The 72,089-nt window shown below is 41.8% G+C and overlaps 1 pseudogene; it reads right to left on the bottom strand.

The window, feature by feature from the left end:
• Positions 1 to 44,123: 44,123 nt before the first annotated feature.
• LOC117094879 lies at positions 44,124 to 44,909 on the bottom strand (annotated as a pseudogene).
• Positions 44,910 to 72,089: the final 27,180 nt, after the last annotated feature.

The raw sequence follows: 72,089 nt of genomic DNA, 5'->3' as shown, positions 1-72,089 counted from the left end.
TGGTTTCAAAGAACATCTTTATTTCTGCCTTCATTTCGTTATGTACCCAGTAGTCATTCAGGAGCAGGTTGTTCAGTTTCCATGTAGTTGAGCGGTTTGGATTGAGTTTCTTAGTCCTGAGTTCTAGTTTGATTGCACTGTGGTCTGAGAGACAGTTTGTTATAATTTCTGTTCTTTTACATTTGCTAAGGAGTGCTTTACTTCCAATTATGTGGTCAATTTTGGAATAAGTGCGATGTGGTGCTGAGAAGAATGTATATTCTGTTGATTTGGGGTGGAGAGTTCTATAGATGTCTATTAGGTCCACTTGGTGCAGAGATGAGTTCAATTCCTGGATATCCTTGTTAACTTTCTGTCTTGTTGATCTGTCTAATGTTGACAGTGGAGTGTTGAAGTCTCCCATTATTATTGTATGGGAGTCTAAGTCTCTTTGTAAGTCTCTAAGGACTTGCTTTATGAGTTTGGGTGCTCCTGTATTGGGTGCATATATATTTAGGATAGTTAGCTCTTCCTGTTGAATTGATCCCTTTACCATTATGTAACGGCCTTCTTTGTCTCTTTTGATCTTTGATGGTTTAAAGTCTATTTTATCAGAGACTAGGATTGCAACCCCTGCTCTTTTTTGTTCTCCATTTGCTTGGTAGATCTTCCTCCATCCCTTTATTTTGAGCCTATGTATGTCCCTACATGTGAGATGGGTCTCCTGAATACAGCAGACTGATGGGTCTTGACTCTTTATCCAGTTTGCCAGTCTGTGTCTTTTAATTGGAGCATTTAGTCCATTAACATTTAAGGTTAATATTGTTATGTGTGAACTTGATCCTGCCATTATGATATTAACTGGTTATTTTGCTCGTTAGTTGATGCAGTTTCTTCCTAGACTGGATGGTCTTTACATTTTGGCATGTTTTTGCAATGGCTGGTACTGGTTGTTCCTTTCCATGTTTAGGGCTTCCTTCAGGGTCTCTTGTAAGGCAGGCCTGGTGGTGACAAAATCTCTCAGCATTTGCTTATCTGTAAAGGATTTTATTTCTCCTTCACTGATGAAACTTAGTTTGGCTGGATATGAAATTCTGGGTTTAAAATTCTTTTCTTTAAGAACGTTGAATATTGGCCCCCACTCTCTTCTGGCTTGTAGAGTTTCTGCCGAGAGGTCTGCTGTTAGTCTGATGGGCTTCCCTTTGTGGGTAACCCGGCCTTTCTCTCTGGCTGCCCTTAAGATTTTTTCCTTCATTTCAACTTTGGTGAATCTGGCAATTATGTGTCTTGGAGTTGCTCTTCTCGAGGAGTATCTTTGTGGTGTTCTCTGTATTTCCTGAATTTGAATGTTGGCCTGCCCTAGTAGGTTGGGGAAGTTCTCCTGGATGATATCCTGAAGAGTGTTTTCCAACTTGGTTCCATTTTCCCCCTCACTTTCAGGCACCCCAATCAGATGTAGATTTGGTCTTTTTACATAATCCCATACTTCTTGCAGGCTTTGTTCATTTCTTTTTCTTCTTTTTTCTTGTGGTTTCTCTTCTTGCTTCATTTCATTCATTTGATCCTCAATCGCTGATACTCTTTCTTCCAGTTGATCGAGTCGGTTACTGAAGCTTGTGGATTTGTCACGTATTTCTCGTGTCATGGTTTTCATCTCTGTCATTTCATTTATGACCTTCTCTGCATTAATTATTCTAGCTATCAATTCTTCCACTCTTTTTTCAAGATTTTTAGTTTCTTTGCACTGGGTACGTAATTCCTCCTTTAGCTCTGAGAAGTTTGATGGACTGAAGCCTTCTTCTCTCATTTCGTCAAAGTCATTCTCTGACCAGCTTTGATCTGTTGCTGGCGATGAGCTGCGCTCCTTTGCAGGGGGAGATGCGCTCTTATTTCTTGAATTTTCAGCTTTTCTGCCCTGCTTCTTCCCCATCTTCGTGGTTTTATCTGCCTCTGGTCTTTGATGATGGTGACGTACTGATGGGGTTTTGGTATACGTGTTCTTCCTGTTTGATAGTTTTCCTTCTAATAGTCAGGACCCTCAGCTGTAGGTCTGTTGGAGATTGCTTGAGGTCCACTCCAGACCCTGTTTGCCTGGGTATCAGCAGCAGAGGTTGCAGAAGATAGAATATTGCTGAACAGTGAGTGTACCTGTCTGATTCTTACTTTGGAAGCTTCCTCTCGGGGGTGTACTCCACCCTGTGAGGTGTGGGGTGTCAGACTGCCCCTAGTGGGGGATGTCTCCCAGTTAGGCTACTCAGGGGTCAGGAACCCACTTGAGCAGGCAATCTGTCCGTTCTCAGATCTCAACCTCCATGTTGGGAGATCTACTGCTCTCTTCAAAGCTGTCAGACAGAGTCATTCGGGTCTGCACAGGCCTCTGCTGCTTCCCCTGTTGTTTTTTAGCTGTGCCCTGTCCCCAGAGGTGGAGTCTACAGAGACAGGCAGGTTTCCTTGAGCTGCTGTGAGCTCCACCCAGTTCGAGCTTCCCAGCGGCTTTGTTTACCTACTTAAGCCTCAGCAATGGCGGGCGCCCCTCCCCCAGCCTCGCTGCTGCCTTGGGTTAGATTGCAGACTGCTGTGCTAGCAATGAGGGAGGCTACGTGGCCATGGGACCCTCCTGGCCAGATGTGGGTATAATCTCCTGGTGTGCCTGTTTGCTTAAAGCGCAGTATTGGGGTGGGAATTACCTGATTTTCCAGGTGTTGTGTGTCTCAGTTCCCCTGGCTAGGAAAAGGGATTCCCTTCCCCCTTGCGCTTCCCAGGTGAGGCAATGCCTCGCCCTGCTTCAGCTCTCGCTGGTCGGGTTGCAGCAGCTGACCAGCACCAATTGTCCGGCACTCCCCAGTGAGATGACCCCAGTACCTCAGTTGAAAATGCAGAAATCGGGGCCGGGCGCGGTGGTTCAAGCCTGTAATCCCAGCACTTTGGGAGGCCGAGACGGGCGGATCACGAGGTCAGGAGATCGAGACCATCCTGGCTAATACGGTGAAACCCTGTCTCTACTTAAAAATACAAAAAACTAGCCGGGCGACGAGGCGGGCGCCTGTAGTCCCAGCTACTCGGGAGGCTGAGGCAGGAGAATGGCGTAAACCCGGGAGGCGGAGCTTGCAGTGAGCTGAGATCCGGCCACTGCACTCCAGCCTGGGTGGCAGAGCAAGACTCCGTCTCAAAAAAAAAAAAAAAAGAAAAAAAAAAGAAAATGCAGAAATCACCGGTCTTCTGTGTTGCTCACGCTGGGAGTTGGAGACTGGAGCTGTTCCTATTTGGCCATCTTGCTCCGCTCTCCCAAGATAGAATTTAATCATCTGAGGCACATGTGCCCAGAGCATTGTTTCATGCTCACTTCTGAACTTGAGAATTTTCAAATCATATGAATGATCAGATTTCACCTTGGGTCCTTCTTCATGAGATATCAAGACCTGCAGGCAAGAGAAAGACCACATAGATGAAATGGCTATAAAATTCTAAGGCAGCCAGGTGTGGTGGCTCACGCCTGTAATCCAGCACTTTGGGAGGCCAAGGTTGGTGGATCACTTAAGGTCTGGAGTTCAAGACCAGCCTGGCCAACATGGTAAAACCCCATCTCTACTAAAAAATACAAAAATTAGCCAGGTGTGATGGTGCATGCCTGTAATCCCAGCTACTTGAGAGGCTGAGGCAGGAGAAGCACTTGAACCTAGGAGATGGAGGTTGCTGTGGGCTGACATGGCACCACTGCACTCCAGCCTGGATGACTGAACAAGACTCCGTCTCAAAAAGTAAATAAGTTTATTCTAAGGCAAATATTTACATGTGTCTTGTGGAAACAGTTTGTGCAAATAAAATGAAGCTATTTCTGGTAGTCTAGAAATAAGAGAAATGGAAAAGACATACTTTGTTAGCATGCTGATAGAAGTATAAAGGATACAATTTTTTGTACAAAAATATTTGCAATATTTATTGAGAGCATTGAAAAAGTGTTTGGACCCTTCATTCCAACAATTTGCTCAGAATGTTTTTTTTAAGTCCAGAAAAAGTTTAGAGAACAAGTAAATAAATTTGGTACAGTCACACTGTAGAATAATATGTAACTGTTAAAGATTACATTTACAAAGTATTTAATGTATGGGAGACTTTTTTTATTATCGTAATAACCTAAGGTTCTGCTGCAGTTTTGCCTGGAGTATTCTCTGATTCTCTAAGGTCTCTCTTTTAATATCCAATTAAAATTGCTTGATTTCCCATCCCACTTAACAGTAAAATTTATATTCTCTATTCTTTTGCTGCTTGTCACAACTCAAACTGCAGGGGGAAAAATGATCCTTCAGAAAGAAATTGACAAAGAACTTTAAAGGGCAGTTCATAAAAGGAGAAAGTGCAAGTGACCCATTACTCCATGCAAAAATGTTCAACCTTGAAATTTAATGAGAAATAAAAATGTCTTTTTTTGCATATCAAACAGACTAGGATTGAACAAAAAGGTAGTACACGGGCTGTCAAGAATACAAGTAAACAAGAGCATTCATAGCATTGTTTGTGGCAGGAAACAGCCTTTTTGTAGAGCAATCTGCCAATATATCATTTGACCCAGCAATACCTGCTTTATAAACTTATCCTTTGTATATAATTGGATTAAGCTATGCATAATATTTTTGTGACGGTTGCACTGAAACATAGAAAGAACTCAATGACGTTCATTTTGGGCCACCCTGAGAATGGTGGTAGATGAACAGAGGAACAGGAAACTGCTCAACATGGTACCTAGCACACAATAAGTGCCTAATAAGTGTTTTCCGAATGATGAATTAATTCAGATGGGTGGTCTCTGAGGGAGAAATTGGTTCTGTTTCAAACAGCATCTTGCATCTTGCATTTTAGTCACATGTTGTAGATATTTCTTGTCAACAGTGGTAGCCATAGGACTGGAGCTCAGGAGATGGGCACAGCCATCTGCCTAGAACAGTGGGGGACTATAAGGAATGACATTTCTTTCTCTTTTTCTTTTTTTTTTTATATAGTCAAATTCATTATGAAAATGAAGTCTGCAAGAGTAGAGAAAGAGATTAGAAGTAGGCCTAAAAAAGTTTGCAGGGGGCCAAGGTAGACCAAGTGAGGTTACTCTGTGGTTTATATAGTTATATACAATACTTGCGATGAGAGAAAAATTAACTGGGTTATCTGATTGATAAGCATAATCATTTTAGATAAATTTGCATAGTCTATAGAGATGGTCTTAGGCCCTACTGAGAGAGGAAGGTATAGCGTGCTTTAAAGTCTTTTCTCCTCCTCTGTTCAAATACTTTTCCCATAACACACCTCAAAAATCCCCAAACCTTTGTTGCAAAAGTCTGAATATAATAATCAGTGAAAACAACTTGAAATATTAGTCTTCATATCAGTAGGTTACAGTACATTAAAATGTACTTGGATTTTAATGATGAAAATATGCTGAATTAGAAACTTGTGCAAGTTTCATTATTTTCTCAGTAATTCCCAACAGATTGTACTCAAATCAGTTAATGTAAGAAAGCATCTAAAATAGGAGATTAAGGAATTTATTCTTAACTGTTTATGTTACAAAAGGATGAAGTAATGCTGCTCAGTTAGAAGGATTATTTCGGGTTTAAAGTGCAGTGTAAGTACATGGTGACAAAAATTATGAGTTCTAAAATATGGCATTGCATTATTATTTTGTTGATTGTAATGCTTGAGTGTTTTTACCACGTGAACCATGTAGGCAACAATGTTAAAATAGTTTAAAGTTTAGTCTCTTTTTGAATATGCATATAGCTAGAATTCTGTCACCTGGATTTTTCTGGGTTCTGCTTACCCAGGTAACTAAGTATTATTGATCTTGTAGAGGGAGTTATGAGTAGCCAGTGAGAAAATTCTAACATTTTTCACTGATCAACTTATTACTGATATCCCCACTAAGTTTGTTAAAATATTGAAATCTCTGGAGTTACTGGATCACACAGGTAGAAGAAAGCTCAAATTTTTAAAAATTGTGCACCAAGTATGAATGGATTTAGGATTTTGACGAGGGTCTCATTCTCAGTAAATAAATCTTCTCTGTATAAATCTGGAATTCAAGTGGTTCTGATTAGAGCCCTGCTGTCTTATTGGTACCTCCTGGAAAGCAATTATATTAGTGGAGTGCATGAATCCTTTATATCTTGTCATGATTGAGTCCAGGTTTGAAAGCAGGGCAGTAACCCTGATGAAGAACCACATCATTCTATGCCTGAGTCACAGACTCAGACTTTAACATGGCTGTTTGTCAACCATCTGATCTTTAATATTGCCATATTTTAAAATGAGACACTTAGCCAAGTGGCATATGAAAAAGAGGTGGTAGAATCTTTGCAGGCAACCTTCTGCTGAAACAACAATTTGAGCTGTATTTATTGCATACATTGTTATGAAAAGGATGTCTTCTTGTCTTTCCAGAGCCTATTTCCTAAGAGCAAAAATTAAATAATGCAGTAGAGGAAGAAGAGGAACTGATTTAGTTCTAAACTTAATGCCAGTTATAATAATGTATTCTACTGAAATTGTCATTCTGATACCAAAATCATGACTAGATGAGTATTAATGAAGTGAATAAGGATTTCAATAAGATCTTTGTGGATTTCTTTAAGATTCTCAACTAACCATGTACATTTTTTCCTGTAACCACACATTTTAGTTGATGCTAGTGAAGGGTATGGGAGATCCAAAGCAAAGGACTAATAGAAATGTTTGAAGCCCTCTTTGGATCAGAAAGTATGACATTCCTTTGTTTTTATTGTTTTTAATCACATAATGAAATGTTTATGAAAGTTAACAGGATACAAAACTCCAATCAGAACAGCAAAGAACAAATCATTGCGCTTTGCTTCTGTCAGCAGAAAATGTTTTGTTTCAGTCTTTGGCTGAAGTTGGAAGGGGAATGACCTTCTGAACAGCTCTTCTGGTAATGCTGAGAGACCTCCAGGCAGAAAGTCCAGTGCAAAAAGTACAACACAGCAAGAGTGACAAACTGAGTATCACTGTGAGAAAAGCAGACATGACTCCAGGTGTTTGGAGAGTAGCATCTTAAGTAGTCTTGACACAGACCCAAATTCTGAAAAGTTTGATGAAATTTAGACGTGGGATGGTGAAGAGCCATGCACATTTTTATGTGCTTTTAAGTAAACTTTCATATTCCATCTAACAACTTTCTAAAGAAGTAGTAGTATAACATCACATAGAAAATGAATACATTTTATAATGGAACTTCAAGCAAGGTGCCAAGGTGCATTGATGGGTCATGGATGTATTATGGTTGTGCCAAAATATTGATACCCTCAGCTTTCAAAGCAGCCAGGCAGTACTGGGCAACTGGAGGCACCTCTGTCTACCTGATCTCTGTTTACCAGACCAGACTATACAAATATTATCATTTTCTATGTGTGCCATGACATGGCAAAGCCTGAAAAACTCTGCTTTGCAGACATACTTTGCAAAACCTCTGAATTCCAGTAAGAAGGGGTATGTAAAGTTATCTTATATCTAAATAAACAGAGGCAGAAAGAGTGTAGTATATATCCCCAGATAGTATGCATAATGCATTTGGTAATAACAGGGGCAGAGTATGGAAGAAGGCCAGTGAAGGAAGGCCAGGGACTTCCCGTCTGGGCTTTTCTGCTTCTTTTGCCTGACTGCACTGACTCTCTAACAATAAATATTCAGAAATCTTCTAGCAAATGCTCGGGAGTGAGGGCATATGGAGTGTTTGATTTTGTTTGTGTTTAAAATATTGTTTCCGCACAGATGGCATTGGTTTAGCTATTGTGTGACTTTGTTTGGATCTTCTTTTGCCCAATTAAGTGATGAGAACCATAGCTCTTTGAAACTCAAGCTACCAGGTTTGTATTCTGCAGTTTGCCCCACCACGTTCTGCAGAGGCTCTTGTCCCATTTTGTCCACAAAGATACCTTTGCGTATCAATGAGAATACAGTGACTTTCAACAATGATTTCAATTGGCTCTTGAAATATAAGGATTAAGACATGAAAGGAGACCATGAAAATTGCATGAACCGTGGGTTTAGATGTTTAGATCTTTAGATTCCAGAGTGCAGTGACTGTGGCAGCAATCTGGCCATGATACTAGGGCTGACAAAGTCAACTCACTGTTTCTTTAAAGGTTGGACAATCTTCTTAAAAGATGTTTAGGGACAAGGTCTACAAAAAATGAACTTGGTGACATGTGTGTCCAATTAGATAAGTTTCTGTTTTGTATCTAAAGATATTTTTAGATATTCAGTCTGCTATTTTTTTGCTTCTAGCCTTGTTAGTGCTGGTGGGTAGGAGGAGAGAAAAACAAGCAAACAAATAGAAATAATACTTTAAAATACAAGAAATTTATAAAATTGCGAACGTTTTTCTTTTGTTTATTAACCATCATGACTATGCTTTCCTATTACCAAGGGCCTCAATACCACTCCAGGGAACAAGAGAGTGCCTACTTTGTTTCCTCCCCTCTGTATTTAGCTTTCCTTAGGTGAACTCTTCACCCATTCTTCCAAAAGTTGGCTAAAATCAGAGTCCTACTTTTGCATCTCCCCAGAGCTAGGCAAAAAAAAGTCTACTCCCAGCAATACTCAAATATATGTTCTTCGCTTCACAATAATGTTGTATCTTACATAATGATTGTATGATAAGATACTCACTTAGTCACTAACAGCCTCTAAAGGCTGTTCTTCTGGAACCTGTGGACCTGAACTTGAATCGTGTGCTAATTCATAAGCAGAAGAGCCATTTCCTTCCTGGAACCTTGTGAGAGAGGGAGAGACAGAATCTATACAACTGGGCTGAGTTATGTTTTTTTTAAGCTTTACTTTTTGAATTGTGATCCATAGGAAACCAAGAGTTGGCCAGGTGAGGTGGCTCACGCCTGTAATCCCAGTACTTTGGGAGGCCGAGTGGGCAGATAGATCACTTGAGGTCAGGCGTTCAAGACCAGCCTGGCCAACATGGGGAAACCCCATTTCTACTAAGAGTAAAATAATTAGCCAGCCGTGGTGGCATGCACCTGTAATCCCAACTACTCGGGAGGCTGAGGCAGGAGAATCACTTGAACCTTGGGGCAGAGGTTGCAGTGAGCCGAGATTGCAACACAGCACTTCAGCCTGAGTGACAGAGTGAGGCTCCATCTCGAAAAAAAAAAAAAGAAAGAAAGAAAACTGAGAGTCACGGAAACGTTTTGCTCTTTTATTCCCTAAATCTTAGAATTCAGACTGTTTTGCCAGGTATTTCTACAGGACCTGGTTCTTCTAAAAAGCTCCTCATTTTAAGACAACATGAATTATTTGAACATGAGAGTATTTCACCTACTTAAACCCAGTTTAACTAGAAGAGGGTTAAGAAGACTCAGACACTGGTGTGATTCTGAAGGGAGATCCAAGATTAATATACTGAGATGCCAGAACTATTGTTTCAAATGTTGCAGAATCAGATTTAGATATTGTATGGCTGAAGAAAAAGCGTTTTCCAATTTAGAGAGAAAACCAACTTCGCCCAGCTGCTGTAACAGGAGTAAGTAAGGAAATGATGTTTAGAGGGAAAGGAGACCTGAAAGTAAAACATCAGTTTGAAGATTGGAGTTGAGTTGGTTTGTCTATCTTCCTTTCTATTTAGCTCCTTCTTTTATGTTAGGAGACCTTATATTATGAGATACATAATTAATCTTTTTTATATTAGATCTCTGCAAACCAAATAAAAGAGTATTTCCATCTCCCAGGTGAGGGAACTGCTGCTTATAAAGGTTGGGTGCTTTGGCCACACTCATTCAGGCAGAAAGTGTTGGAGCCAAGATGCAACCCAGGCTCTTTTCACTCCAGCGCCTGGGCTCTAGCAGACCTTGCTATGTCTTCCAAAGCAAACACATGTTACTCTACTCAATGTTGTAAGACACGTAACTGTGCTTTTTGGCGGTTTTCCTTGATCATTATTGTAAGGCCAGCAGGGCTGATTTTATTTAGCAAATGACCATTTTGATTATTTGTCCTTGAAGAAGCAGTCATTTGCACATTATTCTGGCCTTGTTTTTGGATTCTTTATTTGATTTTTTTTAGTGGTCTTTCAGATTTCCAGGCAGTTCTCAATTGTTGCAAAAATATCAAAATGCCCTACAAATCAGCATTATCCCAGCAACCCTCTTCGAATCTCTTGCTGTCGTTGCTCTCTGTTTGGTGCTAGGAATGTAGATGGGACTCAATCTCTGTGAAATGAATGAGGCTATCCTATCATCCTAAAAGGATCACCAATAACATATCTTTTGCTGAGGTAGGATTACCTCCAAAAAGCATAGTTTTAATATAACCTTATGTTTCTCAAGATAGGTGACATGTGTATAGATTTAATTTGTCAGACTAGCTGACTTTCACCACGCAATGAGTACTTTCTGAAGGAACAGGAGATGTTAGTGGATGTTTTTGAACAAGAGCAACTAAAGGATTTATTCATTCCTGAATATACATTCGTTTGTTATTTGCTATGATCCATGCCACAGAAATAGAAATATGAATGATTCTGTACCTGCCCTCAGGTGGATAATATTGTTATGTTGTTATGTACAAGATGAAATGGGAGCCCTGTGGAAGGGCATTTAACAGGGACCTAGAAGTCAGGGAAGGCTTCTAGGAGAAGATGAGCCTGAGGTGTTTCTTATGGGGCTAGGAAGGCTAGTAGTTTGCTGTGTTAGAGTGTAGGCTGAGTTCTGAGGGATGGCAGGAGATGAGCTGGAGAGGTAAGTAGGTGTCAGATTAGGAAGGGCTTTGTGTGCTGAAGAGTGCCATTTTTGTTCTGAATTGTTGTGGAGAACCACTAAAGATAGTAAGCAGAGGCATGACATGTTCATTTAGAAGATTATACTGTCTACCATGTGGAGAGTAGATAGGATGGGACAAAACTAGAGATGAGACTAGCAGAGAAGCTGTCACTGTGGTCCAAGCAAGAACTGATGAGAGCCCGAGTGAAAGCAGTGAGATAGATGGAATGATTCATGTAGGGAGGATAAAAGTAGAGTATATAGGGCTTGGTAACTGATGTATGGTGGGGAGTAATAGAGGGAGGAATCAGAAATGATGAGGAATCTGGAATGTTTCTGACATGTTCTTTCTGAACATATTGCAGAAAAGTGATGCCTTTTCAACAACTTTTTAAGAAGTAAATCTCAATGACAGCTGCTAACATTATGATGAAATGATGCTAGAGAACTAAGCATGTAAACAAGGGCCCATCTTTCAATATACCATTGAAGCATCAGTGGTCAGATGGTAGAGAGGTGGAGGAAGCATTCAAAGGTTAACACCTCAACCAAGAGCAGTGGCTCACTCCTGTAATCCCAGCACTTTGGGAGGCCGAGGCGGGTAGATCATGAGGTCAGGAGTTCAAGACCAGCCTGACCAACATGGTGAAACCCCGTCTCTACTAAAAATACAAAAATTAGCTGGGCATGGTGGCAGGCGTCTGTAATCCCAGCTACTCAGGAGGCTAAGGCAGGAGAATTGCTTGAACCCGGGAGGTGGAGGTTGCAGTGAGCTGAGATCACGCCACTGCACTCCAGCCTGGGCAACAGAGCGAGACTCCATCTCAAAAAAAAAAAAAAAAAAAAATCTCTACAAAAAATACAAAACTTAGCTGAGTGTGGTGGTGCGCTCCTGAAGTCCCAACTACTTGTGGAACTGAGATGGGAGGATTGCTTGAGAATGGGAGCTTGAAGCTGCAGTGAGCCATGTTTGCACCACTGCACTCCAGCCTGGGCCAATGACCTTATATCAAAAGATAAAATAAAATAAAAAAGGTAAGGACCTCCTCCTCCTCCCACCAATAGCATATGCCCTATGCTCAAGCCAAAGTTAGCACCTTTTGATGTGATGCACCCCTTGTACAACATGGGAGATGTTCCACTGGATAATCCTCTTTTTGAAATAATTTTAACAAACATAAATATCTACAAATATGTTTGCTTAGTTTAAGAATCAAATGCACAATGTAATATATGTTGTGAATCTCTACCTGGTTTCTCAATTATTCCAGACCAAAATATTATGAGAAATAATTAATGACTGGTTTTTCCCTAGTTATTCCTTAGTCTCTTATCCCTTCAGTAATTCATTGTATAAACTCTAATCTCCCATGCTTAGTATTTTGGCTTTGCCAAATAAGTATAGTTGGTCTTTGTGTTTTAGTGATCAGAGATAGGACTCTGATAAAAGGTATATATTCTTTAGAGGTACAGTATAAATCTCTAAGGCAGAACCACTCTCTCTTCTAGAAAGAGTCTTTAGAAGAATTCTGTTGTTCTAGAAATTGGACTGCTTCTAGAGGATACTATATATATATAAATACCTAGTATACATATATATGTAGTAAACATGTAGTAAACATATGTAATAAACATATGTATACTATGTGGTACATATATGTATATTATGTTGTACTACCAAAGTTTAACTGAATTTAGAATCAAACTGAATTATCTAATAACTAGTAGGATGTAGGATGCTTATGAATCAAAGTACAAGAAGACTATAGAGTGGAAACCTGTATGATTATTAAAAATTAATTCTTCCAAAAAGAGCTGCATATAGGCCTAAGAACATAACTGTCCTGTGGTTCAAAGGGGCTGTCAATTCCATTGTAAGTCTAGGTAACTGTTTCTTTTCCAAAGTAAAATGAACAGCTGGCAAAAGGCAATTAACCTTATAAATAATCAGGAATAATCTGTGCTATGTAGTGGCATGCAAATGCCACTTTAGTTGGCCTTTCACTGATATAAAATTCTCCTAAAAATATTTTATACCGTTATTAAATAAGCTCTAAAGGGAGGGAATGACTATCCCAGCACAAACTGGAAGAATATTTCAAGGTAAGAAGTGAAAAGATAACGCTAATATATATTTTATTTTTTTAAGAAAAAAGAGACTTGTTAAAACACTAGATGTGGTCATAAATAGGACATATAAGTGATCCTGCTTAAGGTAAATTTCTATCAATCAACCATAGTTGCCCTTTTCCCTCCCTAGTCATTCTCAAGTTAATGACTAACTATAATCTCAGTTAAGTTTAAAGTTCCTTTAAATTGTGTTCAATGACTGCCTTGTTATTATTTCTTACTAGTGCTTGAGTTGGAATATGCCTTAGAATTCACCATTAGAAAACACCCTGTTTTATAATATAGGAAACTGAGGCCCAAGAAAGCAAAATGACTTGCAGCAGCTCAAAGCAAACAAAGAAGACTCCCACCCCACACTGCTTCAGAACCCTGAAGCACTTAATAGAATGTGCATATATTCATTAATCAGAAACACTTTATTGTGTTCTATTTACTAAAGATAAGTAAATCACAAAGCCTTCACTAGTTTTGCCCTGAAATGTGACCATCTTGATGATATGCATGCATGGTAGGTTCTCATTAACCTTTGTCAGATTTAAGTATACTTAATTCTAATTGGCTTTATTTTCAGTTGGCCGTTATTTGATTTATTGAGATTGACTAATGTAATATATGGTTTTTAGGTTTTCAACACAATTTGGGGATTTTTTTTGCAATGCAGATATTTTCCTTTTGCCCAAGGTAATAATAGACAGGGATGAAAACATTACTTTAAAGAGGGTGTCTGCTCATTTACATATTTTAAAAGTATTAAGATCAAAGGTAATGAGAATTTAATCCATATGGCATGCAGAAGATAAATAAGAATATTAATACTGTATCAAATACTAATTAAAAGAAACACATGGATCTAATTTTAAGAATGTAACGCAAGGATGAAATACTCTTTGTAAAGTTAAAACACGATTCTCTTGTAAAAAGGACAGTTATGGTGAGTTGTTTTCCCCCCTCAGGGTGAAAACTGGCTGATTCATATATACAGCTTTCTTAGAATCAGGGTAATAATTATGAGCACAGTGATTGTGCCTTAGCAGTTAACAAAGTGCTTTCACATCTTTTTTGATCCTCAAAGAAAATCTCTTAGTTCCTGGAACTCTTACCCCTGTTTCACTGAAGAGGAAATATGCTCATAGAGACAAATGAATTTGGACCTAATAAATCACTCTCAGTCTTGATCTCCTTCTCCCTCTCCCTCTTCTCTTTCCCCGTTCGCTTACCGTCCCCACTCCCTTAATAATAATTACTCAGAAGAGTGCAGGGAGATGAGCACTCTCATTCACTGGGAAGAAGGGTGTATAAACTGGTTTTGAGAGTACCTATAACTTATGAAATAATCAAAGATGTCATGAAATATTTATGCCTATGAATGTTTGTGGCATTTCTAAGTGAAAAATTTTAATAAACCAAGTGTCCAACGAAAGAATATTTGGATTATATTATATCTTAAATGATATAATATTAGTACACTATTAAAATCATGTTTACAAAGAATACTTACAGTTTACCAGCAAGTGTTTGTATTTAAATGTTAGGAAAAAAGTAGAAAATAAAGTATATAATATAATTTTCATATATGTATTTATATAAACCCATATGTTTATATATTTTTTTCTCTATATCAGGGGTCAGCAATATTTCATGAAAGAAACCAGAGAGTCAATAGTTCAGGCTTTTCGGGTCTTAAGGTCTCTGTTGCAGTTATTCAATTCTGCCATTGTAGGGTAAAAATATCATAGACAGTACATAAATAAACATGAATGTGGTTCCAATAAAACTTTATGTGCACTGAAATTTGAACTTCATATAATTTTTATGTCCCACAAAATATTATTAGTGTTTTGGGCTTTTTTTCTAACCATTTAAATGTAAAAACCATCCTTAGCTCATGGGCTATCCCTAAACAGATAGATATTATGGACAAACATACCCTAAAATAGTCAGTTACCTCTGGGTAACAAGATTATAGGCAGTCCTTACTTTCTTCCTTAATACTTACCTGTAATTCTAATATTTCCTCTAATACATATTCTATACTTTAAAAATACAAAGAAAAAGCATGTTTTAAAAGAAAGAGTTTGTCCACACTTAACAAATTGTAACTGGCAGGGGCAGGTTTTGAATAGAAAACCCTTTTCTCCCATTCTTATTGCCTCCTAGACTCTCATAGCTGAAAGGGTTCTTTAGAGATTTATGAACAATCTAATCCTTTATTTCACAAAAGAAATGAAGACTCCAAAAACTTAAACAGCTTACCCAAGATCGTGAGGCAATTAGTGGCAGAGTCCCAGCTAGCCAAAGTCCCCAGACTCCCTATGCAGTGCTCTTTCTTTAAAGAATTTAACAGTTCATCCTTTTTTTTTAGCTGTTAACCAATACTAGAGAACTGAAAAGACAAAAAGGAGATGCAACAGTATCCCAGAGATAATAATTTTAGGAAGCAGCTACCATTCCTAAAGCCTGAGGAACAGAGAAGATGTGATTGTTGGAACTTAGACTTGGATGAGGGGCCTCATATAGTTGAAACTCAGACCTCTATGTAGGGTTACTGTCGGGCTGGTGCTGGTCTCTGAAGGGATTGCTGAGGCTAGTTCTGGGAGTATGGGGACCCTGCAAACTGGAACGACTGCTACAGCTGAAATCAAGCATTGCTGCCACAGTGAAGCTCTGTTGCTGTGGCGACAGTGGTAGGAACAAGAAGCAAACTGGAAGAAGCAAGTCCTTCTTCTCCCTCATGTCTTGTAGTTTCCCTCTAGCATCCCCTGTTGGGAATCTAACAGGGAGTCGTATGGCAAAGGAGAAGTATGATTAGTAGAGTCCCATTCCACCATCACACAGAGCATGGGGCTATGAGTGTTATTATTAGGACAAGAAAGAAAGAGAAAAGAAATTAATGTTCTTGTGGGTATATACTTGCGCATTAAAACAAGCAAGAAGAAAATGTATATAACTGCTATAGTCCTTGTCACTATAAGTGAAATGGTTACAAAGCAATAGTTGATGCTTATAATTTCCTTATTCCTTACTCTGTGATCTCTTAGCAAGGACCTCAGTTTATTGAGATTCTTTGCCTGGCAAGGTGAGCCTAGCCTCATTCCTGAAGGGTCTGAATCACCAGTGCTTCTGCAGATTTCTGCTTGCTGTAGTTTTCTGTAAACCTTTCACCTTTCCTATTAGACATGCAAGTGCTAAGAGGTACTCGGAGAATATCCTGGGCTCCAGACATAGTCCTCTTTGCCCCCCTTGTATAGCCCCAATCCTAGCTAATTAGGATCAATACATCCAACAGAGGAATTTCTTTGCCTATTGGTTCGGTTGCATAAGGAAGCCAAATGCCAAGTGGCAGTGCCAACTTCTAATTTAGTGGAACCATTGTTGCATCCCTTGGTAGAAGCATTCCCTTCTTAAGTACCAAGACCTTAGAACCAGTAGAACTCAAAGTTGTGAGGACAAGGAGTAAAAAATTCTATGTGAAACTATTTTAATTATTTAAAAAGTAATTTTAAAAATCCAGAGTGGACCGATTATCTCTGATTTATCATTTCCCTGAAAATACATTTTTACCTTTGACTTTAATCTCCTTGAGGACGAAATCCATAGCTGGTTCATGTTCACATATCCAGTGGGCCTTTACTATAACATCTGTTACCTGGCAGGCAGTCAATAAACCCTGGTTGAGTGGATAGGTTGATAGGTAGCTATAAACCAGCTCATATAGACTAACTGGCTAAAATTAGAAGACTAACAATTTTAAATTTTCCTCTGCTACCTCGCACGTGAAAGCTGTTTCTTCCATCTCTGGACTTACGAATAAACTCTAGTAATTTGTGACTCAGCAATTCCATGTATCAGTATTAGCTTGTTGATTACAAGTATATGAATTCCGTAGGGGAGACAGTGGGTCTCCACTTCCCATCAGAGAATCGTAGCTTTGGATAGTGTTAATATTTCTGAGCACTTTAAAATGAAGTATCTTAAATTTTAGAAGATTCATTTTCCTGTGAGTGACTTTAAGCAGAGAAGCATTTCATTAGCTCCTCTTCCCAAGTCCTGAGGAACTTCCAAAATGTGAACCAAAGCAGTCTTCCACTGCCCGGAGCTTCTTCACAACATCAAACACTTAATAAAAATGTTTTCCTTAAACCTCAAGCATTTCCAAATATTAAATGTGAAGAGGAAAGATTTGCTCAAACTGCAAAGTGTTCTAGAACTGCAGGGTATGTGAGAATACGTGTGTACTGTATGCGTGTGTGCACGTTTACGTGCACACACAAGTATGTTTTTCCTGTTCAATATTTTGGAAATTGATTTAATATTAGGCCCAAACCCTCTCTAAACAAGGTTGCATAAACAAACATACCTGCTTATGTTTGGCTGGTCCCCAATGTTAACGTCAAGGGTTCATTAGGAAGAGGTAGAAGGGGCGTATGCTCTCCCTACAACACAGACAAGCTGTTAGCCTGAGAGAAAAAGTGGATTTTCACAGACAGGTCGCGGCCTGCGGCTCTTGGAGTTGTGAGGTCTGGAGACTAGAGCTTAAAACCTAAGGGACATTGTTTGTGGGGAGGAGGAAGGTGCGGCCAAAAGGGTGACAATTCAGATTAATTTGGATTGAATCTTACTGAAGCACACTTTTAAGGGATGGCTGGACTTTTAAAACAGAACAGCTGTTTTGTATTTGAAGTTTCACTCTCTCCTGAGTTTCTATGAAGTACTTTGTTTTAAACAAACCATATCAAAAATAGTTCCCAATGAGTGGGTATTGGAAACTTAGTGCACATTTTCTGTTGAAGTATTTTGAAAGCATCGAAGGTAAACAAGTGAAGGCTGTTAATTACTACTAAAATTTACATTTTACATAATCTGTGCTTTATTAAAAATTTATTCAACATCCTGGGGTATTAATGTATTCACTGCATCATCCACAGTTTGTACTCATTTCTCTAAACTAACTGCTAAAAAAAAAATTTCCGATGTTCACTTGTGAAACTTGCTTTAACAGGTAGATATTGTGGTCTAAGTGAACAGACCTCCACTGCCCCGCTGCGAGGAACTGTGCTGTCCTCAGCCTGTTGTGGCATTATGCAGAGGGCCTTGAAAGCCTACCCAAGGCTTGGCTCCTTAGCAGTAGCTCCGAAGTGCTTAGCGCTTTCTTAGAAGAATGACTTGGTAGTGAAATTTTACATAGTCTGGGGAGCAGCAAGTTATTGTACTCAATTAGTCTGTAAATCCTGGGCAAACTAAAAGTTATGGATTGAATATAATTACTCAGTATGTTTGCAGAGCGTATCACCATAGAAACAACTATTCATATAAATCAATAGAAGTATAATCTGTGGTTGTGTAACTAGTTATGTGGAAAAACTATGACTAGCAAAGAACTGGAGAATCTCGATCATCAAATGTAAAGATTTGCATTCTATAAACAATATGCTTTCTTTGCATGAGACCATTTCAAGCAATTTGAGCACAGTGGGACACTACTAGTTACAACCCAATACTCAGTCCTTTGATTTTTAAAAATATAATTATGAAGTATATTATAAACAAAATATAATTATTATATTATAAATAAAATATAATTATATTTCAAACACCCAGAAGAGAGAGAAAATACCTAAAGCCACCTACATAATAGGTTTTAACATTTTACCATATTTGCTTCAAGTGTTGTTAAATTGAAATTCTGTTGAAACCCCCAGCATTCCTCTGCCCCGATTCTATCCTTCTTCTCTTATCTCCATGGTCATCGCTTTCCTAAATTTTCATTTTATTCCCTACCATATTTTTATATTTTTGCTAAATGTATAAATTGGCAGAAGCCAATTTATCCTGAAGCAAAGAAATATGGGACCTCTGCTCCAGCCACTCCTACCACTTCCTCCAAGGCCCAGAAGTTATCAGGGCCATTGTCAGGGAAGCAGCCATAGCCACAGGCTGGAAACCTGGAGCACCACCACAGCCTGGGGGGCAATGCCAAGTCTGGAGTGGGTGGTCTTGGAGCTATTGGCACTACCTCCAGAGTCTCCCAGCTCCCAAGGAAAACTTGCTCCTGGCGGATCCCCCAGTTTCTCTGATGACCACACCTTATCCTGTGTGAAGGATCTGCTCTTTGTTCAGCGGCCATAGCCCAGGCTGCCCTGCCCAGAGAGGCCAAACAGCTACTCTGCTTTCCAAGAACAGAAGTTATAGAAGTTGTGATGCCTAAAGCCTCTTTTCTAAAGTGCCATTTTTCTTCCTTAAATTTGTTGATCAACCATGCTACAGAAAAAAATGGCATTATCTTTTTACTCTTTACAGAAAAATTTATTACCATATTAGAGTTAAAAAGAATGCAACTAATAAATATAAGAAAAACAATATTATCAAGGTATGTCTAATAGTAATCATAAAGGTATGTCTAATAGTTAATAACATCACATTGTTTTTCTGGACTTTATTATTTAGAGTATTTGCCAGCTTTTACAAATTGATAACTTAGTATGATTTTTTCTTATTCAAACTTGATATTCAATTTTTTACCTAATTTTATATTTATAATTTTATATTCCTTTTCTTAAAAGCAGGCACTCAGGCCAGGCACAGTGGCTTATGCCTGCAATCCCAACACTTTAGGAGGCCGAGGTGGGCGGATCGCCCAAGGTCAGGAGTTCAAGACCAGCCTGGCCAACATGGCAAAACCCCGTCTCTACTAAAAATACAAAAATTAGCCGGATATGATGGCACACGCCTGTAATTCCAGCTACCCGGGAGGCTGAGGCAGGAGAATTGCTTGAACCTGGGAGGCGGAGGTTGCAGTGAGCTGAGATTGTGCCACTGCACTCCAGCCAGGGTAACAGAGCAAGATCCGTCTCAAAAACAAACAAACAAAAACAAACAAACAAAAAAAACCACTCCTCAAATTGTGTAAGCTTCAGTTCCCACAAAACCACATATATATATAGTATGTTTTTAAACTTTGTATAAATGCAGAATATATTTCTCACTCTGCAGGGTTTTTGTTTTCCTTGAAATGTTTCCAATATTTATCATGTTGATACATATAGAACTCTTGTTAATTTCATGACTACAACACAATATTCTTTTTTATTGACATTTTGGTTGTTCGTGATTTTTCGCTATTATAAATGATGCTGTGATGGATGTTCTTGTGTATATCTCTTTATGTAGAAGCACAAGAAAATTTCTGGGGTATATATCTCCCTAAAAAGGAATTGCTAAGCCACACAGGATGCACATCTACCATTCAGAATATTGCCAACTTGCTCTCCAAACATTTAGTACAAATTTGCACTCACACCAACAGACTGATGAGCCTTCCTTTTCTCCATATTCTCACTAACTCTTTGAATTTCCAGATTAAAAAAATAAATTTCCGAATCAGAAACACAAATGAAATAGCACTTTCTTTGCTTGTCTCTGATTAATAATAAGGATAGTCACTTTCTCATGTGTTACTTTTTGGTAAAAATGTCCTTTGTCCATTTTTCATTTCTTTGGTAAGAATTATTTCTATATTGTGGCTATTAATTATTTGCAGATTATATGCATTGTAAATATATTATCCTAGCTTGTTCCTTGCCTTCTGTATGTATATGCAGCATCCTTTACTGAACAGATGATTTTAATTTTAACAGTTTTATTAGTTTCTTTTTTCAACGGCTTATGTGCCTTGTTTAAGAAGTCTTTCCGGCCGGGCGCGGTGGCTCAAGCCTGTAATCCCAGCACTTTGGGAGGCCGAGACGGGCGGATCAGAAGGTCAGGAGATCGAGACCATCCTGGCTAACCCGGTGAAACCCCGTCTCTACTAAAAAATATAAAAAAACTAGCCGGGCGAGGTGGCGGGCGCCTATAGTCCCAGCTACTCGGGAGGCTGAGGCAGGAGAATGGTGTGAACCCGAAAGGCGGAGCTTGCAGTGATCTGAGATCCGGCCACTGCGCTCCAGTTTGGGCGACAGAGCGAGACTCCGTCTCAAAAAAAAAAAAAAAAAAAAAAAGTCTTTCCTCCACAAACTGATAAAGATATTAAGCCTCATATCTTTTTAAAGTTTTAATATTTTGTTTTTCACACATAGGTAATCACTCCCACCTCAAATTTATTTTTATATGTGATATGTGGGACGAACTTAATTTTCTTTTTTTCTGTATGGAGCATTAATGGGTCCCACTCCATTTATTGAATAGTGCATCCTTCCCCTGTTAGATCTTGCTCAACCCTCACAATTTTAGCTAAACAACCTAACCTCTGATTTATTATAAAAGCTAACATTTACTGTCTATACAATAATAACATCACGCTTTTGATGATGATGGTATATGTTAATAAGCTATCTTCTCAGGCAAGATTTTTTTATAGCAAGTTTACCAAAGCTGTAAAAAATGTGCAATGGAAAGGAGACAAAAGATGTGTGTCATTATTAACAGGTAAAAATACCCCAAAAGTTGAGGATCACCTTAATGTAATGTGGGATATACACCAAGACTGGACAGGCCAACAGTTGTAAGGCAGCCTATTGATTTATAAATTACCTTCTGTCCACTTTTGGGGAAGAAAAAAAATAAATATCTGCAAGGGCAAAGGTTCTTCCATGCAACATAACTTTGTGAAGAAGTAGTTTTAGGACTATAATCAGATTAAAGTTAATGATGGCTACAGAGTCACTACCGGTAGGTCTGTAGAATTCCCAGGAAGCAAAGGGACAGGAGCTTCTGGGGTTTGATGTCATTCAGAGAAGCAATTGAAGTTAGTGTAACAAGTGTTGCTTCCCTACTTCTACTCTGGAAAGGAAACAGGACAATAAAGGCTTTGGGGCAAATGTGCGTGGGGTGGAGTCAAGCTTTAGGGGAGCAGCACTATTTGCAGGGAAGACGACCTCACTGCCCTCCTCTTCAGTTCTGGTATCATTTTTGGGTGAGCTGAATCCAACCACACATCCCTGGTGAGGGGTGCTCTAAATGGCTGCCAAGATGTCCCCTCCAATGGGCAGCACTGATTTACAGGTGCTCAGCAAGGCCTTGCTCTCCTCCAAAGCAGGAAGAAATCCCATTTCCTTCAGTGGCTTGCTTTTTCTTCCACCTTCCTTTCCCCCACTGTGCCGCCCTACCCTTCCTCTACTTCTCTCTTCCTTTCTCACCTTTTTATTAAAAAAAAAAAAAAATCCCAGCAGGAGTTGTTGTTCCTAGTTCCCCTGGAAAAGCAAAATAAGTACTCAGCAACAGGCGTTAAAGATTCAGACTTTTTGTTAAGAAAAACAATTGTCATTGTGGCTTTTCTTTCTTGAGGCCCAGGGGAGGGAAACAATGGGATTTTCTCTTTCTCTCTTCCACAGAATTCCCTCCTGAGCTTATTCTCTGGAGGTCAACAGATCCTTTTCAGCCACAGCTCACTTCAAAGGGTGTAAAAGCAGCAGCTTGGCTAGGAGACACAGCCCCCTTGCCACATAAACTAGCCTTGGACTCTCTGGCTGCTCCTGACAGCTCCCCCTGCCCCTGGACTGCTGCCAAACTGCAGAGTCCACCCCCCAACACCGCCCGACACCCCGCACCCCCCTATCGCACCCCCTCCACCCCCTCTCCCTTGACTGAGCTCTGATGATTATTTGAGTGTATTTATGTGTGTAACTACCCCTTGCCTCCCTTACCAGACTGATGGATTTTTTAGAGCAGGGACAAAGTCTAGCTCAATATAATCCACATCTGATCCCTACCTAGGGTTGATCACAGAGAAAGTGGTGAGGGGAGAGATCTCAGCCTGCCTCACCTGCTGACATGAGGCAGAGGCTCTCAGCGGTTGGGTCCTTTCTCTCTGAGCCTTGCCTGCAGGCCTCGAAGAACATGGCATCATTTCTAAATTTGCCTCCACCATTCCTTTGGCCACATCAAAATCTCTAGAAGAAATGGGAATGACAGGTCAAGGTTAGAAGCATAGGGTTTTTTTTGAATTTTTATTTTACTTAGGGCCACTGGTCTGTATTCATATATCAACCCAAGCCTTTGCTCTGAGGGCTCCATTTCTATAATAATTGCATTTCTCTATAGAAAAATTAAGATAGGTACTAGGATTGTCTATGCATAGTAAATAACAACAACCAATATTTCTTGAGCATTTTATTCTGTGCATGCAACTGGGTTAAGTGTTTTTCCCACAGTGTTGTATTGAATCCTGACAATACCTTTTTAAGTAGGTTAGTACCTACAAGATACACTTCCCTGATGAGCAAACAGTTTGAGAGAAGTTTAGCTCCTTGCCCAAGGTCACACAGCTGGCAAACAGTACATTCTGACCTCAGACTCAGGTCTCATGGCAAGGAGAAAATATTTTCCATCTTGAAGATGTCATTTTCCATATGTGACAGTAAACTTAAAGAAAAAAATAAACCTCAGAAAGCAAGCTAACTTATAAAAGTCTTTTTTGTTTTCAAGATAACCTGGCAAAGAGCTGTATATTTGTCCTCTCCTGTCCCTGTCTTACTTTCTTTCCTTCTGTCTATAGTTACATGTACACAATGCCAAACTAGTGGATCAAAACAAAAATATAGTGACACCCAGATGTAGAATGTCTTATGTGCATGCCACTCATCTTCTGGCTAATTAAATGAATCTGAATTTTTTATTTGATTTTAAACTTTTCATCCAGGACTGTGGTCCCCCTATGGGACTCTAATTCTGTGGTATATCTCCCTCCAACAAACTTGGAAAACATTATGAAATTGAAGAGGGTCAGGTGTGGGTATTTATGTCAAAGCTATGGATAAAGTTTTTAAATTTCTTTTTCTTTTTAAGAGTAAAACAGGATCTGTACACCCATCATCATTTTTATAAAGTATTTATTTACCAATTAGTCTGCACTGTGAGCTGGTTGATTTAATGATCTCTCATATGATTTATGCATAACTTTTATTAGTTGGGTCTGTGGAGATGAAGGGCAGATATAAATTAATGTGGAAAATGTATCACTTGTCATTCCTTTAAGGAAATACAGTTCTCTTCAACATCTTTGCTGTTTGTGTTTTTCCCCCATTAAGTGTTTCTTGGGTTTTAGGTAAAGAATTGCATAAGTGCCAGAGAATACTCATAGGGATTAGGTGTTGGATTGGACCTTTCGCACTTTGTTAACATGATTAATAAGACCTTTTATTGATCTGTAACGATTCTTAATAGTTCCATTATTTCAAAGGGAGAAGGCAATAAGCCTAAGTTAAAAGGCAACTTAGAATTTCCAACATTGCCATCAGCCACGCAAGCTGCTAATGAGTTATTTTTAGGCTGTCTGCCTTTGATTCTAACCCATAGGAGAAAAATTGAAAGAAGTTTTCAGCAGACAGTAGGTAGTTACTCTGGAAATCTGGGATGCTTTTAAGAAGTCAGCTTAACTGAGAACCTTTCCACCTTTGTGTTCTCAGCTCGTGAAATGCAGGTTCATGCTACTGACTGTTATTCCTCTCATGCAGCAGTTGTCAACCTTGGCTACACACTGAGATCACCAGGGAGCTTTAAAGAATATTGATCTGCTGAAGTCCCACCCCCAGAGATCTTGATGTAATTGTTCTGGGGTGTGGTCTGCCCATTGGGATGATTTTAAAGTTCCCCAGATGACTCTAATGTGCAGCCAAGGTTGAAAATGACTGCTCTAGGGACATGCACAGAAGGGAAACCTGATAAATAATTCTTACACATAAATTCCAGCATGTCCTCAGGTTTCTACTAGCCTAAATAATGCATCCCAGGTGAATAATGTAGTATTCATAGTAATTCTTTGTGTCCTGAGCCAAGAAGAGTTTCAGGAGTCACTTGAGCATGTCTTCATTTTATGGAGTGGGGGAGGACCCAAAAAAGTACCAGTTCTTATACCCAGCTCCCCTCGGAAAGCTTCAGATGGAAAAAAAGTCACATGGATGTGCTGTCTGCTCACCTCCTCCTCCTGCCTGCATTTGTAGAGCCTTGAGTTCTTACAGAACCATCCTCAATTTTTCATACCTTTTTGAAGTTTTTCAGGAGTGGACACAATAGGCACAGGTACTCTCTTGGCCTGGTCCCCTTGTGAGATTTGTGAGATGACCAACTAGCATTAGGGGTACCATTTGCGGGCAGTGCAACAGTCCAAGTGATCAGGACACCTATAGCTCTGGCCTTACCAGCAACAGGCTCTAACAAGCAATAAGTAAGGAAATCGAGTCACAGTTCTTGGAGTTGGAAATCACTTCAAGAAATCACACAGTGGCCAGGTGTGGTGGCTCACACCTGTAATCCCAGCACTTTGGGAGGCCGAGGCGGGTGGATCACTGGAGGCCAGGAGTTCAAGACTGACCTGGCCAACATGGTGCTACCCTGTCTCTACTAAAAATATTAATATAAAAGTTAGCCGGGCATGGTAGTGCGTGCCTATAGTCCCAGCTACTTGGGAGGCTGAGGCAGGAGAGGGGGAGGTTGCATTCCGGCCTGGACAACAGAGGAGACTTTGTCTAAAAAAAAAAAAAAGAAAGAAAAAGAAAGAAGGAAGGAAGGAAGGAAGGAAGGAAGGAAGAAAGAAAGAAAAGAAATCACACAGTGTTTGTTCAGGGAGAGAAGGTTTTCTTGTCCTCACTTAGGAAAGCAGCACCTTCGGCAGAGTGAATTTACTAAACAGTGGAGTGAAAACTGGAAACTAGAATGCAGATCTTTTTCTAGTAAACGCTATATTATAATCCAAAAGTATACCTCTAGATTGCTTTGTGTTTGGTCTTCGACTCTGTGGGATGTAGCCATTTGTTTTGGTTGCCTTTACTCTGTGACCTAAAGTTCACAGTCCCAGTCATTTTGCAGTTCCTCTGCACCAGACTCAACAGAAACACAAGGCTGAAAGCAGTAATTTTCACAGCAGCCTGGGCCTCACCAACATGATTTATGTGTTTTTACTTGGAGAATATACTTTAATGCTGAGATTTTTCTGATTATCTTTTTGTGTGCACCCGCTCACCACATGGGCTCTTAATTTAGAAAATATTTAGCAATTACATGTGGAATTGATACTTTACATAAAAGCAAAAATGGTGCCTGTTATGTATGTTACTAAAAATTTTGATGTCTTTTATTTTTCTGGCTACAGAGATGCATGACCCAAAGAAATGGCTCATTATTTTTCATTTTCAGTGAGATGAAAAGTTCTTAATTTAAAAGTGGATCTTCCCCTGGAATAAAGGTCACATGGTAGAAGTTTTAGTTTTAGTGGTCCTGAAGCCTTTGCCAGGCACCAGAGATACTGCTGTGTACTCATAAATTTTAATTGCTGATGGCTGGGAGCCAAATCTAAATTTGATTTGAACTAAGTCTAAAATTTTGTGAAATTAATTTTGATGTCAAAATCAGACACCTTGGCAGCTTTTTATTTTTTATTTTTTATTTTATTATTATTATGCTTTAAGTTCTAGGGTACATGTGCATAACGTGCAGGTTTGTTACATATGTACACTTGTGCCATGTTGGTGTGCTGCACCCATCAACTCGTCAGCACCCATCAACTTGTCATTTACATCAGGTATAACTCCCAATGCAATCCCTCCCCCCTCCCCATGATAGGCCTCGGTGTGTGATGTTCCCCTTCCCAAGTCCAAGTGATCTCATTGTTCAGTTCCCACCTATGAGTGAGAACATTCCATGTTTGGTTTTCTGTTCTTGCAATAGTTTGCTGAGAATGATGGTTTCCAGCTGCATCCATGTCCCCACAAAGGACATGAACTCATCCTTTTTTATGGCTGCGTAGTATTCCATGGTGTATATATGCCACATTTTCTTAATCCAGTCTGTCACTGATGGACATTTGGGTTGATTCCAAGTCTTTGCTATTGTGAATAGTGCCGCAATAAACATACGTGTGCATGTGTCTTTATAGCAGCATGATTTATAATCCTTTGGGTATATACCCAGTAATGGGATGGCTGGGTCATATGGTACTTCTAATTCTAGATCCTTGAGGAATCGCCATACTGTTTTCCATGATGGTTGAACTCGTTTACAATCCCACCAACAGTGTAAAAGTGTTCCTATTTCTCCACATCCTCTCCAGCACCTGTTGTTTCCTGACTTTTTAATGATTGCCATTCTAACTGGTGTGAGATGGTATCTCATTGTGATTTTGATTTGCATCTCTCTGATGGCCAGTGATGATGAGCATTTTTTCATGTGTCTGTTGGCTGTATGAATGCTTGGCAGCTTTTTAGAACATAATTCTTCCATAACTTCTACTTTGACAATTGATTATCCAAATATTTAAGAGTCTGTATAAACAACACTCAAGTAAAAGCTTTGGAACTCAATTCATATGGATTTTCTTCTTTTAATGAATGAATATGTTGGTTTTCTGTCTTGCTAAGTCTACCCAATGCCAACAAAGCAAGAATTTCAGGATTTTTGCTCAAGGGTCACTTTATGATAAGAGAAAAATTACATAAACATCTGTGCTACCAGTTGTGTAAAAGTATAGCACATATACTTACGTATAGTACATAATTTTAGATAATGATAATACTGACTGACTTAGGTATTTACTATACTGTACTTTTTATTATTATGTTAGGGTATAATCCTTCTACTTATAAAACAATGTGTGCTGTAAAACAGTATGCCATGTTATGCCAGCAGCAGCCTCATACATCTTGTGTTTACCACATCTCTTGATTGCATCATTTTCTCTTGTGCTTGATTTAATCTCATGTTGTTTTGTTCATCATGGCCCCTAAGTGTACAAAACTCAAGGCTAATGTTGCCAGTAAGAGGCCACATTGAGTGACTGACCTCAAAACAAAAGTGATTAAGAACCACTTAATTACAAATGTAGAAAGTCAGTGATGGTTATTGCTCACCAGTCAGGTATGTCCTATTCCACCATAGCTATGATCTTGAAGAACAAGAGCAAAGTGATGGAAGTTGTTAAGAGATCGGCTTTATTGAAAATAATGAGACTCACAAAAATTCACGAAGGGTCTATATCATGTATAGAGAAACTTTTAATGACCTGGACTGATGGCCAATCACAGAAGCACATTCTTCTCAGTACCATAATGATCACAGCCCAGGCAGAAAGTTTGTTTGCAATGTAAAAGAAAGGCCAGACCCAACTACAGTGTTGAATTTACTGTTAGCTCTGGGTGATTTAAACAATTCAAGACTTGTTATTCACTACATAATGCAAAAGTGGGCACTGAATCTGAGTGCTGGTGTGAAAGCAGCTGAAGAATTTTTGGAAACTCTAGATAAGCTGATTATGGAGGAAAATTACTTGTCAGAGCAAATTTTCAATATGGATGAAAGCTCCCTATTCTAGAAATAGATTTCTAAATGGACTTATACATATGGAGGCCAAGTCAATGTCAGGTTTCAAGGCTTTTAAGAATAGGATAACAGTCTTGGTTGGGGGGAATGTTGCAGGCTACAAATTAAAACCCTTTGTGATCTGGCACTATGAGGACCTTCAAGCATATCAACATATCACACAAGCCAGGCTTGGTGACTCTCTTCTGTAATCCTAGCCCTTTGGGAGGCTGAGGAGGGTGGATCCCCTCAGGCCAAGAACTTCAAGACAGCCTGGGCAATATAGTGAGACTTTATCTCTATACAAAATTTAAAAAAAAAAAATTAGCCAGGTGTGGTGGAACATGCCTGTAGTCCTAGCTACTTGGGAGGCTGAGGCAGGAGGATTGCTTAAGCCCAGGATTTTGAGGTTGTAGTAAGCAATGATCTTGCCATTGTACTCCAGCCTGGGTGACAGAGCAAGACCCTGGCTCAAGAAAAGGGAGAGGGCAGACAGTGCCAGTGTACTACAGGAGCAATAAGAAGCATGGTTGACTCAACTCCTCTTTCAGGATGCCCTACTGAATTGCTATACCAGTGAAATGAAGTACCGTTTGGAGAATACCTTCCAAAATTTTTCATATTGTTGATAATGCTCCCACACAGTCTTCTTTTATTGACGATCTTTATCCCAACATCAAAGTGGCATTTCTCCTTCCAAATATCACCTCTGATCCAACCAATGGATCAAGGAGTCACAGCAGTTTTTAAGGTCTACTTCCTGAAGAGGACCTTTGTTCAGGCTATTGCTGCAGCTGAGGAAGACACTGCGAAAACACTGATGCAATTCTGGGAGGATTATAACATCTATGACTGCATCAGGAACCTTCCTTGGGCATAGGGTAATGTCACCAAAGAATCTATGAATGTCATCTGGAAGATGACACTGAAGAGGTTCGTCCATGACTTTAAAGAATTTACCAACGTTGCAAAAATCAACAAGGCTGTGGTTGAGATGGCCAACAACTTTAACCTGGGTGTGAATAAGAATGAGATTGGGAGCGTCCAGAAGTGATTCCTGAGGAATTAACTAATAATTAGTTATTGGAACTGGAACAAGAACATGCAGCTGAAGAAGAGGCAAGAGAAAAGGAAACTGCAGGAGAAGATGAAAAAAAGAACTCCCAAGAAAATTGAGGCTTTAGCAGAAGTTTTGCAGACCTCAACAAGCTCCATAAAAAGTTTGATATCATGGACCCCAGCACTGAAAGGTTTTCAATAATACAGAGGAATGTTCATGGTATATTTGCTTACAAGAAAATCTATAATGAAAAAAAGAAACAAACCAAGTAAACCACTATGGACATATTCTTTTTTTTTTTTTTTTTTTTTTTTTTTTTTGAGACAGAGTCTGGCTCTGTCGCCCAGGCTGGAGTGCAGTGGCGCGATCTCGGCTCACTGCAAGCTCCGCCTCCCGGGTTCACGCCATTCTCCTGCCTCAGCCTCCCGAGTAGCTGGGACTACAGGCGCCCTCCACCTCGCCCGGCTAGTTTTTTGTATTTTTTAGGAGAGACGGGGTTTCACCGTGTAGACCAGGATGGTCTCAATCTCCTGACCTCGCGATCCACCCGTCTCAGCCTCCCAAAGTGCTGGGATTACAGGCTTGAGCCACCGCGCCCGGCCGACATATTTCTGAAAAGAGTGACACGACTTCCTCAAGAAGAGCTCCAGGCAAGCCATTTAGGAGGTGTTTCAGAAGGCATTGTTATCGTAGGAGATGACAGATCCGTGCATGTTCTTGCCTCTGAAGACCTTCCAGTGGGACAAGATTATAGAGGTAGAAGACAGTGATATTGATGATCCTGACCCTGTGTAGGCCTAGGTTAATGTCTATGTTTGTGTGTTAGTTTTTTAACAAAAGAAGTTTCAAAAGTTAAAAAAAAAAAAAAGATTTTTAAAATAGAAAAAAGCTTATAGAAAAAAGATATAAAGAAAATGTTTTTGTACAGGTGTACAATGTATTTATGTTTTGAGCTAAGTGTTATTATGAGTCAAAACATTTAGAAAATTTAAGTTTATAAGGTTAAAAAGTTACAGTAAGCTAAGGTTAATTTATTATTGAAGAAAGAAAAAAATTTAAATAAATTTAGTGTAGTCTAAGTGTACAGGGTTTATAAACTCTGGCAAAGTAATGTCCTTCACATTCACTCACCACTCACTCACTGACTCACCCAGTGCAACTTCTAGTCCTGTAAGCTTCATTTATGTCAAGTACTCTATACAGATGTACCATTTTTTATCTTTCATATCATACTTTTACTGTACCTTTTCTAAGTTTAGATACATAATGCCATCATATTGTAATTGCCTATTGTATTCAGTACAATAATACAATGTATAGGTTTGTACCCTAGGAGCAAAGGCTGTACTGTGTTAAACTAGGTATGTAGTAGGCTGTACTGTCTAGGTTTGTGTAAGTTCTCAATGAAGTTTACACAATAACAAAATCGCCTAACAACACATTTCTCAGAACATTATCCCCATCATGAAGTGACCTATGCCTGTATATGAGTGATATGGGAAGTTATTTTCCAGGACAAAAGTCTTGTTACAGTTACTTTCTCTAAACAGAACCAAAAGGGATAGGAGAGTAAATATTTTCTATGAGTAAAGACAAAAATTTTTTTAAATGAGGGGTTTCTTTTTTTTTTAGAGAGAGTCTTACTCCGTCCCCCAGGCTGGAGTGCAGTGGCCGGATCTCAGCTCACTGCAAGCTCCGCCTCCTGGGTTCCCGCCATTCTCCTGCCTCAGCCTCCTGAGTAGCTGGGACTACAGGCGCCCACCACCATGCCCAGCTAATTTTTTGTATTTTTAGTAGAGACGGGGTTTCACTGTGTTAGCCAGGATGGTCTCGATCTCCTGACCTTGTGATCCGCCCACCTCGGCTTCCCAAGGTGCTGGGATTACAGGCGTGAGCCACTGCACCCGGCCAAAATGAGGGGTTTCTTTCTCAAAAGTTCTACCTTAACTTTTCTCCTTATAGTACAAGAGTAGACACCTAAGGTGGTTGGAATAAATGGAAATACTCGTTCATATTTTAGTTTTACATCCAGTGACATTTCTCATTATATCCCTACCCCACCCTCACACCCCTATATTAACATATTTTTTTAAGCTGCCTGTAATGAGGGAGCCAGACTGGGAACCCACCAAATGCACCTCTCCTCACACCAGCTGAGGCTACTTTCTTCATACTTTTTTCAAACATTTCCCTGCCCACCCATTACCAGAAGTAGTATACTGTATATGATTGATTGATTTTTTTTTTTTTTTTTGCCTCAAAACTCTCTGAATCTACAAAATTCAGTACCTGAAAGATCTTCCTCTTTGTATTTTCCTGCATAGACAGGGGCATGGAACTGAGCTAAGAAAAATCTGGCTGAATTTGGAGAAGAAAAAGTGGTCTGCTGCAGAGAAACCCAAGAGGGGAGAGTCGGTGGTGGGGTGCTACACTTGGACACCAGATTTAGAATTGCCTGGACCATGGGTTGTAGTGTTCACAGTGGCTCCTCTCCCTCAGGCCCTTTAGGGTGCTATGGGGAGAAACGCTTGGCCACGATACTCTCTACACTCACAGTCTCTCAGATTTTGGCTTGATAGTGGGATCTTAGAGTCAATTACCTTGAGAGAATATGTCTCAATATTCAGAGGCCACAGACTCCTGCTAAAATGGGCTGGAGAAGAAAAAGGACGTAATAGCAGATTTGCTCTCAACATTTAAAAGTGAACTTTATCAAAGTGGGCCTTTGGATGCTTGATTACTTCTCTCTCCCAACTTGGAGCTTTGTTTTTTCCAGTTGCCTCAGGTGTAGGTAATTTTTTCTTTAGGAAAATCTATTGACATAATTATAAATTTAGGTTTTTGATTGCTCTCCTTTGAGCATCAGCGGATTCCTGTGGACTTAAGAGATTGTACAGTATCAATATGTGCCTGCAATTTCAGACCTTCACAAAGGCTCATCTCATTTCCAGGAAGCCTAAAACTCTTGGGTATCTGTATTAAAGGTACATAGACCGTGTAGTATTTCTCATGATCGTGCTAAATGAGTTCAAACTACTTTCTCTGAGATCAAAAATCAAAGAGATGCCAGGGTTGTAAACCATACTTTTTCACATTCAATGGACAAAAGAGATTCTCTGTGAAAGTGTCAGGTTAATGACAAAGAGGTTAGTGACAGCAAAGGGTGGCTAACACAGTCATGGGTTGGCAGGCCTAGTGTGGAAAGGGAGGGTGCAGCAGAGCAGCACAAAGCCTTTTTTTTTTTTTTCTTTTCTGGAAAATTCTCTCACAGATTTTCAGCCCTGCAATCATAGAACTTTAGAATTAAAAGGGATTTTAGTAATCTTCTGTTCCAGCCCTCTTGATTCAGGGGTGAGGAACTGAAGTCCAGAGCATGTGATTGGCCCAAGGCCACTACATTTCCTGGTTAACTTGCTTAAGGTCTCTTCCCCCGTACTTCTGCCAAAAGAATAATGTATATACAGAACGCACCAGTATTATGCATTGAGCTTAAAAACACATTAAGCTTGGTAGTAGAAATCTAGAACCAGCTGCAAATGTTTACTTCCAGAAGTTCAACCATTTTGCAATAAACATGCAGTCGCTTCTCAACTCAAGGCAGTATATTCCGTAATTAAACACGTACTCCATACCAAGCATTATCTTATACACATTATCTTATTCAATTCCCACAATAATCCTGTTGAAGTTTATTTTTTAATTCCCATCTACAATGTAGAAAGTGAGGTATGAAGAGTTAAATCATTTGCCCAAAATCCCATACCCAAGTGCTGGGATTCCAACCAGATCTACCTGAGCCAAAGCCCTCACCATAACCATATCACTAAAATTGTTCTCATATGTTCCATTCTGTTGATAGAGGTGCTTTCTGAGGATGTTTCAGGCATGGCAGGGTAGAAATATCCCTGAAAAGCTTTATATTATTGTGAAGTTGGTGGTAAAGGGCCAACCTGGCAATACTAATGAGGCTGTCCTTCAAAGACATAGGATTCAAGTGAAAGTTTCTCTTTAATAAGCTCATTCCCTACACCCTGGGTGAAGAGGAAAGAGAATCAAAGATTTGCAGAATTTTGGGGCAAGAAGAGAGATTAGAAAGCCTCCCCAAACACCTCAGTAAACCCATGAGAAAACCAGAGCTCAGAGAAATTAAGAGCCTTGCCAACATTTCTTTCTTTTTTTTTTTTTTTTTTGAGATGGAGTCTCGCTCTGTCGCCCAGGCTGGAGTGCAGTGGCGGGATCTCAGCTCACTGCAATCTCCGCCTCCCAGTTTCACGCCATTCTCCTGCCTCAGCCTCCCGAGCAGCTGGGACTACAGGTGCCTGCCACCTCGCCCAGCTAGTTTTTTGTATTTTTAGTAGAGACGGGGTTTCACCGTGTTAGCCAGGATGGTCTCGATCTCCTGACATTGTGATCCACCCGTCTCGGCCTCCCAAAGTGCTGGGATTACAGGCTTGAGCCACCGCGCCCGGCCAAGCCTTGCCAACATTTCTAGGTTAAAACAAAATGAGTGAATGGATTGGCAGGCAAAGAGAAAAGAAGGCAATTCACATTTATTGAGCACTTACTGTGTACCAGGCCCTGTCCCTGGGTGCTGTTTGAATTTCCTTTCTTTTCATCTGTCTCCTTCACTGACCATAAGGTTCATGAGGGCAGGGCAGCGATCATGTCCATTCTGTTTAGTGAAGTATCCTTGGTGCCCATCACATGGCCATGGTAGATGCTCAATAAATATTTCTGACTGTTTGAATACATTAATGAATGAATCACCAACTCTAAGGAGTCTTATCATCTCTTACATATCTCTCTCTATATATAGATAATCTATCGATACATATACATATGTAGATATATAGACAGATATATCTATATCTGTTTTGAGATAGCTCTCATATCTAAAAATCTAGATCTATATATAGATATATATAGATAAATAGAGAGAGATTATATACCTAAATAGATAGATAGATGGATACATAGATCTCTAGATAAATCTATTTACATCTCTTTCTATACATAGATCTATCTGTCTATAGCGAGAGGAGGAGATAGATTTCTAGAAAGAGAGACAGTGAGCCAGCCTTGCCTGTTGCCCAGGGTGGAGTGTAGTGGCTTGATCATAGATCACTGCAACCTCAAATTCTTAAACTCAAGCGATCCTCCCACCTCAGCATGCCAAGTGACTGGACTACAGGAACTTGCCACCACACTTGGCTGATTTTTTAAAATTGTTTTTTGTAGAGACAAGGTCTCACTATGTTGCCCAGGCTAGTCTTGAGCTCCTGGGCTCACGCAATCCTCCCACCTTGGCTTTCCAAAGTGCTGGGGTTACAGGCATGAGCCACCATGCCTGGCCCCATCTCCATTTTATAAATAAGAAAACCAAGGTGCAGTGACCCAAAGCAACTTACCCAGGTTCATAGAGTTTACCTAAGTCAGTTGATTGCAAGGTGCGTAGCCCCTTGTATACAACAGCACAGAAAAGCTACATCACCAGGCTGATAAGCGGATCTGAATATTAGCTAACACTGGCTCTCTCCTGCCTCTTAGCAAGAGCTGGAGAACAAAGACCCAAGTGAGGTCTGTTAGTCCTAAGATGTTGTTATTATCACAATACATACTGAGATCTACTTATAGTATGCTGTGAGACATCATAAGCAATTAAATGAGAACTGTACATCTTAAAATAAATGAGCTCTATACACTTGAACATGATGCAGCCTTGGCCTTCCACTGTTTTGTTTCCAGCTCTCTCTGATGTTCACCTTAGTAGTCATTAGGAGCATCTGCAAGATTTTCCTGTATCATGAAACATCCGAACATTTTTCCTAGAGAATCTTTGTTATTTCTTGGAGCTCACTGATATTATACATTCTGATATTCATAAAGACACTGTCACCACCTGCCAGTGGTGTCAGCCCAGCATTCGTTCTCTTCCACTTTGATCATGTTACCTTCCTTCTTATGGAAAATTATACCCTAACATACACACTGTGGTTCTGATGGGGCTGTCAGGCATATTACACTAAACCCTGGCCAGAACTTTGGGTATGTGACCCAAGCTCATCTATCCGCATCAACTATCTCCCTGATCTCCGTAATTGGTCCAGAGTAGGACAAATGCCTCAAGTTAGGCCTCTCTGAGACTTTATATATGGCTACCCCTTGACCTCCAAATCCCATCCTCCTGCCCTGTCATTTCTACCACCACCACCATGGCCAACTAGAGGAAGGCTGTATGAAGTTAAAAAAAAGTATGGTCAGTGCATGGCGTAGCTGGGGAAAAGAGCAGAGATGAGAGATGAGGAGAGGAGAGACTCTAGGCTTACAGGGGACAACAGAGAGAGAAGATGCAGGTTATATGATTTTAGTCCCTGGAATACCTGAAGCCAGCTCTTCTAGTAAGCCAGTGTTTCCTATGTTGGGTAAACATCTTTGCAGTGGTTTCTGTCATTTGCAACTAACAGACATCTAACAAATTTTCTAATAGCAAATAGGAATTTTACCACAGGTTTCAGGGGGGACAGGAACATGACGGCTAACTTTGTGCTGCAAATTCATTGCCTGAGGCTGGCAGGCCCTGAACATCCCACCCAGTAGCAGATGTGTTGAGGTAAACTGTGCCACAAGCTAAGACTTACTCTTTGTGTGCAAATCCCAATCCCATCTGTATTTCAGTCACCACCTCCTCCTTGCAGCCTTTCCTACCTTGCTTTTATCTGGTTGTTCCAATCTGCCCAATGAGTGTGCACTCTTTCCCAGCACAGAAACACACCCTTGTTGCTGTCACTTTCCTCTCTACTTTCCTGAAGGCAGCAACTACCAAGTACAGCAGGTAATCATTAAATCCTCATTGGCTGCTCTTGACCCGGCTGAATTTGTGGTGTGAAGAGGACCTAAGGACCGTGTCGTGCCCCAGGCTTCTGAGAAAGAACCTGTGCAGGAGAGGGATATAGACATGGGCTCCGGAGCCTGATGATCACATCTGGCTCTGACATTGATGAGCCATGGGATCTCAGGCAAGGAAGTTACTTACCCTCCCCAAACCTGAGTTTTGATTTCTGTAAAATAGGAACAGTAACCATCATTTTGCAGGGTTATGGTGAGGAGTAAAGATAGTACATACCGGCCGGGCGCGGTGGCTCAAGCCTGTAATCCCAGCACTTTGGGAGGCCGAGACGGGCGGATCACAAGGTCAGGAGATCGAGACCATCCTGGCTAACCTGGTGAAACCCCGTCTCTACTAAAAAATACAAAAAAATTAGCCGGGCAAGGTGGCGGGTGCCTATAGTCCCAGCTACTCGGGAGGCTGAGGCAGGAGAATGGCGTAAACCCGGGAGGCGGAGCTTGCAGTGAGCTGAGATCCGGTCACTGCACTCCAGCCTGGGTGACAGAGCGAGACTCCGTCTCAAAAAAAAAAAAGATAGTACATACCAATCACACCAGGTAGGGGGTGCTCCAAAAATGATAGTTCTTGCACTACTGCCTTAACTAAAGACAGCCAGATGATTGATGGGAATCTTGTGGCCTCTGGAGACATGAGTTGTCTGGTGCAGCCTTAGATGAGGAAGACCGAATTATGAGGTAGAAGCCATTATTAGCCTTATGTCTCTGCTGCATCTTAATTTTGCCCCTCTTTTCCTTGTTTACTGTTATTCTCTAAGTGCTTGTTTTTGTTTTTGTTTTATGAAACAGGGTCTCACTCTGTTACTCAGGGTCTCACTCTGTTACTCAGGCATGAACATGGCTCACTGCAGCCTGGAACCCCCAGATGCAAGCAATCCTCCCACTTCAGCCTCCTGAGTAGCTAGAAGCAGGCACACGCACTGCCACGACTGGCTAATTTTTGTATTTTTTGTAGGGATGGGGTCTTGTCATGTTGCTCAGGCTAGTCTTGAACACCTGGGCTCAAGCAGCCGTCCTGCCTTGGCCTCCCAAGGTGCTGGGATTATAGGCGTGAGCCACCATGCCTGGCTTCTGAGTGCTTTAAGGGTATTCCCAGCTATCCAAGGTCCCCCAGCTCCAAAGAGCATGCCATCTGTACCTTCGTAGGCTTCCCTTCTTACTGTTATTCCAACCAACTTTTCACCTTGCTCAGCTAGCCTAATGAATGAATGAGACTTCTGTGGTTGCGGTTGCTAAGGAATCCACCCTCCCAAATGTGGCTGTATCTTAGTGAGGACCTTTTAAAGTCAAAATACCTGAATCCAGGTGTTTCCAACATTTTCACCATCTTTTACACCTTTTATTATTCTCTCTCTTGTTGATGCTATATTTCGAAATGGATGTCTTCTCCCAAGGGTAGGATTTGTTTAATAAAATTAATTTTCCCACTTTATTAATTATAGGAATGGTTACCATTAGGGCTTGCCCAAGAGCATGATACAGTCAGTGTTACCACACAGAGTAAGTTAATTTCTGGCCAAAAGGAAAAAAATTTTGAAGTACTAATTAAACTGTTTGTGATTCTGGCTGGGTTTGTTGTAATACTGCAAATAATTCAAGTCCCATCACAACCTTTCTGAGGGGCACCCCTACCTGAACTCCCCCTAAAGCTGTCACTTCAGGTAGAGATCCTGGAGAGGACTGGCCCATGAGCCCCTTACCTGGTAGGTGGTCCCTCTTTGACTGTTACCATTTCCAGCCCCTCTGCTTTCTCCTCACCAGAGCTGGCTTTTACCTGAGTTCATCTGGGCCTCAGAGTACAACGTAAATTGTGCAGAACGATGTTTCTAACTGTTCCACATACCTACACATTACCACGCAGTCATAATTGGACTTGATTTGGCCATGAAATTCCTTAATTCTGACTACATGTTTTCTCCCACTCATAAGGTTTATAGGGGGAAGAACAACTCATTTAAATAGGCATATCTTCCTCTGTTCTTTTTCCATCCTCTGCCCCCAAAGCACCACTACCCTACAAACCTCCCACTGCCCCCCAGGGCCTAGAGAAGGCCCTTTAAGGGGATAAGAAATGATGCATTTTGTAGGAAGCAACCTCCAAGCTGAGTTAGGTGAAAGAAGCCATTGTTCTTAACACGCATAGTCACCAGCCACAGGCCTGTAAAATAAGCTTAGATTCCTTCAGAAAAGGAGTCTCTGAGCAGCCTAGCCCCTTCTAACTAGGTGTACTATCTTCACCTCTTCTTGACACTCATGAAGTTGGTTTTCTGTCTACACATTTCTCTGCTTAGGCAAGAAAATATGACTGGGGTGGAGAATCTCCATTTCAGGAGTGTAGTGCCAGAATTCTGGGCTGTCCAACGTTTACCTTGCCTTACTCACAGCGTCCCTGTCTTCCTTGAGAAATCTCACTGTCTAGGTGGGAAGTAGGCTCCATGTTGTCTCTCTCTCACCACAGAGCCACCATGGAACAAAACCTTGAAAGAGGCCCTGCCTCAAGAGCAGCCTGGCCAACATGATGAAACCTCAGCTCTACTAAAATACAAATAAAATTAGCCAGGCACGGTGGCTCACCTGTAATCCCAGCTACTCAGGAGGCCGAGGCAGGAGAATCGCTTGAGCCTGGGAGGCAGAGGTTGCAGTGAGCTGAGATTGTGCCACTGCACTCCAGCTTGGGCAACAGAGGGAGACTCTGTCTCAAAAGAAAAAAAAAAAAGAGGCCCTGCCAAGCTGGTGCTCATCCCAGACTCTTCAGCCAACCAAGCAAGGAGATGTGGAGGTTGGAGAACAACAGCAGCAAGGCCTGTTTCTATTGCCTGGCCCTCCAGAGTATCCCTGGATCCTGCCTATTGTCCACACTGGGTTCTCTACCCTCTTATCAATTCTATGAGTCCCTGACTTCCTTCCAGTGAATTTCCTTTTTGCATAAGGTGGTCTCAATTGTTCTCACCCTGTCTAATGGCTAGGGAAAAAAAGAAAAGACGGTCTCAGTTTCTGATGACTACAATCATGAACCCTAACTGATTGTGGTGTTATCCTCAAGGTGAATGAATCTTCTGGACAAGTAGATATAATAATATCTATTATTAGTGTCTCTGTTGCCAACATTTCTGGCTCTGTGTTTTGCTGTTTATTGCTCACTTAACTAAAAAGCTTCACATTCTAATACAATGAATTGGAATAAGATGGCTAGAGAAATCAGGACAATATCAGAGTAGGGAACAAACAATTCTAAAAGGGTCTAGTTGTGCAACCTATTTCTCAACATAGCACCTAAACATCATAATTATAGCATTTGGGGACAGCTAAAATGATTGATTTTCCAGAAAATATCTGTTGTTTAATTACAGGATCATATGGGTCTTTTGGCAACCAACAGATGCCAAAACAGACTTTAAGCACCATCTTGAGAAACTTGTGATTTGCTTAGTGTGCTTTTAATTTAAAGCATATGGTTTCACATTCAACTGCAGTGTCCAAAATGAAGACATTAGCAATGAATCACTCTATTGGAGAAAATGCAGTGCTCGCGGACCAGGTCTTTTGGTCTGTGTACTCAAATGGTTCTGTTTAGAGGCATAAACACAAAGCAGCTCTGCCTTCTTCAGCCGGCTGTTCCTAGGATTCATGAGACATCAAAGGGCCTCACGAACGAATTCCCCTGCAATGCACAGTGCTTGGCACCATGGCCTGCCTCCATCTGAATAAACAGAGTGCAGTTTGGTCACTGGAAACTAGGATTAGAATGATCAGAAGGCCGAAAAGATCATTTATTTTGTGGCAACTTTTCCTTTTTGATTCTCTCAGCCTTCCAGCTTAGTCTGACACTTCAGGCCCTTGGGGAATCCAGCTATCCTGTGTGGAAATTCAGAACTGCAGCCTTTATACTAAGAACCACGCTATGGCTACAGGCCACAGACCTGAGTCCATTGGGACCACATGTGGTCTACCTGCTGGTGAGGGATGGCAGTAAGGACACAGAGTGTAGTTGTAAGGATGTGGGCTCTGGACTTACATGGCCCAAATTTGTATCAACAAGCCATTTCCAAGTTATGTGAACTTGGGTAAAGGAGTCCTGGGCTTCAGTTTCAGAATCTATAAAATGGTAATAACAGTACAAATCTTTCAGAGTTGTTACAGGAATTAAATGAAATTACCCATGTCCAGAGCTAAACTAAGAATCTAGTACATAGAAAGCTATAAAAATATAGTTAACCATTATTGTCATTATTGTTACAATTATTATTAGAAATGGGTCCTGCCTCTTTGCCTCAAGTCCTTTCATGCCTCTGCTTAAATTCAATGCACATTTAATGAAGTGCCTACTGCAGGTCAGGTCCGGTGTGTTAGATGCTTTTACGTACTTCTCAGAGTGCTGTATGGCTTGAAAAATCGCTTTTGTATTTCTCTGTTCATTTTCTTCAGTGTTTCCACCCATCCTGTCTTCATTTCACCCTACAGGACATTCTCCCTCACTCCTCATTGTGTTCTTAGTCATTCTCTATCTCTGCACCACACAGTAGTAAGGACTACATCAAGCTAAAGCATAGAATACTATTAGTACTGGTAGCACCCATTTGACTATACTCCAGGCAGTTACATCAAAGGAGAGGCATTTTAGAAGGTATATCCAATTTGTTTTATTTTCCAGAGTGAGCTCTGGGTAGAAAATCTGTTACTCCCAAAGATTTGCAGTAGCTCTTTACATATTAGGCACAGTAATCTGTTGTCAAATATAGCTGTACCAAGTATTTTTTTTCTATTTGTTATCGCTTGTTTGCTTTTACTGTTAAAAGGGTTTGTTGTTGTTTTTTTTTTGGCCTGTAATCCCGTAATCCCAGCACTTTGGGAGGCTGAGGCAGGCGGATCATTTGAGGTCAGGAGTTTGCAACGAGCCTGGTCAACATCGTGAAACCCCGTCTCTACTAAAAATACAAAAAATTAGCCAGGCACGGTGGCGGGCACCTGTAATCCCAGCTACTTGCGACGCAGAGGCAGGAGAACTGCTTGAACCTGGGAGGCGGAGGTTGCTCCAATCTTGGCGACAGAGTGAAACTCCAGCCCAGGAAAAAAAAAAAAAAGGTTTTTTTGATGTACTCAGCTCAATATTTTAGAGTGCTCACCCTTAGCCTCATGCTTAGAAAAATCTTTCCCACCCTGTGACTACATATTCACCCATATTTGCTTTTATCACTTTTCAAATTTTTTTAATATTTAGATTTAATACAAATATCCTTAAAATGTTTATCTTTAAACTGTCTAGGGTTGGCCGGGCGCGGTGGCTCAAGCCTGTAATCCCAGCACTTTGGGAGGCCGAGACGGGCGGATCACAAGGTCAGGAGATCGAGACCATCCTGGCTAACACGGTGAAACCCCGTCTCTACTAAAAATACAAAAAAAAAACTAGCCGGGCGAGGTGGCGGCGCCTGTAGTCCCAGCTACTCGGGAGGCTGAGGCAGGAGAATGGCGTGAACCCGGGAGGCGGAGCTTGCAGTGAGCTGAGATCTGGCCACTGCACTTCAGCCTGGGTGACAGAGCGAGACTCCGTCTCAAAAAAAAAAAAAAAAAACTGTCTAGGGTTTATCTACCAAAAATTATTAACTTTGTAAGTCAGCCATGATTGTTGATTATTTTCCCTTCCTGGAGATATTGCCTTGCTTCTTACGGCAGTGATGGCTCTGGGAAGGCAGTAATGAAGGAATGCAGAAATGGTCCACTGGATATAAACAGCAGAGAACTCTGAAGATAAGCCCTTCCTTGTTTTTTTTTTTTTTTTTTTTTTTTTGAGACGGAGTCTCGCTCTGTCGCCCAGGCTGGAGTGCAGTGGCCAGATCTCAGCTCACTGCAAGCTCCGCCTCCCGGGTTCCCGCCATTCTCCTGCCTCAGCCTCCCGAGTAGCTGGGACTACAGGCGCCCGCCACCTCGCCCGGCTAGTTTTTTGTATTTTTTAGTAGAGACGGGGTTTCACCATGTTAGCCAGGATGGTCTCGATCTCCTGACCTCGTGATCCGCCCGTCTCGGCCTCCCAAAGTGCTGGGATTACAGGCTTGAGCCACCGCGCCCGGCCTTTTTTTTTTTAATTATTATTATTGGTTTATTAGTTTATTAGTATCATCTAGGACTCAGATGTTCGTATTCCTCCTGAAATTACATAAACAAATGCAAATGGAAATAATCCAAGTCAAAATTATATAACAAAACAACACTCCATCACAAAAGCATGTAAAATTATAAGAACGTGGCCAGGCGTGGTGGCTCACGCCTGTAATCCCAGCACTTTGGGAGGCCGAGGCAGGTGGATCACCAGGTCAGGAGATTGAGACCATCCTGGCTAACAAGGTGAAACCCCATCTCTACTAAAAAAATACAAAAAATTAGCTGGGCGTGGTGGCAGGCGCCTGTAGTCCCAGCTACTCGGGAGGCTGAGGCAGGAGAATGGCGTGAACCCAGGAGGCGGAGCTTGCAGTGAGCCGAGATCGTGCCACTACACTCCAGCCTGGGCAACAGAGTGACACTCCATCTCAAAAAAAAAAAAAAAAATTATAAGAATGCTACTTTAAAATACTGGCACTTGAAGAAAACGATAATCTCGAAAACCACAAAATTGCCAAATTGTTCCCTAAACTGCTAAGCAGATAAACATGACTAATGAATGAGTTTGGGTTTTGTAAACGAAAATCATTCAAATAGATTGAATAATTCATACTGAAATGCAAAGTTTAAGTGCCTTCCTCCTATCTACTTGGATTTATAAAGGGGCAAACTGTAATATAGGAAATGTATACCCTATTTTAAAAGCTGGCCCAATTAATTAAAAATACTTTTAATGGAAGGTCTAATTTCCTGAGCAGTCCATATTTAGATAAATGAGAAAAGACATCTATAGCCAGCATTTTCATAGTCTTCACTGAGACTAATGTCAACAAAAAATTTAATTTGGCGGTCTTGTATTTTAAGCTCATGCTTTTGGGGATACATTCTCAGGTCTTCTTTAATATGAGAACTGCAAAATATCACTGCCATTACATGGTAATGGGAGTTAAAGAATAGAGTCTTCATGTAAAGGATAGAGCATCCTTTTCTGTTAGTCCTTCAAGGACAGACTTTCAAAATGTTTCTTCTAATAATACCATGCTGTGAGTAGATTGATTACTCTTCAGTTTGTAAATATAAGTGGGCTATGTGAAATTTCTTAACTGATCAAGATTCTGGATTTTCAGTTATGGATGAAAACTATCTCAGGCCGGGCGCGGTGGCTCAAGCCTGTAATCCCAGCACTTTGGGAGGCCGAGGCGGGCGGATCACAAGGTCAGGAGATCGAGACCATGGTGAAACCCCGTCTCTACCAAAAATACAAAAAATTAGCCGGGCACGGTGGCGGGCGCCTGTAGTCCCAGCTACTCAGGAGGCTGAGGCAGGAGAATGGCGTGAACCCGGGAGGCGGAGCTTGCAGTGAGCCGAGATCGCGCCACTGCACTCCAGCCTGGGCGACAGAGCGAGACTCTGCCTCAAAAAAAAAAAAAAAAAAAAAAAGAAAACTATCTCAACTTAACCTTACCCCCATTATGATATGCAGGGTGTGTTGACAAAAGCTTGTTACCAGCTAACTATATGAAAGAATAAACACGGTAATAATTCATGTAATTCAAAATGGGCAAAAGCAAAAGACTAGCTTCCCCTCAAGAAGAAAAATTTCAGACCTATGAAAAGGACAATACTAATAAAAAAAATTGTATTTACTTAGAAGCATTCAGAATGTCAACAAAACAGCTGCAGCTTTTTTTTATTTTTTTTTGCAATTACAAAGTGGTATTCAGTTAACAGAACAACAATTATTTCATATAAGCTGCATCAGAGACAACTAAAGATAAAAAACTATCATCCCCATAGATAACTAATTTGTGCTATGCACCAACAAGAACCTGCTTTAGATTTCCATGCCAGTTTACAACCCCCATACTGCACCAGGCAAGGTTAGTGGCTATTGAAAGTATCACCAGGACAGGGCTCTCTAAAGACACATTTGGTAGTGTGTTAACTATACAAAAAAAGACACTGTACAGTGTAAAAGCAAATCTTACACAGGCTTACATTTTAATTTTTTTTCTTTAAAAGGAGTGAGCTGTGTACAGGGGGGTTAAATGCTTTATGGACAAGGAAGAAAACTAGGCTAGAACCAAGTTATTCATCATCATCATCTTCTTCATCTTCCTCCTCATCATCCTCCTCTTCCTTCTTTTTCTTGCTTTTTTCAGCCTTGACGACTCCCTCTTTTGCTGCATCAGGCTTTCCTGTAGCTTGATATGCAGCAGTATCCTTTTCGTATTTTTGCTTCAGCTTGGCAGGTTTCTTCTCACAAGGCTGCTTGTCATTTGCAGCAGTGTTATTCCACATCTCTCCCAGTTTCTTCGCAACATCACCAATGGACAGGCCAGGATATTCTCCTTTGATTTCTGGGCGATAGAGCAGAACAGGAAAAAGGCTGAAGGAGGCCTCTTGGGTGCATTGGGATCCTCTAACTTCTTTTTTATCTCCCCTTGAGGAGGGATAGAGGTTTTCATTTCTCTTTCATAATGGGCCTTGTCTACCTTTGCCATAGCTTCAAATTTTCCTTTCTCTTTAGCAGATGTAGTCTTCCACCTCTCTGAGCACTTCTTAGAAAACTCTGTGAAGTTGACTGAGGCATCTGGGTGCTGCTTCTTACGCTCCTCCCGACAAGTTTGCACAAAAAATGCATATGATGACATTTTGCCTCTCTGCTTGTTAGGGTCTCCTTTGCCCATGTTGAGTTATTTTTCCTCAGCGAGGCGCAGAGTCGCCCAGTGCCCATCTGGCTCTCACTTGCCCTAGCACTGTCTCTATGGAGCTCAATGTACTGCAGTGGCTGTAAGAGTGGGAGCCAGGCACAGCCTCCTCACCCTGTCTGCTCTGTAACATAACCTTCCTTGTTTTTATATAGTTTAATGATTTGTAGCGATATACTGTAATAACAGCCTTTTAATTTGGGTTTTCTGCTGCACTTATAACAACGTTTTGAATACAGAGGGCATCACTGTTAATTAATAGGATTTATCTTCTCAAGTGTGCTAGGGCAGGAAAAAAAGTTAAATTCACTCTTAGGTCCTTTTCACTTTTTGCTTCTGCTGTTCCCACTCCAGCCAAGGCTTTCATCACCTCGGCTGGACTATTATAATGTCTTTTTTGATTCTCTTCTTTCTCTCTCTCCTCTAAATTATTCCGCATGCCACTGCCAATTACTATATGTCATCCTCCTGATCAGAAGCTCCAGTGTCTCCCCAGAGCCCATGGGATAAAAGACAAAATCTTTAAGAATGACTTCCGCCAGGCGCAGTGGCTCACGCCTGTAATCCCAACACTTTAGGAGGCTGAGGCGGGTGGATCACCTGAGGTTGCGAGTTTGAGACCAGCCTGACTAACATGGAGAAACCCTGTCTCTACTAAAAATACAAAATACAAGATTAGCTGGGCATGGTGGTGCATGCCTGTAATCCCAGCTTCTTGGGAGACTGAGGCAGGAGAATCACTTGAACGTGGGAGGCAGAGGTTGTGGTGAGCCAAGATCATGCCATTGCACTCCAGCCTGGGCAACAAGAGCGAACCTCTGTCCACACACACACACACACAAAGATTTCCAAACCTTCACAATCAAACATTATTTTCCTAAAATCTCCACTTCTCTGCCCCTGAAATCAGTGGTGATAATAGGGGAAGGCCTGTGGGCACCTTAAGCACCCTGAGAATACATTACTTAGGTCCATGAAACCCACCCCCCCCATACAAGTATTAGTATTGTTTGAAATTGAAAGTATTAATTGCCCATATAAGTGTGAAAGAAAGCATCTTTAGGAAACATTGCTATTTTGAGAAAAATCTAGTAGCCTATTATCCAAGAAAATACAAAATACAACTGGGCATGGTGGCTCATGCCTGTAATCCCAGCACTTTGGGAGGCCGAGGCGGGTGGATCACCTGAGGTCAGGAGTTTGACACCAGCCTGACCAACATGGAGAAACCCCATCTCTACTAAAAATACAAAACTAGCCAGGTGGTGGCACATGCCTGTAATCACAGCTACTTAGGGAGGCTGAGGCAGGAGAATCACTTGAACCCGGGAGGCGGAGGTTGCGGTGAGCCGAGATCGTGCCATTGCACTCCAGCCTGGGCAACAAGAGTGAAACTCCATTTCAAAAAAAACAGAAAATACAAAATACTATGCATTTGCTATATAAGCCATTTGATAGCCCATAGAATATTTCTTTTATTCTAAAAGATTGTTTCTCTAAACATCTTAAAACTTTCATATTTTTTCTCTTCTCATTATTCTGATGGCATAGATTAGTGTCGCTGATATCCCCAGATTTCATAGATGAAAAAGTCACGCAAACATCAGCCACCTTTTCTTACCACAAAATAGGAAAACAGTAGTTATTCCCAGTGCAACTGTCTTTGGGATTTAGGATGACAGTTGTCTACTTCATATTGGGTAAAGGTTTTGTGTGCTTTTAGGCAAAGGTTTTGTGTAATCATTCAAGAAAATTTTTGGTTTCGTTTTTAAAATGCTTAGAAAAACATAAATATTCATCAATAGAAACTTGTTAACATAATGGTACATCCATAAAATGGAATACTATGGAACCATGAATAAGAATGACATAGCTATATCATCATGGACCACATAACAATGTTGTGATCAATAATGAACCACATATAGGATGGTGGCCCCATAAGATTATAATACCATATTTTTGCTGTACCTTTTCTAAGTTTATGTATGTTTAGATACACAATTTTTTACCACTGTGTTATAATTGCCTACAGTATTGAGTACGGGAACATGCTATACAGGTTTTTAGCCTAAGAGCAACAGGTTATACCATATAGCTTAGGTATCTAATAGACTATACCATCTATGTTTGTGTAAGTACACTATAGGTTATTCCAACGAAGACAAAATTGTCTAATGGCACATTTCTCAGAACATATCCTTGTTGTTAAGTGATGTTTGACTATGCAAAAGCCTCCATGTTATATTGAAATATGAGAAAAGCAAGGCACAGAGTGTGTAAATGTGCTCACATTTGAGGGTTTTGTTTTTATTTTTATTTTTGCTTTACAGGCAGGAGATGTAGCCTTAGAATTTTATGTATATAGAATAGTTCACACAAGATAGCAATGGCAACAGTTTCCTCTGGAGCAAGGGCTAGGGTTCTGGGGAGGACTTATTTATTCATCATCTTTTGTGCTATTTAACTTTTTTTCTATACCTAAAGTGTGTGAATTTTTTCAATTAAAACTGTTAATTAAACATTTTAAAAATAAAATGTATAATGAAATTTTACCCTCATTTAATGACCCTTAAGCTAAGAGGGAAGTGAACTATATCAAGAGATACAGAAATCAGCTAGGTCAGCACTTTTGAGTTAGAGAGGAACAATAATTCTTTCTGAAACAGAAGAACATTCTTCAGTGACTGCATATCATTTAGAATTTAAGCAACAAAAAAAGACAAAGCAGGGATAAAAGCAACCCAAACAATTTCCTTCCAGATATGTGGGAAAAGAAAGTAGGGCCGGGCATGGTGGCTCATGCCTGTAATCCCAGCACTTTGGGAGGCCCAGGCGGGTGGATCACGAGGTCAGGAGATCGAGACCATCCTGGCTAACACAGTGAAACCCGTCTCTACTAAAAATACAAAAAATTAGCCGGACATGGTGGTGGGCGCCTGTAGTCCCAGCTACTCGGGAGGCTGAGGCAGGAGAATGGCGTGAACCCAGAAGGTGGAGCTTGCAGTGAGCCGAGATCGCGCTACTGCACTCCAGTCTGGGAGACACAGCGAGACTCTGTCTCAAAAAAAAAAGAAAAAAGAAAAAAGAAAAGAAAGTAGAAGAGAAGGTGACCCTTAAGGAACATGGTATTCCAGAAAGAGGCCACACAATGCAGTTGCGCACATGTATAGCAAGTTAGCTAGTTCTCAAGTCTCCATTTTTGCTGATGGTAGAAAACAATCTAGTAGCTTCCAGGTAAACTCAATCACTTACAGGATTTTTCATAGTCTCTCTTTAAAATAAATAGTTAATTTAGGCTTCTCCTCCCTCGCCCTTCTTCTCTTATCCCCTTCTTAGCCAAATTTTAAAACATTTTTTACTATACCTGTTATCTGTATTTCCCCCTAGAGAACCCTTTGGGTCCCATCGCTGTCCTGAAACACATTATCAGGGTTGCCAAAGACCTCCAGGTTGCCAGATCCAGAGGGTCTTCTCTGTCGTTTTCTCATTCTGCCTCTCAGCAGGATTTGACAAGGCTGACCCATGGTTTTCTTAAACCACTCTCCTCTCAGCTTCTGTGAAGACTCACCCTTCTGGCTTTCCCCCAGCCTCATGGCTGCTTTGTTTCCTCTCAAACCTCTAAATGCCAGAGTTCCTCAGGCATCAGAGACCTTTTCTCTTCTCCCTTCACATTTATTCTCCAAGCCTGAAATTCCACTGATGTGTTGACGATGCCCCAGTTCATATGTCCAGCCCAGATTGTTTCTCTGGATTTCAGACACACACAGAGCTTCCTACTTGATATCTCCACTCAAATGTTTCCAGGGTATCCCATGCTTAGCGTGTCCAGAACTGAACTCTTGATCCCCTCATGTCTCGAAAACCTTAATCCTCCCTTGGTATTTCCTGTTTTAGTAAGTGGCATCACGTTTGGCCAGGTGCGGTGGCTCATGCCTGCAATCCCAGCACTTTGGGAGGCAAGGGGGGCGGATCACCTGAGGTCAGGAGTTCAAAACCAGCCTGGACAACATGGTAAAACCCCATCTCTACTAAAAATACAAAAAAAAAAAAAGAATAGTCAGGCGTGGTGGCAGGCACCTGTAATCCCAGCTACTCAGGAGGCTGAGGCAGGAGAATCACTCGAACCCGGGAGGCAGAGGTTGTAGTGAGCTAAGATCATGCTACTGCACTCTAGCCTGGGCGACAGAGTGAGACTCCGTCTAAAAAAAAAAGGAGGCACCAATGTCCACCCAAGCATCCAAGCCAGAAGCCTGGAAGCCATTCTTGATGGTCTCTCCTTTCCCTCATTTTCTACATCTAGTGCATCAACAAATTCTGTTTTGACCTTCTGCATACATCTTCATTTTGTCCGTTTCTCTTCCTCTTCACTGCCACAACCCTGGTCCAGATAACCATCATCTCTGACCTGTAGTAGCCTCCTCACTGGTCCCCTCACTTCCCCTCTTGTGTCATTACATATATGGGACTCCCACCAGAGACAGCGATCAGATCTTCATGTTGTCTTTCTTCGCATTTTCCTTCCATAGCTTCCCATTGACTTTAAAAAAAAAATCAAACTCCCTCCCTGGCCATCAAAGCTCTGTATGACCTGTCCATACTCCATTTCTTCAGCTTTACCTCACATCATGATCCCCTTCCTCACTACAGTCCAGCTGCACTGGGCAGATCTGATCTGCCTCCGGGACGTGGAGATGGCATCTGCATTATGCTGTCCCCTCAGCCTGGAACACTCTTCTCATTCTTCAGACCTCAACCATCAACTCTTCAGAGAGGCCATCACCCACCACCATATCCTTGAGTTCCTTTTCCCCTGTAATTTTGACTTAAAACAACCTATTTGTTTCCTCGCCTGCAATTATTGTTTATAGTGGAACTTCATCACTAGAATGAATGAAATCTCCATGAAGTTATCAGTCATGTCTGTCTTGCCCACCTAATACATTCCTAGAAAGTGACACATGGAGGACATTCAATCAATGATGAGTATTGCTGTGGATTTAGGAATGCATAAATATTTGCAACATTTTCTCTAACTCTGCTATGATGTTACTTATAAAAATAAAACACAGGCCGAGCGCAGTGGCTCATGCCTGTAATTCCAGCACTTTGGGAGACCAAAGTGGGTGGATCACCTGAGGTCAGGAGTTCGAGACCAGCCTGACCAACATGGAGAAACCCTGTCTCTACTGAAAATACAAAATTAACTGGGCGTGGTGGCGCATGCCTGTAATTCCAGCTACTTGGGAGGCTGAGGCAGGAGAATCACTTGAGCTCGGGAGGTGGAGGTTGCTGTGAGCCCAGATCATGCCATGGCACTCCAGCCTGGGCAAAAAGAGCGAAACTCTATCTCAAAAAATAAAATAAAACAAAATAAAATACAAGTAATAAACATACTCTTCTCTTAATAATTATAGTCTGGGAGGAAAAGCATTCATAAGTAGAAATTTATATTCCTATTTTTCTCAGTTCTAATAAGTCAAATTGCATGAGATTGTTGCTTTTATATAGTTTGTTACTACCAAACAACAATTTCAAAAGGTACAAATTCACATATTTGGTTTAAGCTGTTGTATCAGTTGGGATAGACTAGATTATGATGCAGAAATAAAGAATCCCCACAACTTAGTGGCTTACAACCACAAAGGTTTCTTTCGCACTTGTGCTATGCTACGTGGGTCGGCTGCGGCTCTGCTCTGTGTCCTCTTCACTCCAGAACCCAGGCTGACACAGCAGTTTTCACCTAGATCATCCTGGGGGTTATGGCAGAGACTTGGCAAACCACACTCTAGTTTCTATCTACAAATGCACATACCCTTTGGCCCACATTTTGCTGGCCAAAGGAAGTGACACAAGCATTCCTGAATTCAGCAGGGTAGTGACGTGAATCTTTCTGCTGGGAGAGGCACTTCAGGGGTAGGAACACAAATATTTAGTGTAAAAGTAATACAGGCTATCCCAGTTAGTCTGAGCAGCTACTGTTTTCACCTGCTAGTAGCTAGCTACCTTTTAGTTATTAATATACATCCTAGCAGTAAATAGGACTAGGCTTATGCCATTTAGCCTATTCATAAATGCAATATTATATGGTAAAAATACCTAATTAGGGTTCTGACCTGTGCTTAGCATTTTATAATAATGTAGGTTTCTTTTATTTAGTAGAAGCTCTAGGTAAAGGAACCAAGCTTGTAGAAATCAGGAATGCTAAAGAATAACAGAAATCCCTCTGCTTTGCTTGTTGATTTGAAAGATATGTTTTGTGAAGGAGAAGTCATATAATTAGGGGTCACTGACTTTTGATGTTCTGTTTTAAATTTGTACACATTTAAGGATACCTATAGACAAAATCCAGAAATGCTTATGAAGTTGCCTGAAATTTGGGGACAGATACACTTCTGGAGGTTTCCTATTCTAAGTTAATCCCATGATGTAAAGAATAGTTACAGGTGAGGCAGAGGTTGCAGTGAGCTGAGATCGGGCCACTGCACTCCAGCCTGGGTGACAGCGTGAGACTCCATCTCAAAAAACAAAAAAGAAAAAAGAAGAGTTACAGACATCAGAATGGTTTGGGAGCATATGGATTCTGGGGTAATTTTATTACTTACTTGCTATGTACCTTCTCTTTCTACAAGATACACATATTTATAATATGTAAGTGCCACAGACTTCTGAGTATAGTTCATGGGCAATGAAAGAACTGATAATCAATTAATAGACATTAAAAGGATGGTACTTTGTAAGCATTACTTTGACTTCCCAGTGGGATTATACAAGATTGAAGGATCCAAAAGTCAACCAAGAGAAGTTCCCATTAATGATGAACAGCATTTCTCTTATCCTCTCCTTTGCTTCTCCAGAGGTGGTACTTCAGATTCTTGTTACCGTTTAAATGTCCTTTGCGTAGATGCGCTCAGAAAGACATCACCCAATAGGAAAAAAACATGTACGTTTGCTCATGGTCCCAGTATGCTTCACCTGGCTTATTCAAGTCCAGAGAGAGAGACAGAGCGAGCGAGAGAGAGAGTGAGAGAGAGAGAGAGGGAGAGAAAGAGTGTGTGTGTGTGTGTGTGTGTGTGTGTGTGTGTGTGTGTGTGGTTTCAGCACTTCCAGCTTCTCATGAAATTAACCATTGATCTAAAAGTCAGAGACACAAATCCAGAGAAACCTGGAAGCATTCCAGGGCCCACAATATAAAGTTAATTACCTAAGGAAAACTACAAGAAAGACTTTTGTTTTCCACCAAAATCTCCTCCCCAGGCTGTTAGCTATGTCGTACATGGGCCCAATCGATATATTAGCGCTTGAGAACCAAAGTCCCTTGGAATAAATTAATCTGTCAGGGAAAGCAATAAACAAAGAACAAATTAACATGTTTTAAGACATTGCTTAAATTTTCATAAATATAGACCTTGAGACGGGATGATGAGTTCCCAGGAGCCAAAGCTAATATTTGGTTGTAATTAAGAGTTGCTCTTTCATGTTTCTTCTGATGTAGGTGGGAAATCACCCACGTGCTTGCTGAGTTCCTTGCCCATACTTCTTCACAAATGCCACTGTTTACTTCATTAATGAGCAGTGGGTGCCTCACACATTATACTGGCATACTTAGCTTGTTTCACCTCTAGCTAACATTAACATAATGGAAAACTAGACACAAATATACACACTCACTCACATACATACCGCACACACACGCACATGCCATACAAGCAGGTATTCCTTCAGGAATCTCCATATATTTTTAGTGGCTCAAAAGGACTTAATGGCCTAATACGTGATATACTAGACCCATCCAAGAGGCTGATGTTCACACCTCAGACCTCTGTTGCTAACAACCCCTATGTGCCCTTCACTGTGTGCAGGTGTGGAGTGAAATTGCTGACGATTAGCAGGGAGAGAGACAACTATGTAAGTTACTTATTTGTAAGGACTCATTTAAATACAAGAACCAGAAAAAATCTATCTCAAACCAGCGTAGACCAAAAGACAATTTATTGGGGTCCAATGATGTCATTAGGCTGCTGTTTCTTTCTCCCTATGGTTCAGTGCTGCTTATTCTCAGGAGGTGACATTATCAGTGCTGGTAAGCTGGCCACTGCCAGCCCTGAGCTGCATCCATGAAGTAGAACTCAAGATCCCAAAAGACAAAGGGCTGTCCCTCTTCCAGTGTCCATATCTCAGATCTCCTAGAGGAACTTCAGCCCTGCCTGGGTCCTGTGCCCACTCCTGAACTAATTAATCACTCTGGGTGTGGAAAGTGGGGGCCAGGCCCAGGACATGTGTTCAAATTGATTTGAAAAAAGGCAGACCAGGGAGATCAGCCATATCCAAATACCTGCAAAGGAAAGAGGAGACTCAGCCGGGCGCAGTGGCTCACGCCTGTAATCCCAGCACTTTGGGAGGCTGAGGCGGGCGGATCACAAGGTCAGGAGATCGAGACCATCCTGGCTAACATGGTGAAACCCCGTCTCTACTAAAAATACAAAAAAATTAGCCGGGCGCGGTGGCGGGCGCCTGTAGTCCCAGCTACTCGGGAGGCTGAGGCAGGAGAATGGCGGGAACCCGGGAGGCGGAGCTTGCAGTGAGCTGAGATCCGGCCACTGCACTCCAGCCTGGGCAACAGAGCGAGACTCCGCCTCACAAAAAAAAAAAAAGAAAGAGGAGACTCTACCACAGCAGAGGGGTAGAGATGTTAGGTCAAACAACCAATGCCCACCTCAAGAATTTTATTTCCAAGGCCGGGTGCGGTGGCTCACACCTGTAATCCCAGCACTTTGGGAGACCGAGGCAGGTGGATCACAAGGTCAGGAGATTGAGACCATCCTGGCTAACCCAGTGAAACCCTGTCTCTACTAAAAAGACAAAAACAAAATTAGATGGGCGTGGCGGTGGCCACCTGTCATCCCAGCTACTCAGGAGGCTGAGGCGGGAGAATGGTGTGAACCCAGGAGGTGGAGCTTGCAGTGAGCCAAGATCATGCCACTGCACTCCAGCCTGGGCGACAGAGTGAGACTTTGTCTCAAAAAAAAAAAAGGAATTTTACTTCCAGTGTATTCACCATGTCCAATTGCTGAATGAGCTGATTTACAGAAGAGGCCAAGATAGAGATCCTTGTGTTTATATAGCAAGTCCGAGCTCTGTTAACAAAACTGATTACCCTCTATCAGGTGGTCAAGTAACTTTCTATCAAGTTCTAAACACAAACTCACTATAGGTCTTTAAAAACTAAAATGAGGTACCTACATATGTTTCTTTTCCCAGTTATGGTAGCTCTCTCAAATGAATTTAAATAGCTTCCCACTTCCCACTACATCTTACTTGATGGAATGTATCTTGCTAATTATCTTATTACTTACTGTTACTAAAGCATACCCAGGAAAAACCAACAGTGTACAGTACTTTTTATCAGTTGACAACTTTTAAATTGCTAATTTCTGTGTTTGCATAATTTCATAACTCAGCCCACTTGAGGATTTTGCATTTGGGTAGTAGACGAAATTTGAATTGCTTATTTTGATGTGAGATGCTTGTTCTAATTATTGAGCAATTTATATATTGTGAAGCTAGTTTATATAATTCTCAATACATGTACACAGACCTGGAAATATGTTAATATTCTCCAAAGCTATACTATCAGGGAAAAGAGAATAGTCTCCGAACCAAGTAGTTGCAGATCCATGAAGCCAGAGGAGTCGCTGAGTCTGTTCTTTTTGGGAAGCAAGATAAGCATGGCTGGTGCTTTATTAACCTACATGTAGGACTCAGATTTACCCCAGTGAAAGGCATGGCAAATTCATCAGGACTACAGACAAACCATGTTCTGAGATGGATGGGATTAGCAGGTCAGTCCCCTCGGCAACTGGAGGGGCACCACCTAGATCCTTATGAAGCGGAGATTTGGCTGATTAAAAACACTCTGCCTCAAAATTACTTGCATAACATCCATCATGTAGAAGCAGTATGTTTAACCCATGATTGGAGTAACATTTTTAAGTAAATATTCTATCAACAAGGATTGGGCTTTTTTGTTTGTTTGTTTTTTAAAGGGCAAGGGCCAGACTCATTCTGGCAAAATAGAATCCCCAAAGACCAGCCCCTGGAATAACACTTACTGCAGCAAAGCTTCATGTAAAATGTGTAAAATGTGTGTGGAAAAAAAAATGCACAAAATGCAGGTGTTGAGGACAGTGGGAATTCCATAGATTGGAAATGAAATCAGGAGTAGTTCAGTGTTTTCTCCTTGAAAGTTATATTCCTGGGGATGGGAGAGGACCAGGAAGGAGAATTCAAAAGCCTCCTACTACTGCATTCAATAAAATAAAAAGAAGACAGCATGCTAAAGAGACTAGCAATAACATTTCATGAATCTTTGAAAATAGCAACCATGAGTATAGCACAATTAATTTCTATACGCCATCTCTTGTTCAGAGGGAACTTGTCAGTTTCTCCCTCCCTATAGCTTCAGTGAGGAGTTATGGATTTATTTTGCTCTGCTACAAGTGAATAGACTGAAGCAGGGTTTTTCCTCCTATGTGGACCTACATCCAAATATAGAAACTTCACAGATCAATTTTTGAATTCCATTTCCTCCTTGGCCCAAAAATGCTTCTCAAAAAATAGAAAAATATGTTGTCTTTAGCATCCTAATGGATGTCCAGGCCAGTTCTCAGGGACACTGAGTCCTCCTCATAGAGCAGCAGTGGACTGTCTGGCCACACCTTCCCTTGATACCTGGGCAGGATAGGAGAGCCTGGACTCAGCCACCCCTTCCCTAAAAATCTGCACTCCCACCAGTTAGTTAGCATAAACTAATGCATCGTCTTGTCTGTCACCCGTTCTACTCTTTGGTCCAGCTCCCATGAACCCAAACATTTTACAGGAAAGAGCATGACAGGGCAGGCCAACCCTGGTGGCGCAAGGGCCACCCTTAGTGTGTGTTTGTATTAAGGGGTTTGTGTGAGGTATCATCAGATCTTGGGAAAGGAAGCTTGGCAGTGCCAGTATGCAGGGCCTTAGGGACAGCAGAGCTAGTCATTGTGTCCTGACCTACAATTCCTTTTTTGTGTAAATATCTCTCTCACTTTCTAACATTCTATATACCACACTTATTTATTACCCCTATTGTTTATTGTGTCTGCCCCTCATTAACTGCTAAACTCCATAAGGGCAGAGATCTTTGTTCACTACCACATCCCCAGCGTGTAGAACAAAGCCAGGCACAGAGTAGACACGGAATAAAATCAAATGAGCAATAAGGAACAGATATCACCATCAGGGAGAAAAGGAGTCTGACACACTGACCCACACGTAGCAGTGGAGGCAGGAGTTAGAGGGAGTAATGATTCTGGGTTCAACATGACAATTGATATTTGAGCTCATCTTACCTCACCTAGCCTGGTGCAGGTATTGCATGGAGGAAAAGACTATGCTTGTGAACAAGTGAGAGGCCTTGTTAAATTCCCTAATACTTCAAGACAAGCAACCTTACTGTGCAGCTTTCTTAGCAGAGCATGACCCAAGGAAGATGTCTCCTTTCTCACTTTAGAAAGACTCAAGCACTGTCTTTTTGAGGACTATAAGCTCTCACAGGCTGGGTGCATCAGAAGTGATCTGTCCTTGGTAAGCAGGAAGGCCCATGCAAAGCACTGTGACCAGGGGCAACACTCAGCTTAGGGTGTGGACTGGCCATCCTGAGCAGGCAACTCTGGTAATGCGGAAAGCAGGGCCATACTCCAGCCTCTGTCACCACCCACCTGGAGCTCTTCAGGAACTTCCCAGCCACCCTCCAGCTTTCACAAACTATTCTGTGTACCAACAACAGATCATCTCTATTAATCTCACTCACTCTCTGCAATTACTTTTCAGAAGCATGAAAACAACCTCGCGTTAACTTTTGGTTTGGAGTGCTAAACACAATCCAGACTGCCAGCTCTTAGTTCCCACCCCTACCTGCAATCCAAGTTCACACTGGCACTGATGGGACTTCACAGAAGAGGTTGTTCCATTTGATATCTGAAGTCTATGTTGAACTCTGACACACACCTCAGTCCTTCCACCCTCTACCTAGAGCATCCAAGCTCCACATTAATCCTTCCTTCTCTGACTATTGCTGAAAAGCATATTAATGCAGAGTGATGCCACTCACAAAATCATCTCCTCCAATCCTAGCTGGGCCTTTAACACTCTCCCAAGTCTGAGTCCTGTGATGGTTAATACTGGGTGTCAATGTAATTGGATTGAAGGATACAAAGTATTGATCCTGGGTGTGTCTGTGAGGGTGTTGCCAAAGGAGATTCACATTTGAGTCAGTGGACTGGGAAAGGCGGACCCACCCTTAATGTGGATGGGCACCATCTAATCAGCTGCCAGTTTGGCTAGAATATAAAGCAGGCAGAAAAATGTGAAAGGACGAGATGAGACGAGACGAGCCTCCCAGCCCACATCTTTCACCCATGCTGGATGCTTCCTGTCCTCGAACATGGGACTCCAAGTTCCTCAGTTTTGGGACTCAACTGACTCTCCTTGCTTCTCAGCCTGTAGATGGTCTATTGTGGGACCTTGTGATCATGGAAGTTAATACTTAATAAACTCCCCTTAATATATATATCCTATTAGTTCTGTCCCTCTAGAGAACCCTGATTAACACAAAAGTCCCAAACAAGCTCCCACTCCCATCCCCTTCTGCATTCTATTTCAAGATTTCATCCCTCTCTTCAATCCTCATGCTCTCTCTCCTACCTCCCCTACCACTAGGGTGTAGCAGCAGCAATGGGGCATAACAAAGGGGGCATGGACTTTGGTGAAAAATGAATCCTGGCTTGACTCTCTGCTTCTTAGTTGGATAAACCTAGTGATTTATTTTTTTCTGCAAAATGAGGATAATAATTCTCACCTTGTAAGGTTGCTAGCGTATTAAATGAGATAATTTATATAAGGCATCCAGAACACCACCTGACACAAAGCACACCACTCAACACACAGTAGCTATTATGATGGGGATCATCATTGTCAGCAGACTATCTGGATTCCTGGGCTCTCTTTGGAGTAAAGAGAGGCCACAAGGTAGGATTTCCCTTTACTTCCTGTTGGGATTTCCCAATGTTAAATCCACCTGAATCCATCATGAGTTGACCCTGCCATTTCCACAAACAAGTTGCTCTTCCTGCTCCTTACTGCTCTTCGCTGTGCTCTTAACCAGAGTTTCTCAAATTTAATGTCCTCACAGATCATCTGGAACCTCAATATCGAATTCTGCTTCAGTAGGTCTGGAACAGGCTGAGATCCCCTATTTCTAACAATCTCCCAGGTGATGTTGATGCTGCTGGTCCAAAGTCCAGCATCTATAGCAAAAGGTTTTCTGTCACATTCTGTCCTGCTGCACCAAGGCCACAACTCCCCTCAGTCCTGACTCTCAGAGAATTCACAGGCTCTATCTCTTCTGTCTTTAGAAAGTTCCCTCCCAGCATAAGTCCTCCACCCGTTGCTGTCTTCTCCACTCTTCACAGCCTCCTTCCTTGGAAGTTAACTCTTACTACTGGCTCTTCTTCACCTCCCTCTCCTTCCCTTGCTTACTAATCTAGCCTTTGCTTCCAACACAGTCTTGAAACTGATGTTATTTAATGTCACAGTCACTTTCTGTTTCTTATATTAAATGACCTCCCTGCCTCTCTGTAGCATTCACTACTATGGAGTCCCTCTCCCTGTGTTTCGGTATCACACTTCCCTCTATTTTGCCCCCTGCTCTCTGATCCTGCCTTCACATGTGACAACACTTGAAAATCCCACAGGTACCTAAAACCCAACATATCTAGTTCTAGATGTATCTTTCTCCCTCACTTCACTACACGTTTACTCAATACCAACCCACGTACCAAGCCCACTTCTAGGCACTGAAGGAAAAGCTGTGAACCAAACAGGCAAAAATCCCTGGCCCCATGGAGCTGACAGTGGGAAAGTCAGACAAGAAAGAAAATCACTTGTATAGAAGGTGGCACCTATAAGTCAGGAAGGAGGGATAGGGTGTGCTAGAGGCACAAAGCTGTCTGAGAAAAGAGCTTTCTAAAGAGGGAATGGCCAGTGCCAAGGTCCTGAAGTGGGAGCAAAGCTGGTATGTTCCAAAAACAGCAACGAAGTCAGTGTAGACAGAGGGAAGTGGGTGAGGGGAGGAGTAGTGTATTCATTATCTGTTGCTTCTTACAAATTACACCAAAACTTAGTGGCTTAAAATGGCAAACGTTTGTTACATCACAGTTTCTGTGGGTCAGGAATGTGGACACAGCTTAGCCGGGTGCTTGTGGCTCAAGGTCTGTTGTGAGGTTGCAGTGAAGCTGTTGGCCAGGGCTGCAGTCTCATCTGAAGTCTCAGTTTGGGGACGAGGGTTGGGGATCCACTTCCAAGCTCACTCCCAACCACCTCTCTCACCACATGGGACTCTTCACAGGACTGTGTTACCACATGGCAGCTGTCTTCCCCTGGAGAGAGTGAGAAAAAGCACACAAGATAGAAACCAGTCTTTTTGAAACTTCATCTCTAAAGTGATGGCCCATCACTGCTGCCATATGCTTTTTTTTTTTTTGAGACAGAGTCTTGCTCTGTTGCCTAGGCTGGAGTGCAGCGAGGTGATCTCGGCTCATTGCAACCGCCGCCTCCCAAGTTCAAATGATTCTCCTGCCTCAGCCTCCTGAGTAGCTGGGATTACAGGCATGCACCACCATGCCCGGCTAATTTTTATATTTTTAGCAGAGACGGGGTTTCACCATGTTGGCCAGGCTGGCTTGCTGCCATATTCTGTTTATTAGAAGCAAGTCACTAAGCCCAAAGAGAGGGAATTATACAGAATGTGAATACCAAGAAGTGGGGATCATTAAAGGGCCACCTTAAAGGCTGTCCACCATAATATGAGGTAAGGCTTATAAGGACTTTGGCTTTTACTCCAAGTGAGATGATAAATCTTTGGAGGGTTTCAGACAAACAACATGATTTCTTTGCTTTTTCCAAACCAAAAAACACTTCTCCATTAAGAATTTCATACAAATACCTCAGCCTAACATTCAAGGCAAAACTCCACTTTGCTTTTACAGACTGTACTTCCATGACACATAACAGGCTGAGGCCAATTAATAAGAGTTTCTGTACTGGTTAAGAGTTCAATTCTAGAGATAGAGTGCCTGAGCTGGAATGTCAGCTCCTCTTCCATTTATTAGCTATATTAGGCAAGTCATCAAATCTCTCTGCCTCTTTCTCTATAGATAGTGACAATAATTGTACTTTTCTCAAGAACTGTAAAGGGTCTGAGATTTTACCTGGCTTGTAAGCTAACGAGTTAGCCTGCCCCATTTTCATAGAAACTAGCAGAAGGCACGAGATTCCTATGTCAGAGACAAAAGACTTTATTAATCACAAGACAGTAGGCAGTATGAGCTTCATGTTCCCATTGGTTTCCCTTGTCCCCAAATTCCATGGGGTAGATGGAAAATGGCCCAGGTAGATCTGTGTACACAGTGGGTGTATGTCACAGTTGAAGAACCCTGAGCTTAGGAACCTTCAGTCTCATAACAGGCTGTAGCAAGTCTGCCCACCCTTTGGCCTAGAGGGAGACATTTTCTTTATTATCCTAGTCAGGAAGCGACTCTGTCCTCTGCAATGGAGGAAGACACAATCTTTAGCCTTTTACGGTGTTTGCATACAAATATTTTTGAAAAGATACTCCAGGACAACAGTTGTCACATATGTATAGAAACACTTGGAGAACTGCTCCCTCAGGGGGTTACTTCATAGGTTTATGTTTTATTCAGTGAGTTAATTCATGAGTTAATTCAATGAGTTAATATCTGGTACATAGTAAGGGCTCAATAAATTATTATGACACCTCTTCTAATATAACACCTTTCTTCAGGCAACTTACAAGATGCTCATCTTTCCCACCTTTCACACATATTTTAAGCTCCATATTAAATACTACCACTTACATGAAGCCTTTTCTCATTACCAACTGGAAATTATTTTTTTTTTTTTTGGAAAAAGAGTCTCACTCTGTGTCCAGGCTAGAGTGCAGTGGCATGATCTTGGCTCAGTGCAACCTCCGCCTCCCAGGTTGAAGTGATTCTGCCTCAGCCTCCCAGGTAGCTGGGACCACAGACACACACCACCACGCCCAGCTAATTTTTTTTTTTTTTTTAATCTTTAATAGAGACAGTGTTTCACCATGTTGGTCAGGCTGGTCTCAAACTCCTGACCTCAAATGATCCACCTGCCTCGGTCTCCCAAAGTGCTGGGGTCACCATAAGCCACCAGGTGTGAGTCACTGTGCCCAGCTAGAAACGACAATCTGAATTGTATACCTGTTTTGGAGCACAGGTCACACTCTGCCATGTATTACAATTTACCTATTTTTCCCACCCATCCCCTAGATTTTTTTGAACCTTTGATGTAGGAGATGATCTTACCCTCCTATTTGCTTTGCATACAACTGACCCTCAGGAAGTAATCTTGCAACTTGGTGGCTGACATGCGCGTCTGTGTGAAGAGACCATCAAACAGGCTTTGTGTGAGCAATAAAGGTTTTTAATCACCTGGGTGCAGGCAGGCTGAGTCCGAAAAGAGAGTCAGCGAAGGGAGATAAGGATGGGGCCGTTTTATAGGATTTGGGTAGGTAAAGGAAAATTACAGTCAAAGGGGGGTTGTTCTCTGGCGGGCAGGAGTGGGGGGGTCACAAGGTGCTCAGTGGGGGAGCTTTTTGAGCCAGGATGAGCCAGGAAAAGGAATTTCACAAGGTAATGTCATCGCTTAAGTCAAGGACCGGCCATTTTCACTTCTTTTGTGGTGGAATGCCATCAGTTAAGGTGGGGCAGGGCGTTTTCACTTCTTTTGTGATTCTTCAGTTACTTCAGGCCATCTGGGCGTATAGGTGCAAGTCACAGGGGATGTGATGACTTGGCTTGGGCTCAGAGGCCTGACATTCCTGCCTTATATTAATAAGAAAAATAAAATAGTGTTGAAGTGTTGGGGTGGCAAAAGTTTTTTGGGGGGGTGGTATGGAAAGAGAATGGGCGACGTTTCTCCGGGCTGCTTCAAGGGGGATTAGGGGCGGCGTGGGAACCTAGAGTGGGAGAGATTAAGCTGAAGGAAGATCTTGTGGTAAGAGGCAATATTGTGGGGTTGTTAGAAGGAGCATTTGTCGCATAGAATGATTGGTGATGGCCTGGATGTGGTTTTGTATGAATTGAAAAACTAAATGGAAGACACAACGTCTGTATAAGAGAAGTAGAAAAAACAGATATTAAAGGACTAAGAACTGGGAAGACCTAGGACATCTAATTAGAGAGTGCTGAAGGAGGCTCAGCATAGTCTTGCTAGCAAAGATTATTTACTTTAAGAGTGAGTTTAGAGTGGTGGTTTGGGATAGCACTAGGAGATATCAGCTGTGATAGCTTGGAGAAACAGTGTAAACTGGCAGTGTAAACACGAGCAGGGCATTTATATTTGAGAATGGTGAATAGGAGTATGATTAGACAGAAGATAGTAGAGATGACAAGTTTTTTTGGGTGCAGTCCAAGTTGGTCTGGTGTCTGGAATGAGACTGGGACCTAATAAAAAGGAGTGTCCACACAGAAGCTCAAATGGGCTGGAACCTGTGGCATTCCGAGGACAGGCCTGAATTCTGAGAAGAGAAAGTGGTAAAAGTATTGTTAGTCCTTTTTAAGTTGGTGACTGAGCTTGGTGAGGTGTACTTTTAAAAGACCATTAGTTTGTTCTACCTTTCCTGAAGACTGAGGACGGTAAAGGATATAAAGGTTTCACTGAATACCAAGAGCCTGAAAAACTACTTGGGTGATTTGACAAATAATGGCTGGTCCGTTATCAGACTGTATAGAGGTATGAAGGCCAAACTGAGGAATTATATCAGACAGAAGAGAAGAAATGACCGCGGTGGCCTTCTCAGACCCCGTGGGAAAGGCCTCTTTACCCATCCAGTGAAAGTGTCTACCCAGACTAAGAGATATTTTACTTTCCTGACTGGAGGCATGTGAGTAAAGTCAATTTGCCTGTCCTGGGTGGGGGCAAAACCTCCAGCTTTATGTGTAGGGAAGGGAGGGGGCCTGAACAATCCCTGAGGGGTAGTAGAATAGCAGATGGAACACTGAGAAGTGATCTCCTTAAGGATAGATTTCTATGATGGAAAGGAAAGGAGAGGTTCTAGGAGGTGGGCTAGCAGCTTGTAAACCTACATGGAAGAGGTTATGAAATGACGACAGAATAGAATGGGCCTTTGAGGCTGGAAGGAGATATTTTCCTTGGTATAGGTAACAGATGAGGAAGAAGTTTGGGCTTGACTGAAGTAATGGGGGCTGTCCATGAGGCCTTGCAGCAGTACAGCCTAGGTGATTTGCTGAGCCTGATGGGTGTCAGGGTCAGTCCAAGTGAAAGCGAAGAGAGGCTGGGATGAAGGGTATAAAGGAATAGTAAAGAAAGTATGTCTGAGATCCAGAACTGGGTTGTGGAGGGAGATATTGAAGGTAGCAGAGTATATGGGTTTGGCACCACGGGATGGATAGGCAAGACAGTTTGATTGATAAGGTGCAGATCTTGAACTAACCTGTAAGCCTTGTCTGGTTTTAGGACAGGTAAAATGGGGGAACTGTAAGGGGAGTTTACAGGCTTTAAAAGGCCATGCCGTAGCAGGTGAGTGATAACAGGCTTTAATCCTTTTAAAGTGTGCTACGGGATGGGATATTGGCGTTGAGTGGGGTAAGGGTGATTAGGTTTTAATGAGATGTTAAGGGGTGTATGATCAGTCGCCAAGGAGGGAGTAGAGGTATCTTATACTTACAGGTTAAGGTGGGGGATACAAGAGGAGGATGCGAAGGAGGCTTTGAACTGGAGAAAAGGCGGCAATGAGGTGTGGCTGTAGCCTAGGAATAATCAGAGAAGTAGATAATTCAGTTAAAATGTCTTGGCCTGATAAGGAAACTGGGCAGGTGGGGATAGCTAAAAAGGAGTGCATAAAAGAATGTTGTCCAAGTTGGCACCAGAGTTGGGGAGTTTTAAGAGGTTTAGAAGCCTGGCTGTCAATACCCACAACAGTTATGGAGGCAAGGGAAACAGGCCCTTGAAAAGAAGGTAATGTGGAGTGGGTAGCCTCCATATTGATTAAGAAGGGGCGGACTTACTCTCCACTGTAAAAGTTACCCAAAGCATCTGTGATGGTCCAGGAGGCTTCCGAGGTGATGGGGCAGCGTCAGTCTTCAGCCGCTAAGCCGAGAAGATCTGGGAAGGAGTCAGTCAGAGAGCCTTGGACCAGAGCTCCAGGGGCTCTGGGAGTGGCTGCCAGGCGTGTTGGACAGTCCGATTTCCAGTGGGGTCCCGCACAGATGGGACACGGCTTAGGAGGAATCCCGGGCTGCGGGCATTCCTTGGCCCAGTGGCCAGATTTCCGGCACTTGTAGCAAGCTCCTGGGGGAGGAGGTTCTGGAGGAACCCGTGGCAGCTGCGGTTCAGGCATTTGGAGTTGTGTGCTGGAGATGTGGCTGGGGTTTGTCTCAGTGGAGGCAAGGAATTGCAACCCAGAAATAAGTTGCTACTTGGCTGCCTCTACTCTATTATTGTACACCTTGAAGGTGAGGTTCATTAAGTCCTGTTGTGGGGTTTGAGGGCTGGAATTTAATTTGGGGGGTTTTACTTAATGGTGGGAGGAGATTGGGTAATAAAATAAAATACATAAGAATAAGGCAGTCTTCTGACCTTTCAGGGTCTAAGGCTGAAAAGCGTCTCAGGGTTGCTGCTGAACAGGCCATGAACTAGGCTAAGTTTTTCATATTCGATGGAAAAGAACCTAAACACTAACTGATTTAGGAGGGGTCGGATAAAGAAAAAGGAACATTAACCTTGACTATGCCTTTAGCTCTAGCCACTTTTTTAAGAGGAAATTGCTGGGCAGGTGGGGGACGGCTAGTCATGGAACGAAATCGTAAGCCAGACAGGGTGTGAGGAGGGGAGGTGATAAAAGGATTTTAGGGTGGGGGAGCAGAAGCTGAGGAAAAATTGAGACCTAGCTCAGCCTTGCGAGGAGGGGAGAGGTTGGATGGGTCTGTAGAAAAGGAAGATTAGAAAGACTCAGCGACGCTTGGGGTTGGGACTGAGAAGACAGACAGGAGGGAAAGAAGGAAGATTTGGGATGAGTTGCACTGGGAACAGAGACTAGGGAGGGACTGATGTGTAAAAGAATGCCTGGACATCAGGCATCTCAGACCATTTGCCCACTTTACGACATGAATTATTTAGGTCTTGTAGGATGGAAAAATCGGAAGTGCTGTTTTCTGGCTATTTCGAACTACTGTCGAGTTTGTATTGAGGCCAAGCGGAATTGTAGAAGAAAATAAGGCATTTAAGTTTTAGGTCAGGTGTGAGTTGAAGAGGTTTTAAGTTCTTGAGAACACAGGCTAAGGGAGAAGACGGAGGAATGGAGGGTGGAAGGTTGCCTATAGTGAAGGAGGCGAGCCCAGAGAAAAGAGAGAGTAGAAACAGAGAGAAGGAGTTCGGGGATTCTTGCTCTCCAGAAAAGCGGGAAAGGGGTCGAGGAGCGGAAATAAGGGGTTGGGGTGCAAAAATAAGAGGTTGGGCTTCTTGCCCCTCCCCCAGAAAAGCAGAGAAGGGGTAGAAACAGGGAGAGAAGGGGTCAGGGTGCTTGCCCCTCCCCCAGAAAAGCGGGGCTTGCCGCTAAAGGTGAAGGACCAAGACAGGCATCCCTGTAGGGTGGTCAGACACCTCTGAAACGTGGGTGAGTGATCAGAGAGGTGTCCCTGCAATGATTAAACACCAAGGGAAGGCTGCCTTCCTGAGTCTGTGACCAGCACCGGAGTTTTGGGTCTATGGATAAAACGTGTCTCCTTTGTCTCTACCAGAAAATGAAAGGAATTGAAATTAAGAGAAGGGAGAGATTGAAGAGTGGCACCAAGACTGAAGGGAGAAAGAGGTTGTGGGATAGTGAGAGAGGTTGGAGAAGAGAGTTAAAAAGGGGTTGCTTACCTGATTTAAAATTGCTGAGATGGGGAGCAAGATGGCCGAATAGGAACAGCTCCAGTCTCCAACTCCCAGCGCGAGCGACACAGAAGACCGGTGATTTCTGCATTTTCAACTGAGGTACTGGGGTCATCTCTCTAGGGAGTGCCGGACAATCGGTGCGGGTCAGCTGCTGCAGCCTGACCAGCGTGAGCTGAAGCAGGGCGAGGCATCGCCTCACCTGGAAGCGCAAGGGGGAAGGAAATCCCTTTTCCTAGCCAGGGGAACTGAGACACACAACACCTGGAAAATCGGGTAACTCCCACCCCAATACTGCACTTTAAGGAAACAGGCACACCAGGAGAATATATCCCACACCTGGCCGGGAGGGTCCCACGCCCACGGAGCCTCCCTCACTGCTAACACAGCCGTCTGCGGCGATCTATCCGCAAGGCAGCAGCGAGGCTGGGGGAGGGGCGCCCGCCATTGCTGAGGCTTAAGTAGGTAAACAAAGCCGCTGGGAAGCTCGAACTGGGTGGAGCTCACAGCAGCTCAAGGAAGCCTGCCTGTCTCTGTAGACTCTACCTCTGGGGACAGCGCACAGCTGCAGTCCATTAGGGGAAAGAGCGGGGCCGCTGCAGACCCGAACGACTCTGTCTGACAGCTTTGGGGAGAGCCGTGGATCTCCTAACGCGGAGGTTGAGATCTGAGAACGGACAGACTGCCTGCTCAGGTGGGTCCCTGACCCTGAGTAGCCTAGCTGGGAGACATCCCCCACTAGGGGCAGTCTGATACCCCACACCTCACAGGGTGGCGTCACCCCTGAGAGGAAACTTCCAAAGAAAGAATCAGACAGGTACACTCGCTGTTCAGCAATATTCTATCTTCGGCAACCTCTGCTGCTGATACCCAGGCAAACAGGGTCTGGAGTGGACCTCAAGCAATCTCTAACAGACCAACAGACAGTCCTTCTGACTGTCAGACGGAAAACTATCAAACAGGAAGGACACCTATACCAAACCCCATCAGTACGTCACCATCATCAAAGTCCAGAGACAGATAAAACCACAAAGATGGGGAAGAAGCAGGGCAGAAAAGCTGGAAATTCAAAAAATAAGAGCGCATCTCCCCCTGCAAAGGAGCGCAGCCCATCGCCAGCAACGGATCAAAGCTGGTCAGAGAATGACTTTGACGAGATGAGAGAAGAAGGCTTCAGTCCATCAAACCTCTCAGAGCTAAAGGAGGAATTACGTACCCAGCGCAAAGAAACTAAAAATCTTGAAAAAAAAGTGGAAGAATTGACAGCTAGACTAATTAATGCAGAGAAGATCATAAACGAAATGACAGAGATGAAAACCATGACACGAGAAATACGTGACAAATGCACAAGCTTCAGTAACCGACTCGATCAACTGGAGGAAAGAGTATCAGCGATTGAGGATCAAATGAATGAAATGAAGCGAGAAGAGAAACCAAAAGAAAAAAGAAGAAAAAGAAATGAACAAAGCCTGCAAGAAGTATGGGATTATGTAAAAAGACCAAATCTACGTCTGATTGGGGTGCCTGAAAGTGAGGGGGAAAATGGAACCAAGTTGGAAAACACTCTTCAGGATATCATCCAGGAGAACTTCCCCAACCTAGTAGGGCAGGCCAACATTCAAATTCAGGAAATACAGAGAACGCCACAAAGATACTCCTCCAGAAGAGCAACTCCAAGACACATAATTGCCAGATTCACCAAAGTTGAAATGAAGGAAAAAATCTTAAGGGCAGCCAGAGAGAAAGGTCGGGTTACCCACAAAGGGAAGCCCATCAGAATAACAGCAGACCTCTCGGCAGAAACTCTACAAGCCAGAAGAGAGTGGGGGCCAATATTCAACGTTCTTAAAGAAAAGATTTTAAACCCAGAATTTCATATCCAGCCAAACTAAGCTTCATCAGTGAAGGAGAAATAAAATCCTTTACAGATAAGCAAATGCTTAGAGATTTTGTCACCACCAGGCCTGCCTTACAAGAGACCCTGAAGGAAGCCCTAAACATGGAAAGGAACAACCGGTACCAGCCATTGCAAAAACATGCCAAAATGTAAAGACCATCGAGGCTAGGAAGAAACTGCATCAACTAACGAGCAAAATAACCAGTTAATATCATAATGACAGGATCAAGTTCACACATAACAATATTAACCTTAAATGTCAATGGACTAAATGCTCCAATTAAAAGACACAGACTGGCAAACTGGATAAAGAGTCAAGACCCATCAGTCTGCTGTATTCAGGAGACCCATCTCACATGCAGAGACATACATAGGCTCAAAATAAAGGGATGGAGGAAGATCTACCAAGCAAATGGAGAACAAAAAAAAGCAGGGGTTGCAATCCTAGTCTCTGATAAAACAGACTTTAAACCATCAAAGATCAAAAGAGACAAAGAAGGCCATTACATAATGGTAAAGGGATCAATTCAACAGGAAGAGCTAACTCTCCTAAATATATATGCACCCAATACAGGAGCACCCAGATTCATAAAGCAAGTCCTTAGAGACCTACAAAGAGACTTAGACTCCCATACAATAATAATGGGAGACTTCAACACTCCACTGTCAACATTAGACAGATCAACGAGACAGAAAGTTAACAAGGATATCCAGGAATTGAACTCATCTCTGCACCAAGCGGACCTAATAGACATCTATAGAACTCTCCACCCCAAATCAACAGAATATACATTCTTCTCAGCACCACATCGCACTTATTCCAAAATTGACCACATAATTGGAAGTAAAGCACTCCTCAGCAAATGTACAAGAACAGAAATTATAACAAACTGTCTCTCAGACCACAGTGCAATCAAACTAGAACTCAGGACTAAGAAACTCAATCAAAACCGCTCAACTACATGGAAACTGAACAACCTGCTCCTGAATGACTACTGGGTACATAACGAAATGAAAGCAGAAATAAAGATGTTCTTTGAAACCAATGAGAACAAAGATACAACATACCAGAATCTCTGGGACACATTTAAAGCAGTGTGTAGAGGGAATTTATAGCACTAAATGCCCACAAGAGAAAGCAGGAGAGATCTAAAATTGACACTCTAACATCACAATTAAAAGAACTAGAGAGGCAAGAGCAAACACATTCAAAAGCTAGCAGAAGGCAAGAAATAACTAAGATCAGAGCAGAACTGAAGGAGATAGAGACACAAAAAACCCTCCAAAAAATCAATGAATCCAGGAGTTGGTTTTTTGAAAAGATCAACAAAATTGACAGACCGCTAGCTAGACTAATAAAGAAGAAAAGAGAGAAGAATCAAATAGACGCAATAAAAAATGATAAAGGGGATATCACCACCGACCCCACAGAAATACAAACAACCATCAGAGAATACTATAAACGCCTCTACGCAAATCAACTAGAAAATCTAGAAGAAATGGATAATTTCTGGACACTTACACTCTTCCAAGACTAAACCAGGAAGAAGTTGAATCCCTGAATAGACCAATAGCAGGCTCTGAAATTGAGGCAACAATTAATAGCCTACCCACCAAAAAAAGTCCAGGACCAGATGGATTCACAGCTGAATTCTACCAGAGGTACAAGGAGGAGCTGGTACCATTCCTTCTGAAACTATTTCAATCAATAGAAAAAGAGGGAATCCTCCCTAACTCTTTTTATGAGGCCAACATCATCCTGATACCAAAGCCTGGCAGAGACACAACAAAAAAAGAGAATTTTAGACCAATATCCCTGATGAACATCGATGCAAAAATCCTCAATAAAATACTGGCAAACCGGATTCAGCAGCACATCAAAAAGCTTATCCACCATGATCAAGTGGGCTTCATCCCTGGGATGCAAGGCTGGTTCAACATTCGCAAATCAATAAACGTAATCCAGCATAAAACAGAACCAAAGACAAGAACCACATGATTATCTCAATAGATGCAGAAAAGGCTTTTGACAAAATTCAACAGCCCTTATGCTAAAAACGCTCAATAAATTTGGTATTGATGGAACGTACCTCAAAATAATAAGAGCTATTTATGACAAACCCACAGCTAATATCATACTGAATGGGCAAAAACTGGAAAAATTCCCTTTGAAAACTGGCACAAGACAGGGATGCCCTCTCTCACCACTCCTATTCAACATAGTGTTGGAAGTTCTGGCTAGGGCAATCAGGCAAGAGAAAGAAATCAAGGGTATCCAGTTAGGAAAAGAAGAAGTCAAATTGTCCCTGTTTGCAGATGACATGATTGTATATTTAGAAAACCCCATCGTCTCAGCCCAAAATCTCCTTAAGCTGATAAGCAACTTCAGCAAAGTCTCAGGATACAAAATTAATGTGCAAAAATCACAAGCATTCTTATACACCAGTAACAGACAAGCAGAGAGCCAAATCAGGAATGAACTTCCATTCACAATTGCTTCAAAGAGAATAAAATACCTAGGAATCCAGCTTACAAGGGATGTAAAGGACCTCTTCAAGGAGAACTACAAACCACTGCTCAGTGAAATCAAAGAGGACACAAACAAATGGAAGAACATACCATGCTCATGGATAGGAAGAATCAATATCGTGAAAATGGCCATACTGCCCAAGGTTATTTATAGATTTAATGCCATCCCCATCAAGCTACCAATGACTTTCTTCACAGAATTGGAAAAAACTGCTTTAAAGTTCATATGGAACCAAAAAAGAGCCCGCATTGCCAAGACAATCCTAAGTCAAAAGGACAAAGCTGGAGGCGTCACGCTACCTGACTTCAAACTATACTACAAGGCTACAGTAACCAAAACAGCATGGTACTGGTACCACAACAGAGATATAGACCAATGGAACAGAACAGAGTCCTCAGAAATAATACCACACATCTACAGCCATCTGATCTTTGACAAACCTGAGAGAAACAAGAAATGGGGAAAGGATTCCCTATTTAATAAATGGTGCTGGGAAAATTGGCTAGCCATAAGTAGAAAGCTGAAACTGGATCCTTTCCTTACCCCTTATACGAAAATTAATTCAAGATGGATTAGAGACTTAAATGTTAGACCTAATACCATAAAACCCTAGAAGAAAATCTAGGTAGTACCATTCAGGACATAGGCATGGGCAAGGACTTCATGTCTAAAACACCAAAAGCAACGGCAGCAAAAGCAAAAATTGACACATGGGATCTAATTAAACTAAAGAGCTTTTGCACAGCTAAAGAAACTACCATCAGAGTGAACAGGCAACCTACAGAATGGGAAAAAATTTTTGCAACCTACTCATCTGACAAAGGGCTAATATCCAGATCTACAAAGAACTCAAACAAATATACAAGAAAAAAACAAACAACCCCATCAAAAAGTGGGGAAAGGATATGAACAGACATTTCTCAAAAGAAGACATCCATACAGCCAACAGACACATGAAAAAATGCTCGTCATCACTGGCCATCAGAGAAATGCAAATCAAAACTACAATGAGATACCATCTCACACCAGTTAGAATGGCAATCATTAAGAAGTCAGGAAACAACAGGTGTTGGAGAGGATGTGGAGAAATAGGAACACTTTTACACTGTTGGTGGGATTGTAAACTAGTTCAACCATTATGGAAAACAGTATGGCGATTCCTCAAGGATCTAGAACTAGATGTACCATATGACCCAGCCATCCCACTACTGGGTATATACCCAAAGGATTATAAATTACTCTACTACAAAGACACATGCACACGTATGTTTATTGCGGCACTATTCACAATAGCAAAGACTTGGAATCAACCCAAATGTCCATCTGTGACAGACTGGATTAAGAAAATGTGGCACATATACACCATGGAATACTATGCAGCCATAAACAAGGATGAGTTTGCATCCTTTGTAGGGACATGGATGCAGCTGGAAACCATCATTCTTAGCAAACTATCACAAGAAGAGAAAACCAAACACCGCATGTTCTCACTCATAGGTGGGAACTGAACAATGAGATCACTTGGACTCGGGAAGGGGAACATCACACACTGGGGCCTATCATGGGGAGGGGGGAGGAGGGAGGGATTGCATGGGGGAGTTATACATGATATAAACGTCATGCACATGTACCCTAGAACTTAAAGTATAATAAAAAAAAAAAAAATTGCTGAGATGTTCCTTGGGCTGGTGGGTCT

This window comes from Trachypithecus francoisi, unplaced genomic scaffold (assembly GCF_009764315.1).
Source record: "Trachypithecus francoisi isolate TF-2019V2 unplaced genomic scaffold, Tfra_2.0 Lachesis_group13, whole genome shotgun sequence".
Classification (NCBI taxonomy): Eukaryota; Metazoa; Chordata; class Mammalia; order Primates; family Cercopithecidae; genus Trachypithecus; species Trachypithecus francoisi.
This window is presented reverse-complemented; position numbering and strand designations above follow the sequence as displayed.